Source organism: Helianthus annuus, chromosome 14 (assembly GCF_002127325.2).
Source record: "Helianthus annuus cultivar XRQ/B chromosome 14, HanXRQr2.0-SUNRISE, whole genome shotgun sequence".
Lineage (NCBI taxonomy): Eukaryota > Viridiplantae > Streptophyta > Magnoliopsida > Asterales > Asteraceae > Helianthus > Helianthus annuus.
The window spans coordinates 22633855-22705943 of record NC_035446.2 but is presented as its reverse complement, the minus strand read 5'-3'; the positions used below and the strand labels follow the sequence as shown (position 1 = coordinate 22705943).

Below are 72089 nucleotides of genomic sequence, written 5' to 3'. Positions count from 1 at the left end.
TTTACACCGAAAGTTAAAAAAACTGAATTATGGGTGAATCGACATAAAAAATGTAAAAACTAATTTACACAATTAACAAAAAGGGTGAGGCAGAATAAAGTTAACCCCCAGCAATCAACCCCAATTTCATTTTTGATACCTATGCTAAGTCAGTTCCCAAAATAAAAAAATAAAAAAAGTCAAATTAAGGTTTTGACCGGAATATGTGTTACCAATGTCTGTTGCCTGAGTTGTTGGCATCAATGGAGTCTGAAAACCACCTGAACTTCATCCTCGCTCACCACCCACAGGACGGGCTTCGACATGCATGCCCCCTGGCATTCCGGAGAAACCAAACTGCTCTAGAAACAGAGTGCCTCTGACATCAATCCCAGCCCCGGCTCCCCGTTGGGGGGTGCCAATGATCAGATTATCGGCACCCCCGGCAATGCCACTGGTGATTTCTCCTTCCTCGTCGCCATTCGGAGGATTATACATTTCTGGGACTTTTGATTTTGGTTTGGTTTTTTCCAGTGAAGGGGATGATTGAGGAAGGAGGTTTTCAGGAGGTGAGAGGGAGAGAAAAAAGGCCAGAAGGTGAAATGTGTGGTTATTCAAGCAGGAGAGTTTGATTATATAAAGAATGAGGGTTGATTCTCAATATTGGGATTTGATTCTAAATATTGGGATTATGAAAAGCTACAGTTGAAATCATGTCATTTAACTAACAATCGAAAATGGGGAAAACGGCCATGACAAGGTAGGCGATGGCTGATTGAAAAGGAGAGAGAGGGTAAAATTACCATCTTAACCTTCACAAAAGTCATGTGGAGAAATGACATGGCAACTTGTTATTGGACAATATTAGTTCTCATGGTTCTTACAACTGGAGGTGGTTTTCATTTTAGCGGTCCCCTATATATATATATATATATATTAAAGAGAAAGGTCGGTGGCTACATGCCACCAACCCTACTCTCATTTTGTTTTGTCTTATATGCTATTAATAATAATGTTCTACTGGGCTTATGTTGATGTTTGGGCTCAAGTAAAGACAACAGCTTTGTTCAGCATTACCCTACTCTCATTTTGTTTTGTATTATATGCTATTAATTTCTTTTGTTATACTTTTGGAAAAATGATAATATGACAAATTGTTTTACTATATACTATTAATTGAAGCTTAATTGTGTTTTAACTGTCTTTTTTCTAATGCAAGACACTTGTGTGTTTCTGGTGATTACATGTTTTTTTTTTATTTTTTTTTTTTTGTTTTCATCCTTATTCAAAACTATTTCATAATCTGATGTACTTGAAAATGTTTTTGTTGAATACACTTTAGTGTAATTTTTGTTTGGAAACAGGGCGAGTCAACAATATAAAGTTTTGTTTTTATGTACGTTTTGAGTTGCACTTTGTTTTGTCGTAAATTTTGTTTGGAAACAAGGCGAGTCAGATATAATACATTTTTCATTCAACGGTATGAATTTGGATTGCTCTACGTTTCAACGTAAATTTACTTCGAAAACGAGTCGGCGCCGCCGCAACGCGCGGCGGGTAAAAAACCTAGTATATATATATATATATATATATATATATATATATATATATATATATATATATATATATATATATATATATATATATATATAACCTAAAGACACCTTTTTCATGGAAATCCCATGTTTTTAAAACTTCCTTGGTATAAATAAGACACAAAAAAGGTCTAAAAAATTTCAAACACCGTCACATACATAGGTTGTGACAACAACTTGTAATTTCATTAATAGTTTTAACTTAACTAAATATAAGCATATTTCAAAGGTAATGTTATTGTTCTAAACTGTAGCACATTTTAAACTAGCACACACACACACACACATATATATATATATATATATAAACACCTTTAACAAAAAAATGTTTAATATTCCCATGCCCAATACTTGATCATGCCTAATCGTTCATTTGATGTATTTTTATCTCAAAGTATATGTTTACCAACTTATATGTACAGTTAAGTACACACCATTATATATACAATATATAATAATAATTTAAAACATATTTATTTTTCGAGTTGGCCCGAGATCTCTAGTTTGCTCAAGATTGGCCAATTTTATAATTGGCAAGGATATTGATGACATTACCTGTAAAATAACAGCGAAGGCGTCTGAACACATGGACCAATGCTAAAACCAGCTTCTCTATGTTTGAATATCTTGTTTCTAGGTCAGTGAGTGATGTGCGTAAAATACAACATATAAATTATATCAAATACAGCGTAAAATCAACCATTTTTCGGTACTAATGTTGGAAAAAGCTTGTTCCTTTGTTCCTTTTTAATTTGCAGGGTCAAAAGAAATTAAATGCACAAAAGGAGCAAAATAACAGAAAAAACCAACATAAATACAAAGAAGGAGGATTGACGCAACTCGCCAAGACCCCATCTACATCCAAACCAACAAAATCGCAAGATCAGAAGACCTGGCACCGGGCCGTGCCCAAGACAAGATTCTCAGCAGAATAAAAGACAACAACAAAGGACAAACCAGACAACCAACACGGGGTCGTGCTAAGGCAACACGGATGCCTGAACTTTTATCTTTTGCCAATTTTAGTCCTTATACTATGTGAACCTTGACTCTTGATACTTGAAACTTTGTGAATCTTGATACTTTGAAACTCAAATCTTGGTGATACTTGATTCTTGATACTTGATACTTGATACTTGATTCTTGATACTTGATTCTTGATACTTGATACTTAATACTAGATACTTGATTCTTAAAACTAGAGACTTGACTCTTGACTCTTGATACTTGATTCTTGACTCTTGAGACTTGTGAAACTTTGAGACTTTGTTAAACGAGAAACTAGAGACTTGACACTTATGTAAACTTGGAAACATGGAAACTTTTGTGTTTGTTATACAATTTGGTCTTATAATAATATTACACAATAATACAAAACGCAACACTTAATCTAACTCGCAAAACGAACCAAAGACGGAAAAGTAGCAAAACGGGTTGGACTGTCCGAATGGATATCCGATCGGATAACCATCCGATCGAAGGGCCATTCGACCGAACGACCATCCGACCCAGCTACCTTGCACCGCCTTTCTCACCTCTTGCACTATAAATATGAGCTTTCACATCACTCTTCGCTGATGTGACAGACTCCTCCGACCAGACACACGCACTCTCCGTTCAAAGGCACTTTTCTTCCATTTTCCGGTGATTCTTGTAAGTTTTCCACTTAATTCTTGTACAACTTTCACCTATACACATTTCCTCACGTGATTCTTCATCAAAATCACACTTTTCACCGTGGAATCACTAGGATTCGAGCTCTTGAGGATGACATCATCATGGCAGTTGTACAATCGGCTGTGTGATGTCATTTTCATCAAGCTTTAGCTCAGATCTAAGAGATTTCTACGTGTTTTACCACGAATCTTTACAAAATCTAAATGTTTTCGATTAATTTCATACTTCCTTCAAACATTCTTAAACTTTTCCTCAAAACGGTGGCGTCTGGAACCAAAACAGGCCAAGGACTTGCTCCTTAGTCTGGAGTCGGCTCTACAATAGATTTCCACTGCACAGAGAGGACCAAGTTACGGGTCAGACATGAAACTTTGTCAGGAACCATTGTTGCAGAAATCGGCCTAGGCGGTCGATTAATGGGCGCCTAGGCGCTAGGCGGTCACTTACTGCCTAATTTTGAGCTAGGCGGTCAATTAATCGGTCATGGTCAAAAATCGGTCAAAATCGGTCCTAGGTGGTCAAAATCGGTCCTAGGCGGTCAAAAATCGGATTAATCGAACAATATCAGTCGGTCAAAATCGGTCCTAGGCGGTCAAAATTGGTCAAAATCGGTCAAAATCGAACCATACTATCTGAAACTTGAAGTATTTATGTGAATTTTGAAATATTATTTTTATATTATTGGGTATATATATATATAATTTTGAAAAAACACATACAAAAATCCCATTCCGATTAATCCCGATTAATCCCTAGGCTGTACCTCACCGCCCGACTAGCGCCTAGCGCCTTCTACAACATTGTCAGGAACAGTCGTCCGATCGAACGGGGTGATTCCCATCTGATCAGACAGGCTGAGCCTTGGTGAGTTTTCCGTTGTCCTGATACGTACCACGTCGTCTACACTAAATTCAAACTTGGAAATTTTACGATAGTTCACACAGTCGAATAACCTTCCGATCGGACGGTCGTCCGATCAAACGGTCATCCGACCGAACGACCTGTTCCCCCTAACCTTCAACACTTTAACTATTTTGAAGCAAAACTTTGAACTTGGAAACTTATACTCAAACAGTCATCCGACCGAACGGTCATCCGATTGGATGACCATCCGATCGAATGACTTGGATTCACACTACAGCGAAAACTTCAAAAGTGATACATTTTGGGAACTCACTCACTGACCGAATGATCATTCGATCGAATGGTCATCCGTCCGGAGGACCATCCGATCGGATGGTGGTCCGCCTAAATCTAACAGGTCATCCGACCAGATGACCATCCGATCAGGAACCTGGTTCGACACTTTGCACTTTTCGACGTTCTGTTCGACGCTTATCTGTTATACTATATTCAGGCTAATCTCAGCGCTCTCTTCGATCCAATCAGTAGGTGTCGATACTTAGCACCCACTGTGGGTATACTCGATCCCTTTTTGTTTTAAACACTTTTGGGACGCAACATGTATTCTATGAAACTTGACACTTGACACTTGGAAACTATTTGAAACTTACTCTATCCTCTGTGAACGTGAAACTTGATACTTTTTGGATTCTTGATTCTTTATGCTATGTGAATGTTTAATCCCTGTGTGTAGTTCCGCCTTAAAAATATTAGCGCTATAGGAGTAATGAACCTCCCCATTATTCTCGGGGGTATTGTTAGGAGGAGTCTATTTTGCTTTCCTTAAGACTTGGGAAAGTGGTAAACACATTGGGATACTTGGGCTATCACTTGGACTGCGTAAACAAGCATGGCTGAAACTTTTATATGTTTGCAGGACAGATATGAGTCTTTTAAACTATTGTGATACTATATACTCAAACTTGTATACTCGTCAGTACATTACTGTACTGACTTTATTTTAATACATGTTGCAGGCTGATAGGATGCTGGAACCAAGAAACAAGCTAGGATGATGCTTAGAAACTCGCCTAGTTAAATTGAGAAATTGAACAATGTTTAATGTTATTTGATACTTTTGATGCGTGGTTGATGTTTTAGACAATTTAATATGAAACTTGATTAATCTATATTGACATATTTAGTGTTGTGGAAACTTCTGAACAATCTGAATCGCTTAGTGCCGCACCCCGATGTTTCAGCCATGGGTAGGGGTGTGACAACGGGTCGTGCCGTTGACACACATGGTCGTGTTAGTACAAGACCTGACACCGCAGTTAATGAGGAAGAGAGAGAAAGATGGCTACGGGGCCATGCCAGGCGGGCACGGGCCGTGTTGATCGTCTGTCTTCAGCGATAAATAGGGGTGCTTGGTTCATTCCAATCCATCCCTTGGCAAACCACTTCACTATACTACGTCCGCGATAGGTGCACTTGCCCTAACGTGTGTGTAGAGTGATAGTATTATATCGTGTTTTATAAATTTAAAACTTGAATTTGCGAGTAAAAAGAGCTAAAATATATCTAATAAATATAACCACACATACGCACGTTAGTGAGCATCTTGCTGACGTAACATATTGGTGTCTGTAACCCTTTCCGTTCAATGAGAAGCATTGCGCTGACTGCCCTGTGCGAAACAGACATGTACATAATGAGTGGCTCCTTCTCGCGCGGAGCAGTGAGAGTAGGAAGTTTGATCAAGCACTCTTTCATTTTATTGAATGCGCATTCAGCTTCTGGCTTCCACTAGAATTGGTTCTTCATGACATAATTTCTAAGCGTATTAATGAACGGGAAAGATTTTGCAGCATGGTTGGCCGAGAACCTGTTTAGCACAGCAAGGCAACCGACCAACGTTTGCATCTCTTTGATTGTTGAATGAGAAGGCATGCGCTCAATGGCTAGAACTTTTTCTAGGTTGACTCGGAATCCATCTTTTGTGACAATAAAGCCCAAAAATTTACCTTCTTCTATCCCGAAGGAGCACTTGCTTGGATTAAGCTCCATATTGATGTTGTGCAAGGTATTGAAAGTCTTTACAATATCCTTCAGCATAATGTCTTCCTCCATGCTCATGATGACCATGGAGATTTCGACGTGCTTGGGACTTGTTTGATGGTGCATGATTCAAACACTTCAACCAACACTTTTTTGGTGAGATGGGCAAAGGTGATTGATGCAAGCATGTTTAGTGCATCAGCTTTTTTGTTTTGTGATCTTGGGACTTGTTTGATGGTGCATGATTCAAACATGCCCATGAGTTCCTTTCCCTTTACACGATACTTCTTCATGTTGGGTTCTTTAGCTATGTAGTTGTCGTTTACTTAACTTGAAACAAATAAAGAGTCCGTGAAGACTTGAAGCTTTTTGACATCCATCTTTTTGGCTAGCTTGAGTCCTGCAATCAGTGATTCATATTCGGCTTCATTGTTGGTGGTCTGAAATTCAAGCCGGAGAGCATATGTGAATTCCAATTCATTAGGATTGATCAGGACTAGCCCTGTCCCTGACCCTTCAATGCTGGAAGCCCCATCAGTAAAGAGCTTCCAGGTATCAAGGTCGGAAGGTTCAGCGGAGGATGTGTTAACTTCTGTTATTGTTTCCTTTGGAATTTCCAGAATGAAATCAGCCAAAATTTGGGCCTTCACAGCTTTTCTTGGAACATAGGTGATGTTGTGCTCACCTAGTTCCACTGCCCACTTGGCTAGACGTCCGGAGGTTTCAGGTTTTTGTAGGATCGTTGTACGACCTAAACAAGTCGATCAGAAGAGTTTTAATCCATATCAAAGGCGGAATTCGATGATACGGAATTGATTACGGCTTGATTCACGCTTATATTCACTTGTTTATTGATTTCAAAGCTTTGTAAATCACTTGACAATTTGGAAGCACCTCGGCTCTGAAATCTAGAATGTTACAAATGAGAAACCATGCTGTGACAACTCGAACCCTTGATCCTGACAGCCGAGAAACGAGCATTTTGTTAATGCTCGTGTTCTCTATTATTCATTTATTATCGCTATTAATATTAGTGTTATTATTATTATTATTTATTAAATAATAATGACGCGCGACAAGAGGAACCAATCATTTAACAACTAACCCGAGCCGAACATATTCACTATATATATATATATATATATATATATATATATATATAATTTCCGTTAAATTTAACTATCAATTAAACGGGCTAGTTCGTTAGATAAATCGGATCTATGCACACAAGCCCAACCCAACCCACTCATCTAAACCCTACACTATATAAGTTTATTATAAACAATCACCCTCATTGTTTTTCAAAAATAAAAACCCTACAACAAGCACAGCCGACAACTCCCCCTTCTTCCCCTCCTTTCTTCTCGGTTGATCAGACCTCCGGCGACCGGAGCCGATTCCGGTGAGCTCCGGCGACTCCTTCTCTGACCACACTCCCTATTTTCTCCTCACCCGCATCCTCTCTGATCGAAACCCTCTCCTCCCTCTTCACTTTAAGCTACTCCATAACCCCCTCGCCTCCTCTCAAGTTACCAGCCGACCACCGCCAACCGGTGGTGGCGAACGATAGCAAATATTCAGAGTAAGGGAGAGAGAGAGAGAGCGGAGCTGATGTCACCGGCGACGTTTCTGACCAAACTCAACAGCAGCGACAACAGACTGAGCTTCTGGTGGAGCTTCAGAACGACGAGACGATGAGGATGACGGTGGCGGTGGTTCTCTGACGGTCCAGCGCCGGCGGTAGGAGCAGTGATGGCGAGAGCCCAGCAGCCGAGTGTGTTTCCGGCGGATGACGTCAGCGAACGAGAACGAGATGGTGGCAGTAAGCCATCCCCACCTTTCGGTTAGTATAAATCTATCATTTATTGTCTTGAATTCTCTGTGGTTATAGATTAACAAAATGAGGTTATATATTAACAAAATGAAAGTGTGTCTTGTGTAGAATGTTAACTGTTAGTAGGCATTTTGAGGAATAATGTTGACTATTGTTGTGATTTTTGACTGATAATGTGACCGACTATGATAATGATCGGGATGAAATCGGTAAGTTGTTTTGTATACTGTACGGTGGTGTTAAATAATCTTGTGATTCTTGAATTGTACACAATTGTTTTTGGTAAATTAAAGTATGAATCTAAATACAAATTTGTTAACTGTGTAGTGTTTACAAGAATGTAAATGGCTGCTGTTGTAGTTATCTTTGATGTTTCTTACTGTATTGAAGTTTGGTTATATGCTAGGAATGATGTAATTACAAACTGTTTTGTATTGGTATTCTTGTAAAAGGTTGACATGTGTGATAATTAGACTAATGATGGCAAGGATCATATGATAGATGTTTAGGATGAATCTGTTGGATTAAATGATGAAAACCCTAAATGATAAACTGTTTAGAGATGTTTTGAATGTTTGAAATTCCTGTGTTTTGATCCGACTTGATAATGGTACGGTATAATAAATCATGTTAAGGAATTAGGATTGGCTCGTACAAATGGATAACGTTATAGAAATAACAACAAGGGTTGCGAGTCGGAACCCGCGGTTGCGACTCGGGACCGTTGTGTTGTCAACTCAAAATCAGACAAGGCGCTTCAGGAGTCGAGACCAGGCGGTTATGACTCAAGACCTCTTGATCTCGACTCGAGACCGGACTCGAGGGCTCAAAGGTTGCGACTCAAATGTGCACAACTCGAAACCAACTGTTGCGACTTAGAATCTCGTGGTTGCGACTCGAGACCTCAAAAATCTCGAGTCGAGACCACCCGGTTTCGACTGGACTGCCTTGCTTAGTTATTTGGGGCGCACAAACTGATGTTTTGGACAGTGTGTTACTGTTAATGTTAACTGTTACTGATTATTTGTTATATGCTTGGATAGGCCCGATAACATGTATGCTGGTAGGATACGTGTTACTGCTACCATTTCTGTACATTATGCAACATACGTGTGTATGATATGAAGTGTGGACTTACATGCTATGTATTAGATACGTGTAAATTATACGTGACATTCTTGCATACGAACCTAATAAGTATTTAACAACCATAATAGGGTATGGTTGACCTACGTAACACGAGTAAATTGTCAACCGAGCAAAGCAAAGGTGAGTTCACTACTTTTTACTTAAAGCATGCATTCCCGGTGGTTGGGAAACGGAACGAAACAACTTTTCCTGGTTTGGAATTGCTTACTATCTCCTTATGAGGGATGCGGTATTTCTATCTCCTTGTGTGGGATACGGGTAACAACATTATCCCCGGTGAGGGATACAAACTTACTTTTCTTCCCTTGTTATTGGGAGCTTTTAGTTAATTACTGTTTATACGGAAATGCAACGAGCAACACTAAACGAAACTCTATCACTCAAGTCCCTACTATACATAATACCGATTAGTCGCCGGGGCCAGGCGAACGGGTTATTAGTTGATAGCGCTATTTAGGTCTTACCAACCTCACACCGTGCCATGGTATGGGATCGGTCGTGAACTAATGTACTCAGGCATCCGTCAATGATGATAGAACATTGACATCGGGGCATCCTGCGGAAACGCAACGGTTACCTAGTGTTCGGTATTGGAAAAACAGTTTAGTCGCTTACTTATGGGGTAGCTCCCCATGGCATGTATAAACGAGTAAATTAACTGGTTAAAACAAGTTTTTGGAATTAAAACTGGAAAACTGAAACACGTGAACTCGCCAACGTTATGTTGACACTCTACTGCATGCTTTGCAGGTTGCTCGATACAGCTCTGGACGGACGTTGCAATCGGATGGAGTGCGTGGTTCGTAAGTGTTGGTGCATTACGTCTATTGACTTCGTCTTGTATCATGTTATAGGATAGGATAGGTTAGAATAACCAGTGCACGAGGTTCGAGAAACGAGAAGTGGTTGAATAGCATGTTGGACCGCTTATATGGACATTGTCCATAAAAGCGATCCACACAACATCCTGGACCGCTTTTGTGACATGTACGTATAAGGGGTTCCAGAATTCTATAAATAGGTGACTGGTTGATTCATTTGTAACGGCTCGGAACTTGTAACGAAGTGCTGCCGATTTGCTTCCAGGTTGTAAACATTGCTAAAATCAATAAAGTGAAGCATTATATTTAGTTTGAGCATCTAATTCACTGATTCCGCCTTTGAATTGGAAAACGACTCTTCTGATCGACTCATTCAGGGTCAACGACGATCCAACAAGTGGTATCAGAGCTCAGGAAGAAGAGTTCAGCTCAAATTTGATCCATTTCTGTCTTCTACACCTTCTTTTTCGATTTAGACGAGTTTCCACGGTTAAAATTGGACGAATTTTTCACAGGACGTGTATTATTGGACAATAACAAACCCTTGAAAATTTCAGACTAAAACTCGAACTAAAAATGGACAAAACAGCCTTCGAATGTAGGATCGCATTTTCGGACATAGTTTGGACCGCTTTTAGGTACATTTGAAGGTTGAACCGCTCGAACAATCAGTTTGGACCGCTCCAAAAACGTGTTGGAACCGCTAATTTGAACAAGTTAGAACCGCTTATTTGTACATCTTTTAGTCTGGTCCGCTTTTATGAACCGCTCGATCGATTATCGTCTGGACCGCTCATTCGTACTGTATTGAGTTTGAACCGTTCGAACAAACAATACTTGAACCGCTCGAGTGTACATCTCTGGATCGCTCGAACGATCATAGCTTGGGCCGCTTTTTCAAACATTTCAGGACCGCTCCAAACACAACTTGGACCGCTCGAACGATCATATCCTGAACCGCTCGAACAGACATTGTGACTCGCTCATGTGACAAATTCTGGATCGCTCGAGTATACATCTTTGGACCGCTTTTATGAACAGTTGTGAACCGCTTATCTGACAGAGTCTGGTCCGCTCATACGACATAGTTTGGGATCGCTTATTCGTCCAACTTGTTTGGTTCGCTTATTTGGTCAACTGTTTTGGTCCGCTTATTTGTCCAATCAGTTTCGCTTATTTGTCAAGTTTGGTTTTGCTCGTTCGATCAATCTGTGTTCGTTCAAGTGTCAAGATTATTTCACAACGTCGAGTGTTAGTGTATTTCAATTTACTTGATACTGTTTGAACTGATTAAATTTGCTTGTTTGCTTTCAGGTCATTGATTTTCAGGTATTCAAAGATGTCGAACAATGGAGAAGAATTTTTCAACACATTTTACAATGCATTTACTTCCGAATCGTCAGAAAGAAGAACTGAGATGAGAGAAGTTTCAAAAGAGATATCAGAAAATTTGAAGTTTGAAAATATGTATGGTAGTCAGCAAAAACCACCGAAATTGATGAAAGTCGAAGATTACAATTGGTGGAAGAATAGGTTTGAAGGTTGGGTGAAAGCTTTTGCACCGGAGAGTTGGTTAAAGTTAGTGACTGAATACAAAGCACCAGAGAAAACAGATGGAGGGGCTATCGAAGAGAAAGATTTTACAGAAGTAGATGTAAAGCATGTTGTGGCTGAATACAGAATGATAACATTGATCAAACAGTCAGTTAGAGAAGATATCATTTCACTGCTTGAAAACGAGAAAACGTCAAAGAAATTATGGGAAGCTTTGGAGAGAAAATGCATTGGGAGTAATGAGATTGTTAAAAACAAGAAAAAGTTGTTGCGTAGAGAGTTTGATTTGTTTAGCTGTATGAAAAATGAATCGGTTTGTAGTATGCTTGAAAGGTTTGGACATTTGAAGATGGAGTTGACAAGGCATGGTATTAGTTATGATGAAGATCTGATGGTAGATAAGTTGTGTGATTCGTTACCAAATGATCAGGAATGGCAATATTTCGCGCTTATGTTGAAAAACACAATTAAGCCAGAGGAGTTAAAAATTGACTTGCTGATTGAAAGGCTTGAAAGCCATGAGTTAGAATTGAAGAGATCGAAAGTCAACATTCCATCGCATCAGCAGAATGTGGAACTTTACTACAGAAGTCGTATACCACAAGCTGGGTCTCCAAAAACAGCTTTTTCTGCTGAAAGCTCGAATTCAGTGAACAAAGAAAGTTTTCACAGTGGCTATCACATTGGTTCTACGTCTTCTACAAATCAGTCTAATGCGAATTTTTCGTGCAATATCGCGATAGATTTGAAGAATGGACAAAATCTTAATGAGGAGACGGCTAAGCAACAGATGGTCTTTTTGGCGTCAGTATTGGAATCATATGAAGGTCTTGTTGCAGGTAAGATTGGAAATACCAACTTGACTAAAGAGGAGTATGATCAAATAGATCCTGAAGAAATGGAGCTGATGGATATCAGATGGGCTATGGCAAGTGCGGTTAGACGTGCACAACGTTTTATGGAAATCACGGGGAGAAAATCGATTGGAGGGCCATCTACCAAATTGGGTTTTGATAAATCCAAGGTGACATGCTTTAAATGCAAACAAAAAGGTCACTTCAAACGCGAGTGCCGTAATTCATATGTTGCTGATGACTCTGAGAATCCTTTCACTGAAGATTATTACAAACGAGCAATTTACCATCAGAACAAGTCTGAGCCACCAAGATTAAAGCAGCAGGAAGAGAAATCAAGAGCTCTTGCAGTCATTTATGATGATGAAGGATATGACTGGAGCAAAGAAGTTCTTCCGGAAAAAGATGCTGTTGGGTATGCATTTGTTGCAAATGATGAGCATGATAGATGGTGGAAAAGAGACAGAGCAAGATGGGAGATTGGCAAGTTGTATGCTCCGTTTCAAGAAGCACAGAGAGCTGAGAGGTGGAGTGAAGAGTTGGAATGTTATTTGGATCCGTATGGTAATCCGGTGGTTGATCCAGCAAAAGTTGATTTTGATGCGGTAACTAATGCGTTTCCAAGTGAAGGCGTTTACAACACAAAAAGGCTCTCTGACAAAAACTATTTGATAGAATTCATGAAAGAATTGAAAGAGATTTTTGAGGCAAGCCTACCGAAGGTGGTAGAGATGAAGAGGAGAAAAGAAGAAGATTTGAAGAAAATGATTGAAGAAGTCAAGGCTGTGGTAAAGATTGATGCTGAAGAAAAGATTGAAAAGATACAGAAGACAGAGGCAGCCGATGTGTCGTCAACCACTGAGGTAAGAAAATTTTCTGACTCATTAAATGATGAAGTGATTGTGGATAAAGAAAACAAGTGCAGGAATTGCATTGAACAATGCAAAAACTGTACCGAGAAAGAAGATAGATTAAAAACAAAAGTTGCTGAAATGTATAAACTTGAAAATGCTTTAAAAGAAAAATGTAAAGAAAGAATTGAATCGGAACAAAATTTGAAATCAAGAGTCGAGAAATTAACACAAAAATGTGAAAATCTTGAAAAAGAAAATATGGTTTTGAAAGAAAAATGTTCTACAAAATGTGTTGATTGCATTGAAAAAGAATCAAGATTTTTAGAGTTACAAAAACAGTATGATTCTTTAAAATGGTCAAGTCAGAGAGTACAAGAAGCTTATGATACTTTGAAGAGCCAAGTCAAAAGTTTTGATCAAAGATTGTCTGAAACTTTAACAACTAAAGAAATATATGAAAGACAATTTAAAGAAAAGCAAATTGAATTAAACAAACGTGTTGATGAAATTGCGAATCTTAAACAAGTCTTGGCTGAAAAAGAAAAGATTGTTTCAAAACTTCAAAGTTATCATGACTCTTCGTACATTCTCGAACGTATTTTCAATATCACACCTGATAACAAAGATACTAATGTTTGTAAAAAGGGTATTGGTTCAGAATATCATCAGGTACCACCACCATTGAGAGACAATTATACTTTTTATGATGAGGAAAAGGTGGCAAAGGGTTTGAACATAGCTGACCAATTACCTGACAGTATCGATGTTACTTACACCAAATCTGATGATGCTGATGATTCAGAGGTGGTGAGTAAGGTGGTTGATAGTGTTTTGAAAGATGAGTCTACAAAAGGTAAGTCTGAATCACAAGATGAAGATGAAGGAAATCTTTATGATGGATATCTGAAAGATACAAAATCTGAGAAAAATTTGAATGATGATTCAAAAGGATTGGTCTATACCATGATTGGATCGGACAAACTATTCTTGGATGTGGTTTTCCCGATTCAGAATGTGATTTCAGAGAAAATTGACAAAGTTTTCAAGATGGTTGAAATTAAGAAGTCTGAAATGTCGAAGTTTGCTGGTAAAGGTTTCAAAGGGTCTTATAACAAACCTGGGTCTAAGAAGAAAAACATGAAGTCTGGTTTGGGGTATAAGAAGAAACATAATCGACATAGAACTGAAAGGTCTAATTTTCAGACAAAAATGACTTTTGTTCAAGGAAAAAGTTTCACTGAAGAAGAAAAACTCAAACTTGGAACACAATCTGATGCGGAGTTTGAGACCATGAAAAAGAAACAACAACAGCCAAAAGATGTGTCAAAGAAAGTTTGTTTTAAATGTGATCAAATTGGACATGTTGCACGAAAATGTCCAAATCCAAAGTCTGTTGATGTTGAAAAACAGAAATCTGAGAGTGTGAAACCGAGGTCAACCAGATTTGATTCGCGACAAACTTGGAGTTTTACAACAAACAAGTTTGCCTCAAATCAAAATTGGAAATCAAACCCGAACAGGTTTAATTTTAGACAGACCTGGAATTCTCACACATCCAGAATGAGAACATCATGGAGTCGGAAAACATCGGTTGGTGTGACAAAACCTCAAAAGATTTGGAAACCTAAAAATGTTGTTCAAACTCAAAAGGTTCAGAAAGAAACAAATTTTTACAAAAGAGGTACTCCGAAAGGTCAAGTGTGGTCTGTTAAGAAAAGTGTTGAGTTGATAAAAGATGAGAAACAGAAACAAATTTGGAAACCAAAAACAACTTCTGAGGATTCAGATGTGGTTGCCTATGATGCGAATGTTTCACCGCTTAAGGCTGAAAATTTTAAAATTCAGGTTGCTAGAATCAAGGTTACACCTAAGGCTCCTGAGGCCTGGGTGGACACCATGTTTGATTAAGTGATTGGAATTGCCGGAGCTTCCTGGATCGCGAAGCATGAATCGGCATCTATCTTTATTGATTGAAATTTTTATAACAAACTGTTTGTATATTTGATAAGGTTTGAATGTGCAGGTGATAATTGCTGATGAAGATTGTGAGAGTGTCGCACGGGAAGAGGTTGAAGATCCCTGGTTTTGGTCAGACAGGGAGCTTATTTGTTGTTTTGTATGAGTTTGTGTTGTGATTGTTGATTGGTGTATGTTTGTTGGCTGTGTGTTGGTTTGGATTGATGTTTGGGATGTTTGATATTAGTTTTCTTAGAATAAGTGGTGATGGACTATGCCGAAACCCTCACGGCGGAACAAACATGATTACTCACAGGTTGAAGAATGGTTTTCTAACGGTCAAAATCAATGGGTTGTAAATCATGGGGGTACGTTATATTTTTTGCAAAACAGAGCATGAGATGCAGAAAATGGATGGCGAGACAAAGCTATCAGTATCGGTTTGTCAAATTTCTTTAATGGTTTTGCATTTTAGGGGGAGATATATTGTTTGAAAATCCAAAAACATTAGAAAATTTGAAAAAGCCAAAAACATGATAAAATCAAAAATTTGAGTTTTGCGTAAAAAAGAGGAAATGATAGTACATCAGTAGACAGTTGCAGTATGCTAAAGAAATGTAATGATTAAACAGCATTAAGCAGTCTCACTGATGATATGTCGATAGGTTTTTATACATTTAGTAAGCCTTTTCGGGATATAAACCTAAATTCAAACTTGCTTATTTCGTGGGGAACACTACTTGGATATATAGGTAACCCCTGAAATCTCGTTTGAAAGGTCTCGTATTCTGATATACTAGGTGTTTATACTCTATGATGTCTGGGGTATTATTCCGGGACTTCTGCTGAACGGTAGTTCTGACCTAGTCCCTGGCTAATACTTTCACCCAAATGCTTGAAATATAGCATAAAGCCCTCAGCTGGTTAGACAATAAAATTGATAATCAGTTGTTGTAGCTAAAAGATTCTCTAAAGGGAACACATTGCAAAGTCGAAGCTGATATCTCTCTGCTGAACGGAAGTTCTGACCTGAGATCCCTCAGTTCTCGCATACCCTAATTTATGTACAGACATCATTGTAGTATTCTTACCTGTAAGACTGAATATTGGGATTCTGGATACGGGAGTATATTCAAGAGGTGGGACACATGAATGAGTTTAAGTCTTAAAACATCTAAATCGTATCCTGAATCAGTTGAAATTTGTATGAAAATTTAAGTGGATCAGTATATCGACAATCTAAGTGAATTGTTTAATTCTAAGTATGATTTAAAGCTTAATGGTACTTGTGATTTGTCATAAACTGATATGATCCTCTGACGCATACTCAAACAAAAATATTGTTTGTATATATTTCTTTACAGCTTTATATTTTCAGAAAACACAAAAAGATTTTGATTTCTGCGTTATTTTCGATAAACCGATGTCTGGGTTGCTGAGTTTCAAAATCTTAATATGCTGATTGTGTTTCTAAAAACAAAACAAGTTCATTAATTTGAAACTTGAAATTTCTTGGAAAATCTTCAAAAACAGGTTGTGAAAATCTTCAAGGTCATTAATTTGAACTTGAATGATAATCTTTGTGAGAAATTGGATTCTTTATATTGTCATATCTGTTCAGTTTGTTGACAGGGGGAGTGTATTAGAGAACATGTTTAATGATTTTGAAAATATTGTTATTTTTGAATGTTTGAGAATTACAGGAAAGATTCAGATTACGATCCCAAAGAGCTGAGTTTAAGGGGGAGTCTGGAGATTAGTTGCAAGTGAGGAAGAGCTTGTAGCTGGAAAAGCAAGGTGATAATCTCTAAAAGCACGGAAGCTTGACGAGAGGGGGAGCTTACTGATGATAAAGGTGTAAATATGATCAAAGTGAAAGATTGAAGATTGTTACAATCTGAACAAGTTGGCAAAGATGATCAAGACTGAAGAGGTGGCATAACAGAGAATGTTCACTGAAGACTTCGTCAATATCCGAGGGGGAGTCTGTTGGTGCATTACGTCTATTGACTTCGTCTTGTATCATGTTATAGGATAGGATAGGTTAGAATAACCAGTGCACGAGGTTCGAGAAACGAGAAGTGGTTGAATAGCATGTTGGACCGCTTATATGGACATTGTCCATAAAAGCGATCCACACAACATCCTGGACCGCTTTTGTGACATGTACGTATAAGGGGTTCCAGAATTCTATAAATAGGTGACTGGTTGATTCATTTGTAACGGCTCGGAACTTGTAACGAAGTGCTGCCGATTTGCTTCCAGGTTGTAAACATTGCTAAAATCAATAAAGTGAAGCATTATATTTAGTTTGAGCATCTAATTCACTGATTCCGCCTTTGAATTGGAAAACGACTCTTCTGATCGACTCATTCAGGGTCAACGACGATCCAACAGTAAGTAACATGTTAATAAACTTGTGGTTTCAATTATGATAAGTTTTCTTCCCCTTTCCGCTGTGAACTCAAACTCTGTTTTGAAAAATTTAAATTAGGTCACTAATTACGCTAATGTTTATAACCATAATTAATCCGTTCAAAATAATTAGTGGCTAAGATCCTGGTCGTCACACGCCTCGCGGTAATACTCCGCGTATGGATTTTGAGGGTGTGACAGATTGGTATCAGAGCCATTGGTTATAGCGAACTAGGTTTTAAATATAAAATATTTTGGGTTGGGAAATAAAATATTTTTATAAGAAAACCAGACTATAACCGTTCTTTAATGGAAACCACAACTACACCACACTCCGGATTGCAAGGTTCGTCAACCTCAGATGCTCACCTGGTAATGGTAGGCTAACGACATTTACTTGTGCATAACTTATGTGTGTGAACACGCATGTGTGTACGTGTATAATTAGCATATATGTGCGTTTATTTAGTATTTAATACAGTGGATCATACGAAGGCTAGGCTAGCATGTTACGTGTTAAGCAGGAGTGAGTCCTCCTAAACCTGGTTCGAAACCATGATACGCTAAGGGCAAGGGACAAGTTATTCCAAGCCCTCATCCCTGTACGTCCTGATATCACCCCTGGATTGGAACGAATCGGCGTGGTGAACGATCGCTCGATATACTTGCTTAGGAGAGGCCTGCTACGAAGCGCATAGAGAAGTTACGAAAACGAATCGACAAAGGGGAGTCACCCCTACAACAGGGAATATTAGTAGGAACGACGACGTCATTCACATCCCTTTTTTTTTTACTTGTGTATTTCTTTTCCCGCCTTAAATAGTGGGACTTGTTCCCTCACCCGACTGATCACCTGGATTCTTGTAGCGTTCTAGTAAGTCTACGCTTTTCGAGTTTCTGTTTGCACATCTCGAACACAAAAAGCATGCGTGGTGTATGCTTCTCACTGTAATGCCAGCAATCGTATCACCTTTCCATCGACCATGAAGTTATTTCCCCTAGTTCCTCGTTACGTGGTTAATCCTTATTCAAGTTGAACCTTATACCTTAACACGCCCCGAAACCCAGCAAGGTGATATCTTTCTTACAAACCGGTGTGTTTGAAAGCGTGGCAAGACGAAGACACGAGCCAGACAACCCACCGACGAATACGGTGATCTAGATGTTTACCTTATCCTTCATTTGCCAGAATCGTTATTCTTTGACGACCTTTCTGATTTTGTGAATCCTTTCGCGAGCCTCCCTAAGAATCAACATTTAATGCTTAAGACGGTATCCTCATTTCTATCGTTTCTTTATCACGACATTCACGTTTCTTCGTATAGAAACCTCGACCAGATCTCTCATCAGTTGGCGAATCCAACAACCTCGACCTTTAGTCGACAAACTCTTTAGCCCTTGAAGTTTAGCAGCGTGTTACTTCAATCGTACTTTCTCGGAAACCTGTTTTTGCTATTTCACATCGAACCCCCCCCCCCCTCGACGACGCGAACGCTACTCCAAACTTATTCGCGCGACTTAGAACAAACCGCTCGAACTTGGTTTCTTACCGATTTGAGGAATCACATCCTGCCAGACGCCTCAGTAGACCCTGAAACCTACAGACCCGCACGACGACCATCCTTCTCTAGCTATTTCATTATGTGCTAACTATATCGACGTATCACCTCTTATCAGCAAGCAACATTCTTGATTCTAAACACCCATAGCTTGTGTACGACCAGCTACCTCATTGACATCTGATAAATCTCTATTGCTGATCCCAAAGCCGTCATGCTTTGTCTCAAGTTGAACGCAACAGTTATGACTTCCTTCCTTGCTTTATCTCGCTACTCGTGTTATGATTCACGGATTCCATGATCCTTATCCTACTCTACTCTGCACAAATCCTCGTTTGAACGAACTACTTCCTATGAATGTTACTCGTTGGAGCGACGAGCCAAGGATACCCCGGGGGTAACGGGTATCGCAAGCACTGTCCTTCGAACTTGATATGATCAACACTTAGTCACGACGCTCTAATTTATTCCATCCTGTCAAAAATTTGACGCTTGTTTTTTTTTAATAATAATCGAACCTACCCCGAAAACCCGAGGTAGTCCGAACGACTCCTCTGCGTTACCCTGGCACCTCTATAACTCAACCGCCTGCGTTAAGTTTCCCACACGACTTTTATACGCCGCAACGCCCGCATTTCTCGACCGTATACGCAACCCCTCACGATCTTTGACTCCAAAGAGCATCATCTGGCCTTAGAGAGATGCTCAGCGATCCGCAACTCCAGTAATTGGAAGATAATCTATGAAGTGCTTCTATCTTATCTTATCCTATCCAAGGCATTGGTGAAATATCTGCTAGTAACGCCACGCAATCAAAGAAACCGATAAGTTTCCGAACCAACAACCATCTACTTAATAGAAGTAGCTGTGGGGGCACAGAGTGCCAACTTCTATCACTTTTGATCGAAACCCACGTTCTGTATCCGATTCGTCTCAGACTGAATACAAAAACCTTTGGCTCACAGTTAGGCATGAGCACCCTTATCGCCTGCAAACAGATGGTCAGGCCAAACGCACCATCCAAACACTCCAACGCATGCGGAGAACATGTATTATCGTCCTTGGACGCGAGTGACACTTCCCTTTGAAGAATCTCTTCCAACCACTACTACCGCATTGGCATTCAGGCAACATCAATTGTGGCATTGCATGGACACAGATGCCGGTCACCTCTGTGTTGGGCGGAAGCCAAATTACCGGCCCAGAACTTGCACTTGACACAACGGGTAGGATTGCCCAGAACAGACAACGCATGGCGGCAGCTCAGGACCGTCAGAAAGGTTACGCGGATAAGCGTAGGAAACCTCTAGAACTCCGAGTCGGAGACTGGGTTCTACTTAAAGTTTCACCCTGGAAGGGTGTGGTACGTTTTGACAAACAGGGCAAACTTAACCCACGATATGTTAGACCGTTCGAAATTTACCTAGAGGATCGGTAAGGTTGTTATAGACTAAACCTGCCTGAAGAGCCGAGTGCGGTACACAACGTCTTTCACGTGCCTAATATGAAGAAGTGTCTGTCAGATGAAACATTCGTTAATTCCTTTTCAAGAACTCGTGATCAGCAACAAACTACGCTTCATTGAGAAACCGGTTGAGATCAAGGATCAAGAAATCAAAACCCTCGAGCGTAGTGTAACCAACAGAACGAGTTCGTTGTAACTCACGCTGTGGCCCAGAGTTTACCTGGGAACGGGAAAACCAGCTGATGCGCAGGTATCCCCAGTTGTTTACAAACATTACTTCCAGCACTGAGGCTACCGCTAAATTTCGGGAAGAAATTCCAAACCAACAGGGGGTGATGTAACGCCCTACGAAAACGTTTAAACACACTAGCTTGTCAGTGGCTGCGCGCTAAATTTCGGGACGAAATTTCTGAAACTTGGGGATAATGTGACACTTCGGGTTTTCCTGTACGTTCCTTGGATGTTATAGTTAAGTTTGTGAAAATCCGTATTGTGTGAGATACGTACGACTTTGTAAATCTAATGCTATGTGATTTCACGCGCTGTGTGATATTATGTGCTATGTGGCTTAGATGTTCATCTTGTGAACTTGCGTTGACTACGTGTAATTAGATATAACAATAAGGTTATTAACAAATCATGTGACTTTTGCTTAAATTTCGAGGACGAAATTCCTGTAACATGGGGAGAATGTGACAACTCGAACCCTTGATCCTGACAGCCGAGAAACGAGCATTTTGTTAATGCTCGTGTTCTCTATTATTCATTTATTATCGCTATTAATATTAGTGTTATTATTATTATTATTTATTAAATAATAATGACGCGCGACAAGAGGAACCAATCATTTAACAACTAACCCGAGCCGAACATATTCACTATATATATATATATATATATATATATATATATATATATAATTTCCGTTAAATTTAACTATCAATTAAACGGGCTAGTTCGTTAGATAAATCGGATCTATGCACACAAGCCCAACCCAACCCACTCATCTAAACCCTACACTATATAAGTTTATTATAAACAATCACCCTCATTGTTTTTCAAAAATAAAAACCCTACAACAAGCACAGCCGACAACTCCCCCTTCTTCCCCTCCTTTCTTCTCGGTTGATCAGACCTCCGGCGACCGGAGCCGATTCCGGTGAGCTCCGGCGACTCCTTCTCTGACCACACTCCCTATTTTCTCCTCACCCGCATCCTCTCTGATCGAAACCCTCTCCTCCCTCTTCACTTTAAGCTACTCCATAACCCCCTCGCCTCCTCTCAAGTTACCAGCCGACCACTGCCAACCGGTGGTGGCGAACGATAGCAAATATTCAGAGTAAGGGAGAGAGAGAGAGAGCGGAGCTGATGTCACCGGCGACGTTTCTGACCAAACTCAACAGCAGCGACAACAGACTGAGCTTCTGGTGGAGCTTCAGAACGACGAGACGATGAGGATGACGGTGGCGGTGGTTCTCTGACGGTCCAGCGCCGGCGGTAGGAGCAGTGATGGCGAGAGCCCAGCAGCCGAGTGTGTTTCCGGCGGATGACGTCAGCGAACGAGAACGAGATGGTGGCAGTAAGCCATCCCCACCTTTCGGTTAGTATAAATCTATCATTTATTGTCTTGAATTCTCTGTGGTTATAGATTAACAAAATGAGGTTATATATTAACAAAATGAAAGTGTGTCTTGTGTAGAATGTTAACTGTTAGTAGGCATTTTGAGGAATAATGTTGACTATTGTTGTGATTTTTGACTGATAATGTGACCGACTATGATAATGATCGGGATGAAATCGGTAAGTTGTTTTGTATACTGTACGGTGGTGTTAAATAATCTTGTGATTCTTGAATTGTACACAATTGTTTTTGGTAAATTAAAGTATGAATCTAAATACAAATTTGTTAACTGTGTAGTGTTTACAAGAATGTAAATGGCTGCTGTTGTAGTTATCTTTGATGTTTCTTACTGTATTGAAGTTTGGTTATATGCTAGGAATGATGTAATTACAAACTGTTTTGTATTGGTATTCTTGTAAAAGGTTGACATGTGTGATAATTAGACTAATGATGGCAAGGATCATATGATAGATGTTTAGGATGAATCTGTTGGATGAAATGATGAAAACCCTAAATGATAAACTGTTTAGAGATGTTTTGAATGTTTGAAATTCCTGTGTTTTGATCCGACTTGATAATGGTACGGTATAATAAATCATGTTAAGGAATTAGGATTGGCTCGTACAAATGGATAACGTTATAGAAATAACAACAAGGGTTGCGAGTCGGAACCCGCGGTTGCGACTCGGGACCGTTGTGTTGTCAACTCAAAATCAGACAAGGCGCTTCAGGAGTCGAGACCAGGCGGTTATGACTCAAGACCTCTTGATCTCGACTCGAGACCGGACTCGAGGGCTCAAAGGTTGCGACTCAAATGTGCACAACTCGAAACCAACTGTTGCGACTTAGAATCTCGTGGTTGCGACTCGAGACCTCAAAAATCTCGAGTCGAGACCACCCGGTTTCGACTGGACTGCCTTGCTTAGTTATTTGGGGCGCACAAACTGATGTTTTGGACAGTGTGTTACTGTTAATGTTAACTGTTACTGATTATTTGTTATATGCTTGGATAGGCCCGATAACATGTATGCTGGTAGGATACGTGTTACTGCTACCATTTCTGTACATTATGCAACATACGTGTGTATGATATGAAGTGTGGACTTACATGCTATGTATTAGATACGTGTAAATTATACGTGACATTCTTGCATACGAACCTAATAAGTATTTAACAACCATAATAGGGTATGGTTGACCTACGTAACACGAGTAAATTGTCAACCGAGCAAAGCAAAGGTGAGTTCACTACTTTTTACTTAAAGCATGCATTCCCGGTGGTTGGGAAACGGAACGAAACAACTTTTCCTGGTTTGGAATTGCTTACTATCTCCTTATGAGGGATGCGGTATTTCTATCTCCTTGTGTGGGATACGGGTAACAACATTATCCCCGGTGAGGGATACAAACTTACTTTTCTTCCCTTGTTATTGGGAGCTTTTAGTTAATTACTGTTTATACGGAAATGCAACGAGCAACACTAAACGAAACTCTATCACTCAAGTCCCTACTATACATAATACCGATTAGTCGCCGGGGCCAGGCGAACGGGTTATTAGTTGATAGCGCTATTTAGGTCTTACCAACCTCACACCGTGCCATGGTATGGGATCGGTCGTGAACTAATGTACTCAGGCATCCGTCAATGATGATAGAACATTGACATCGGGGCATCCTGCGGAAACGCAACGGTTACCTAGTGTTCGGTATTGGAAAAACAGTTTAGTCGCTTACTTATGGGGTAGCTCCCCATGGCATGTATAAACGAGTAAATTAACTGGTTAAAACAAGTTTTTGGAATTAAAACTGGAAAACTGAAACACGTGAACTCGCCAACGTTATGTTGACACTCTACTGCATGCTTTGCAGGTTGCTCGATACAGCTCTGGACGGACGTTGCAATCGGATGGAGTGCGTGGTTCGTAAGTAACATGTTAATAAACTTGTGGTTTCAATTATGATAAGTTTTCTTCCCCTTTCCGCTGTGAACTCAAACTCTGTTTTGAAAAATTTAAATTAGGTCACTAATTACGCTAATGTTTATAACCATAATTAATCCGTTCAAAATAATTAGTGGCTAAGATCCTGGTCGTCACACGCCTCGCGGTAATACTCCGCGTGTGGATTTTGAGGGTGTGACACATGCTCTGCTATATATAGTGGTGGCCAATTCGCATGAAATGGACATTACCCATTTCGTGCGAATTGGGTTTTTCCCATTTCGTGCGAAATGGCTTGTCCATTTCGTGTGAACTGGTCAATCACTACTAAAACCCTAATTTCTAGCCTTCTGAGCACTGGTTTATCCTATCTAGATACAAGACTCGATACAAGACAAAGTTGACAAACATTTATGCACCAACAGTTTTTCAAGCACATTTTTAATTGCTTGGTCAGTGACCACTTGTATTGGATGTGCTTGAACGTACATTCAAAGCCTTCTGGCTGTTTTCACTAGTGCAAGAGCAAGTTTTTCCAACGGGGATACTTGGTCTCTGCCAACTTTAAAGTTTTACTAAAAAATTAAACAGGTACCTGAGCCTTGCTTCTTTCGATGGTCAGGACTGCACTGATTGCTTCCTCAGCAACTGATAGGTAGGGGCTGTTTATTTACCTCTTAATGAGGCTCTTAATGGTTCAGACCTCTTACCGGTTCAGCACTTAATGGTTCAGACTGTTTGTTTCACGAGCAGATGTCTGAATGGTTCAGACATTTGCCTCTAAATGCTTAAGATTTATACAGAGTCTGAATGGTTAAGACCTCTAATCTGAATTGGTCAGACATTTGCCTCTGAACGGTTAAGCATTATACAGGCTCTTAATGGTTCAAACCTCTTACTGGTTCAGCACTTAATGATTCAGACCTCTTACTAGTTCAGCAGTTAACCATCCAGATGTTGCCAAACAGCCCCGTAGACAGAGATTAGTTCCCCAATTTCAGGAGTGGTGATGTTTGGTAATGAAGCAAGGTGTCGCTTCATTTTGTTAAAGGATTCTTTAGCTTCCTTGGTCCATCAGAAGTCCTTCTTGTTTGTGCACCCTTGAAGGGTTTCGAAAAAAGGAAGGGACTTTTCAGCCAGCTTGGTCGTGAAACGCTTCAAGGCTGCCAGCTTACAATTCAAGCTTTCAACCTCCTTCTTGCTTTGTGGAGATCTTGTATCCAGGATGGCTTTAACCTTGTTGGGGTTGGCCTTTATGCTTTGCTTTCCCATGATATGCCCCAAGAATTTGCCTTCTTCGAAACCAAATGAGCATTTCACAGGATTGAGCTTCATGTTGATCTTCCTGAGATTCCGAAACGTTTCTTGTATATCATCGAGCATTTGGCCTTCAGTTCTGCTCTTAATCACTAGGTCATCCACAAAAGCTTCCATATTCTTGCCTATTTGTTCAGCAAATGCTTTATCTACCAACCCTTGGTAGGTTGCCCCCTCATTCTTCAGGCAAAAAGGCGTTTTTTTTGTAACAAAAAATACCCTTATCGGTGTGGAAGGTTGTCTTCTCTTCATCATCTTTCTTCATTTGAATTTGGTGATAGCCTTTATAAGCATCAAGGAAGCATTTGAAGGGGAAGCCTGTGAGCAAATCCACTTTTAGATCAATCTCGGAAAAAGGATAACAATCCTTTGGACAAGCTTTATTCAAGTCTTTGAAATCGATGCCCATTCGCCATGATCCGTCAGGCTTTTTGACCATTACGGGGTTGGCTATCCAAGAGTGATACTTAACCTCTCAGAGTATGCCAGCGTGTACCAACCCTTCAACCTCTTTGAATGCTGCCAGGCTCCGATCTGGGGCTAAACTCCTTTTCTGATGAACAATACGTTTTACGTTGAGTGGGATCTTGAGCTCATGTTTGGTGATATCTCGAGAGATGCCGGTCATGTCTTCAGGACACCATGCAAAGATGTCCATGTTTTGTATCAACAGCTTCTTGAGATACGAGAAAGTGTCTTCAGTGAGGTTGGTGTTTTTACCCTTATCCTTTGTTGGGGATATTTAGGGTTGATGATCCAACTTTGCTCTTCTTCTTTGTTTTTTGTTGAGCCTTCCTCTTCGACCAGGAAGGCTTCCTGGGTAGGTTGAAGGGTTGCAATTCCTCTTTCGGTGGGAAACTTGACAACACCTTGACCAACCGAAACGACCATACCAAACTCACTTTGCCCAGGCCTTCCTATGATAACATCATAGCTGGAAGGCACGTTGATTACAACAAAGGTGAGTGGTTTGGTCCTTTCCACTTTTCCTTCTCTGAAGCAAACATCAAGTGTTAGTTGGCCCAAAGGCTTGATGGGGATGTCAACAATACCTTTAATAGAGGACTCAGCTGGTTGAAGCCTTGAACGCTCATCGTTGCTGAGTCGGTTGAAACACTTCTTGAACATTATCTAAGTTGCTGCCCCCGTATAAATGTAAGCTTTGCTTGTTTTGATGGTTCCCACAATGGCTTCCACCACCAAAGGGTTCGAGAGAAGCCCCTTTTCTGGTAGTGGGAAGCACACACATTGAAGCTCCCAAGCCTCCAAGCGTTGCCGTTTGTAGGAGGTTTCTCCATCAAGGTTCACCATGTTCACCTCTTTGCTTTTTCCATCAGCCATTTTGTCTTTCACCCCTTTAACCAAATGCGCAAGTTCTACAGACTTAACGGCTTCCTCAATTCTTTTCTTGAGTTGAAAACAGTCGTTGGTGTGATGGCCTTTTTCTTCATGGAATTCACAAAATTGAGTGGAGTTTTCATTCGTTTTGCTCTTGGGCAAAGGTCTGGGTGGTCGGAAGCTATGTTTTACTTCTTCGGTGGCAAGGATTTCTTGTGGGGTTTTGGTTAAGGATGTGAAGTTCATAGTTTTTTCCCTGCTTGAAGGGTTCATGCCTTCAGACCTTCGTGGATCTGAGTTCCTGGAACGTTTGTCATAGGAGCCATAGTTGATTCTCTTTCTATTAGGGTTGTTACTTCTCCAGCTAGGACCCCTTTCCCTTTGTTCCTTGATATCGACAGCTTCCTCCCCCCATATGTGAGCTTCAGCCCTTTCAAGGGTCTCTTCAAGGGTTTTGGGTAGGCACTTGGTAAAGTCCATGGTGAGATACTTGGAGGTGATTGCATTCATGAAGCCTGCAACCCTCATCTTTTCGTTAGCTCCCACGTATGTCAACCCTTCTTCTTGTATCTTTTGATGAAATCTCTAAGGCTTTCATCATCTCTTTGCTTGATTTGGAATATCACGGTTGCATCTTTAACATACCTCCTTTTGTTGTGAAAAGTTAGCCAAGAAACCTTTGCTCAAATCATTGAAGGTTCGAATGCTTTTGTCTGGTAAATTATTGAACCAGATCCGGGCAGACCCTACAAGGGTTTGCATAAATATAAGGCAACACTCGGCGTTGGACCACTTCTCAATTCTTGCAGCCCCGGTAAAGATTTAGAGGTGATCTTCAGGATCGTCCGTCCCATCATATGTTCTTATGTGAGATGGCATCTTAATCCGGGTTTGGAAATCATAGTCAGCAATTTGTTGAGAAAAACAAGACAAATTGCTAGGCTTGAATGGTTTGGCAAGATCTTCTTCTTCTCTTAAGGCCGGATTGTTGTTTGTGTTCCCTTGAGTGGTAAGCACTTGGTTAATGAAGTGCTGCCAAGGGAAGTTTGCCATCATTTGAGCCATCATCTGTGGCATAAGGTTGAAGACTTGGAGGCTTTATGGTGCAGCCATGTAGTTCATCCCCATAGGGGTACTCATGGCAGCACTTCGTGCTAAGGGAAGAACGGATAAGGCTTGCTCCCATGTAGTGGACACAAGAGGTGGAAGGCTAGAAACTGGTGACTGTAGCAACTGGTCCAAGGTTAACTCGTGTCCCAATGGTGCACCGGTTGCCACTGACTGGGAAGACAATAAAGGAAAGGTGATTAGATCTGGTCTTGCAACTGCGTATGGACTTGGATTCAGAGGAGGGTGACTGGGACCAGCTTCATTTCTTGACACGGTAGGTTGTGAGCTTATAAAAGGAGGTAGAGGTGGCCCAGGTGACAATGAGGGCTCAGGTTCATCGTAATCCAGCCTGATTCTTACTCCTGTATCCCTTTCTCTGCTCACATACTGGTTAAGGAGAGACCTTAACTATAGAAAGTTGCTTGCCACCCCATCAGGTGTTAAATCGATGCGTGTTGGTGTGCTTGTTGCACCGATATGAAGGGATGGAACCCCTGAACGATATGGGGTTGGTGTCTGAAAGGAAGAAAACTCAGGATATGCGGCTCCTGTTGGGGTGCTACCCGGAGTTGAGAATGGGGTGGGCAAAGTCAGTGGAGTTTGGCTAGCACCAGGTGTGGAAGTACATGGTACTTGGTTCACCTCGCGCGGAGATTCGCCTTCAGACATGATGATTTTAGTGAAGTTGGAGCTACACTACTGGTCTTCAAAGATGAACTTAGTGTCGTAGCCCCACGGTGGGCGCCAACTTGTTGCTACAACAAATATAAGACCAAGAATAGTGGAGAGACTGGTTAGGTAAAAGGCTTCATGAGTCTCGTTTTGCCTAACGCATGTTACGAGTCCCCCTACGTGTGCAATACGTAGGGTTGGATCCCTTCTTTACCAATTGCTTGGAATTCAAGGTTAAGAAAGACTCAACCCAGATTCTATGTATGCAATGTGATAGTTTTATTGAATGTGAAGAATAGAGGAGATTCAAGAGAAAGAGAGACAGATTTTTGGAATGTTTTATTAAATGACCAGGTGTGGTTATTTATAGAGAATGATTGTTCCGAGAAGGGAAACCTTTGACTAAGCAATCCAAGTATGTAGTGAGGAGGTTACCCGTTTTGGAGGGTTGAAGGCTTTAACCTGCGGATAAAAGACTGTTTCTCCTCACATGCCTCTTTTGCGGCTGAGTGAGGGAGTCACACGTAAAGTGTGATGAGACGTGTCACTGTCCCATGCTTTTTGCTGTTCACCACAGCTGGCTGTCTACTTAAATCCTTTAACCCTTTAAGCTACTTTTGCTCTTATAGTTAGTTTATTAAGATTGAGCTACCCACGTCATCAAGGATAATTATGAACTTGAATTAGATACACAGATACACCATTCTTTATGCAATTTAGCAAGATTCTCGTACACATTTATAAACACATAAATCACCAATTCCTTTATGCTACACATAGTTTAAACACATACTTTCATGATCATAGTTATGCAAACTCACCTTTCCCTTAGGATCTTTCAGTTTTAAGTTTTCTTCTCCAACTTGTTGACATCCCGAAGTCAACCATGTTTCTTGTCAATATCCAAGTTTTGGGGATAAAGATTGATAGGGGATGGTTCAAATGAAAACCACTTTTATTGTGAAAACTCGAAAACTAACTAAAAAAGCCTAAAAACACATAAATTTTTTTTTCAATTTTTTTTTATAAAAATCGCTGGTTTTTATATATGAAAAAAACTTCTTTTAGAAAAATTTTTTTTTGTAATACACATACATACACATGTGTAGTATTACACATGTGCACTACACAATTTTATTTTTTTTAAAAAAATTTATATAAAAAAACCTGCGAAAATTATTATGCAAAAAAAATTGGTATGTTTTTTGGCTTTTTTAGTTTTTTTTTTTTTTTGAAAGTAGAACTTCATTAAACACATACGAGAAAAGGCGCTCCAAGACGGAGAGACCCACTCGAAAATTACATCACATCAATACAAAAAGAATTCCAACAATTCCAATCTACCTTACCCCCCTTTAAACCGACTCCTATACCACAGATAGCCCAAGGCTTTAATATCTGACACTATCTTCGAAACCTTGACATCCTTATTGTTAAATTGTTTCTCGTTTCTAGATTTCCAAAGGCACCAACATGTTAAGACCATCACCCCATAAATGACTTGTTTCCTAGTGCATGACCCATCCACCTGTTTAGCCATGTCAATGACATCACAAAAAGAGAACATGAAACCTTTTGGAATGTTGCACCAGGAGCAAACGGCCTCCCATACACCATGCGCTATAATACAAGCCGTGAAAAGGTGTTCCGTAGTCTCTTCCGTATCGCCGCACATAACACAAGAGCTGTCACCGGATATGATATTCCTCTTAGTAAGAGCCACCTTAGTCGGAATTCTATCCAAATTCGCCCTCCACATAAACAAATTGCACTTGTTAGGAATCCACGTACACCACTTAAAGACATTAACATTGTTCCTCGGCACCTCCTCTAACAACCAATTCTTCGTCTCTTTTACCGAAAACTCCACAGCCCCTTCTTTGTTCCAAACCCATTCGTCCCTTTTGTTCGAAGTCCGGACTGCAGCTAAAAGTCGATGGCATTCCAACAGCTCAAGAACTTCAGTTTCCAAAGAAGGATAATCGGTCCAGTTCCATCTTATCAGCCCGACCTCCAAATCACCTTCTAACCGATCCTGCACAGTGCACCATTTGTCCGCATCTAACCGAAAAATGTTGGGAAATAAATTCCGCAACGGAACATCTTTAACCCAAGGGTCAATCCATTATTTGATTTCCGTACCCCTACCAACTACCCTCGGATCATATTAACAAACTGTTTGCCATGAACTTTAAGTCGAAAACCAAGTTTTACTACTTTGGCCCATGTACCACAGATTCTAGAGTTGACCAGAAAAACGTCCCATTTTCTCCTCGTAATATGGATTGCATCGATCATTTTCCGCCAAAGCGCATTGCTCTTTACTTTATATCTCCATAGCCACTTTAGAAGCAAAGCGTTGTTCACCATCTCTAGCTTACTTATCCCCAAACCACCGTCCTCCTTAGATTTAGTAACAACATCCCACACCACTCAGTGAGTCTTCCTAACCTCATCGCTACCGCCCCAAAGAAATCTCTTCATAATTCCTTCAAGTTTATTCACCACTGCCAAAGGCGCCTTATATAATGAAAAATAATAAGCTGGAAGGCTTTCCAATACGGATTTTATCAAGATGACTCTACCTCCCATCGACAAAGAATTAGCCCTCTACTTAGATAATCGGTTTTTGAACACCTTGATGACCGGCTCCCAGTTACTAATGCGACCCATGTTCACGCCCATAAGAATGCCCAGATACTTAAAAGGAGTGGTGCCCGGACGACACCCCAAAATAGCCGCTTCCTCCTTCACTTGGTTCTCACTTCTACCCACCCCGAAAAGGGTAGATTTATTAATGTTAATACGAAGGCCTGAGCACAAATGGAAGATACGAAGTAATCTCCTTAGAACATTAAAATTAAATCTAGACCACTCACCCATGACCATCGCATCATCCGCGTAAAACAAATGCGAAATAATAGGGCCCCCTTCCGAAAGCTTCACACCATTAAACGCACCAATATCACAAGCTTTTCTGAGTAAGCCCGAAAAAGCCTCCATGACAATAATAAATAAAAACGGCGAAATAGGATCACCTTGCCGTAAACCTTTACCACATCCGAACTCAAAGGTCGGCGAACCGTTGACTAGAACGGAGGATCTAGCCGAGGAAAGAATGCCATAAATCCACCTACACTGTCACGACCCCCGACCCCACCCTGGACGGAATCGGGAGCCGTGAACAGCCAAGTGGTACCGGTGGTTATTTTTGAAAACATTGCAGCGGAAATTTTATCAGAACCGTGAGTTAGGAAAAATATCAGAGTTTAGAAACACCGGATTTTATTTATTAAATAGATGGGATAAAAACCCATGTTTTACAATGGTAGCTTTAATATGGGATAAACCTGAATACATAAAACAACTTTTCGTAATTTAATTTAATTGATAAATTAAGCCATTTCTGTAAGCCTTTTTGGTGCCGTATCCAACTCTTATTCCAATCTACTGTAATCACCTGAAATGCATTTTAAAAAGGTTTTGTCAGCAGGAAATACTGAGTGAGTTCACTCAGGTTTTATAAAAATATATTTGTTATAATTCACAGCATTAAGAGTTTTTACATTTGCTTCTTTAAGATTGGCAAAGACTTAATCACTGCAAAGTATAACTAGAAACAGTGTTATAAGTTGCAGTATTAAGAGCGATTACAATGTTTATACATGTCAACCATCTACCCACGGTATTTGTCACTCGACCACCTATTGGCTATCTCGTTGTCCAATGGTGTCTGTGACTATGGTCATATCACCCCTTGGCTAACCCGTTGTCCAATGGTGACGGATAACAAGTAATGTATACAAAACCCCACATACCGGCTGTAATGAAGACTACAAAGACTTAATCCCTGTAATTATAACTTTGAAAACAAACATGATTTTGAAAGCAAGTTTGGTAAAAAGAGAATGACTCACATTATAAGCATGCAGTATTGATTTAACAAGCTTCATGATTCATATTCTTCTGAGACTTAGCATCTACTTTGATTGTGAGTGTATGGGGTAATGTTTAGTCTACTGATAAGCCTGATAACCTAATTTAAGCGATAATGCACACGAAACTAGGTAAGTAACTGAATACAACTTTACGATAAGCTCACGAGATTTAAACCCCCACGACGAATAACAAAGTGCAATACTTAAACATCCAGCGGATTCGCAACGAATGACAGAGTATAGCCCGAGTTCGGGCGACACTCAAACATCATGTCGGAATCACGACGAATGACAAAGTATAAACCCAATTTGAGAAGCACTTAAACATTTATCGGATAGTTTCAATCGATCGGACATTGAATCGTAGCAGCAATTGAGTTAATACCCTGTATCGTAGCAGAATCATAGCTTATGTGTGTGTTTGGTAGTAAAAAGGCTATAACTCAGTGTATATAACGAATTTGTTCATCGTTCCAACGCAGAAATTCAATTCCCAAACCCCTCTATTTATACTGAGAATTTGACCCCCTCGCGTGACGCGAGGGGTCACCCTGGGGGCGTCGCGTGACGCGACGGGCCACATCTCATCATAGGGTTGCCACGTGTGTTTGTAGCTCAGCTGAGTCGACGGAACAAGAATTTTCAATTTAGACAGCAAGTTATAAGGATAATCGTCAATAGGGAATACCCCCCCCCCCCGAGTTTTAGGGGCCCTGATCCTGATTCTGATTGTTCTGAAAATTTTAGGGTTTGCGCATAATCACTTGGTGGTCTCAATTAGGGTTTCTTATTGGACAAAATAATTTAATAAATAATAATTTTAATGAGAGTTGTTACATACACCACAACTCCGGAAACCGCATTTGACGCATAACCGAGATCAGAAACCCCCAATTAACATTGTCATAAGCTTTCTCGAAGTCTATCTTGAATAAAAATAATTCTTTCCCCTTCCGTTTCGCCCAAGACAGAATTTCACTAATCATCATTGGCCCATCCAAAATATATCTCCCCGTTAAAAAGGCCGACTGCGTATCGTGAGTAATGTCTCCCATAACCATCCTCAATCTATTCGCAAGCACCTTCGAAATAACCTTACTCACACCCCGATAAGATTGATAGGTCTATGCTCACCAAGGGAGACCGGATCCGACACTTTAGGGATAAGCGTGATGAACGATGAACCCACACCTCTGTTGATTTTTGCCGACTCCGCAAACGAATGAAAAATCTGCACAAAATCATCAGACAATAAACTCCAGAATTTTTTTATGAAACGGAAGTTGAACCTATCTGGACCTGGAGCCTTATCACTACCACAATCAAAAACCGCCTCTTTAATCTCACTTTCAATAAAAGGAGCTGTTAACCTTCCCGCCATCTCGTCTCTCGTCTGAAAGAGTCCGCAAACCGTAGCAATCAAGAAGGGGTCGAACCGGCATATCTTCTTCAAATTTCTTTTTAAAAAAACTAAACACTTCTTTTTTGACATGAGAAGGTTTAGTCACCCAACCCCCATCGATAAGCAACCCCGGAATAGCATTGGAAACTTTCCGTTTATTAATAATACCATGAAAAAAACTAGTGTTTTCATCCCCTTCCTTCGCCCATTTCACCCTCGATTTTTGTCGAAAATCTTTAGCTTTAAACTCTTCCAACTCTTTGATTCTAGCTTTAGCTTCCGAGTAGATCCACTGTTCGGATTCTATAAGGTCCACAATTAAATCCAAGTCATTCACCTCCTTACCAAACTAACATACTCTACCTCCTCTTCCTTGGTCACAGTAGCCTTCCACTCCAATAAAGCTTGCCTCAAAAACTTAAGTTTATTCATAAAAAACACATCCGGATCTCCTTTACTAAAAGACAAACAAGCTTTAGACACCACCTCATCAAAATCTTTTCTTTGTAACCAAGAGTTGAAGAACTTGAAAGGTTTAGGACCGTAATTACGATCTTCCACCTTCAAGATTAGCGGACTGTGATCCGATTTTTCTCTAGCCAAAGCCCGGTACTCGGCATTCGGCCACTCGGACAAGACACTCCACGAGACGAAAATACGGTCAATGCGGCGACATTTATTCCCAACCACGTACGTAAACTTACGCCCACGTAAAACAAATTCATGTAGATCGGCCTCTTCCAAAAACTCATTAAAAACGTTGGTAGTGCCCACGTTAAACTTGGAGTTCCTACGTTCATCTCTGTTGCGAACACAGTTGAAATCACCTCCAACAATCACCATCCCTGAATAACTATCAAAGAAACGCACCAAATCATCCCATAACGCCTTCTTATCCACCGGTTTTTGAGGAGCATAAACATTTATGACGCTTAATTCTTTACCACTTTCCTTAACAATCCCACGGATAGAAAGGAAGAACCGATTTTTACACACCGAAACCGAAGAGAACTTGTTATTATCCCATAACGACACCAATCCTCCTGATCTACCAGTCGCGTCAACCCATTCCATACCAAAGTTTCCATTACCCTAGAATCTACTTAGATCAACCCCTTCCAAACTCGAGAGTTGGGTCTCCTGTATCAAGACAAAAGCCGCACCATTTCGAATACGAATGTTACGAATCCAGTCTCCCTTTTCAACATTCCCCAGACCTCTAATATTCACTAAGACCACATTCATTGATCAAACACTTGAACTCCTTCATTTTGTATCTCCTTAACTAAAGACTCTTCAAAATTCTCCATATTATCAGCCCCCAAAACTTTAGCCAAAGCAATAGTTTCTTGAGCTTCCAAAACTTGATCAGCATTAGAATCACTAACCGGCCCTATACTTTCACTTCCATCTACAACGGAACCTTCAACACCACTTCCATCCTCATACAACTCCTCACCTCTATTAAGGTCCGGAGTAACAAACTCCCCACGTTGATCTCCCGAACTAACATCATAAGAATGAGAATTCAGTTCCGGAAAGATAAATCTATCAATGTCGAAAGGATCGTTACCATCTCTTTGACGCTTCTTAGGCCTACCCGGGTCGGAATGAGCAGGCGATTTACCTGGGGACTTCTTACGCATACACTTCCTCCTTTTCTTTTTATACACCTCAGATCTACTACCTTCCAGCAGTTGATTAGATAACATCTCCCGAAAACTCCCATCAGGATTATTATCTAAGTTATCCAATCCTAACCTCCTTGAATCCTCCTGAATAACATTATCTTCCATAACAATCTCCCCAACCTCCACCCCATTCTCACCCTCCACCTCCACTACCGGAGTCTCCGACCCCAAAACATTGTCATCGTCCTCCTCCTCCAAATCAATCAAACAATCCGGTATCCACCCTGCATCCTCCTCCTCTACTAAAACAACGAATCTAAATGTATGCCAATTAATGAAACATCTTTGCTTTATCCGATCCACCTTGTCAACAACTAACCCAACCACCGCATAAGATAAATCATTCCCCTCCTCTTCGAATTGAGCCGAATGAATGACCCTACCAAAATTGGAAGCAATAACGTCGAACACTTGAGAACAAGATAACGTCAAAGGTAACCCATGCAACCGAACCTATGCAATCTTCTCAAACTCCAAAACTTGACCACTCCACTTAACACAACTCTCCAAATAACCTCCCCACCCTTCTGTATTCTCTAAGAAAGACTCCATCTCCCCATAAACCCAAAACACCAATAACACATTAAAACCACCTACGTACCTGATCTAGATAGGAACCTTACAAACTGCTTTCAATATTTTTCTCAAATTAATTAGCTCAGAATACCCTTTCACCCTAGCCACAATACCACGATCAAATAATTCACCAAACGCACCGATATTACCATCAACTTTAATCTCCGGACACCCTACCCTATCCTCCTTATCAATTAAAGTATCTTTAAAAGATCGAGAACCACTTACCACGTTAATGTTTTGATCCACCGATTTACCTTTGTCATCTGGCACTCTAGTCTCTTTAGTAGCTACCTCTGGATCCTTCCTCACCGGCTGCCAAACTTTCTCTTCCTTCCTCTTTACCGTATGCTCCTTAACAAACTTCGCCGGAGATATAAAAAGTTAACTTCCTATCCACACATCTTTCAACCTATCTTCCAGATCCGAACGATTCCTATCAACCTTGAACGTAACAAAACCAAACCTCTTACCAAGCCGATCATACTTCCTAGCAATGTACGTTCCGAGAACCTCAGCATAACCATTCAACACACCGGCCAGATCTGCTGATGAATATCTTTCCGGCAGATTTGAAATAAAGAACTTGACTCCTCCGACCGGAACCTTGGATTGATGATTGTTAGCCTTGCCTCTACCCTTCTTGGTTGATACATCGTACCAAGTATTGAGCTTGTAACGTTCCTTTGCCGCCATGCATGCAGACCCAAACCCTAATCGCCTCCTATTTTTTCGGAGAGACTTTTTGATACCTTCTTGGTTGATACATCGTACCAAGTATTGAGCTTGTAACGTTCCTTTGCCGCCATGCATGCAGACCCAAACCCTAATCGCCTCCTATTTTTTTGGCTTTTTTAGTTAGTTTTCGAGTTTTCACAATAACTAGTGGTTTTCATTTGAACCTTCCCCAAGATTGATATTACTACATATTAGCTATATTAAGTTGATTCATCCTTAATAAATCTTTAATTTTATCCATGAATTGGAGTTAGACCCCTCTTACATAATATTTAACACGTTGACCCATTTAAAGCCGAACTTATACATACTCCCTTTGAGTTGTTTCCAAACACAACTTAGGCATTTCACACTCATTCGGTTTGATATAACTTGTCATTTGGGCCAAACGTCATTAAATTAAACCATTTAATAATTGGAGGTAAAAATGGGTTTCTAGTGATATTTTCATCAGTCAACAATTCTATTATCCAAATTTGTTTTCATATTTTTTTTTGGTCATTCCTTCTCCATTAGGAGCGATTAAAACATGCTTCAAGTTAGAAAACAAAACACTTTTGTTAAAGTTACGTCAAATTCATCAAGAACATTCCATAGTGAGTTCCTAGACTTGACTACAAATTCATGGTTAATGAAGTTTCACATTATTTTTAAGCTCGAGCTCATTTAAGCTTGTATTAATTTAAGCTTTTAGTAAACTGGCTTCATTTACGCTTGAATTGTTTACACCCGAAGGCCCATTTGACTAGTTTATTTTATTCTAACTTCAAGCAATGCAACAACCTAAGACGTAAATAGCCACCTCAGCACCACCTCTTGTGATTGTTGCATATCACCCTTACTGTGGCGTTTTTACAATTTACACCAGTCGTACCAGTGTTGTAAAAATCGCGACAATTTGGCGACTAGTCGGCGATTAATCGCTAGTCGACTGGTAACTGAGTAATTTTTGGTTAATCAGTCCATTAATCGCTAGTCGGCCGGTCAAAAATCGGCAATTCCGTCCAGATTCCGGCAAAAAACCTGTAAATTCCGGCTAAAACCTCTAAATTCCGGTGAGTTTCCAACCAAACCATGTGAATTCCAACAATTAATCTTGTATACTTAAAAAAATGATGTGAATAAGAGTTAAAACCTGGCTACTTAAAATATTTACCTATAAAAATGTGTATATGTATACATAAAACTGAAAATTACATATAAAAAATCCGATCCGATTAATCCTGATTAATCGCGATTAATTTAGATTAGTCGTTAGTTCCCACCTCACCGGCCGAATAACGACTTGCGAGTTCTCAAACCTTGAGCCTCACATATAGGGCTGCAAACGAACCCAACATTCGGCGAACAGTTCGTGAACCGTTCGACAAGAAGTTCGTTTGTGTTCGTTCGTTTATTAAACAAACGAACACAAACAAGAAATCTCGTTTTCTAGCTAAATGAACAAACATGAACAGAAGTCACGTTTGTTCGTTTATGTTCGTGAACGTTTGATAACGTGTTCGATAGTTCATTATTATTTTTAGTTTTTATATTTTATTTAAATAATTTAAAATTTTGACAAATAAAATATGTAATCAGTGTCAATTAGGGGTTAGCAAATTAACCACCATAACCGATAGTCGAACCATAACCGACATAACCAAACCACTAATAACCGATAACCAATATAACCAATGGTTATGGTTATGAAACTTTGTATAACCGCTCAATCGGTTATGGTTATGGCTATGAAGCTTTGGTTAACCGATATAATCGAAACCGAACCGAACTTGTGGTGTTAACTTTATATAATGGATTTGTGTTTTACAAAACCATACAGATGGTTTTTACTAAGATAAAAGTATGTTAGTAACAAAATGATCTTGATGTAGATGCCATTTATTTTGATAAAGAATTAAGGTGTTATGGCCATAATTGTTTTTGTTTGAGAATTACCTTATTAAAAAGAACCCTAAATTCGTAGTTTAACCAAAAAGTTTAGTCTCTGTTATCTTATAAAATAGGCTCAAGCTAAGTTCAAATCGTGCACAACCCTATTTATTTCAAACCTTGCTTGGTTACTTAACCGAAATTAACCAAAACCGAACCATAACCGATTAACCGTAACCGAAGTTTGGTTATGGTTATGGTTACCAAAACTCCATAACCGAACTAGCGGTTATGATTATGGTTATGATTAATAGTAAAAACCGAACCAAACCGACCCATGCACACCCCTAGTGTCAATGTATTATATCTTCTGCTCATAAACTCTTGTTTGTGTTCGTTTGTTTCCATTTGTGTTCATTAACATTAATTTGTGCTCATTTGTGTTCATCAACGTTCATTTTCGTTCGTTGCCTAAAATTAACAAACAAACACGAAAAAGTTCATTTCCTTATCAAACAAACATGAACATAATATCTCGTTCGGTAAGTGTTCATGAACAGTTCGTGAACATATATATTTCTTAACAAACAAACACGAACAAAGTGTTGTTCGTGTCCGTTCGATTCGTTTGCAACCCTAATCACATATCAACACGTGTTGAGGTTCCCTTTTAAAACCAAGGTTTTTAAGATACTTTGTTTTTGGATTGATGGTGCAAAAGAAATTGCATTAACAAAATTTATTTTATATAAAACATGATTAAAATTAACACTTACAGAATGAGAAAAAAAAGCAGACGTTAAAAATTACAACAGTTGTTTCAATCTCTAGTTTAGTCACAACTAATTGACTTTCAACCAAATTCATTGTCATATTTTATAAAAAAAAAACGATCATATTATTTAAATGTAACTTTTCTGAAGATTGAAGTCTATTCTTGATGACTTTGAGTAAATTAAAAACCACATGATACTTGCTATTATTTGCAATCAACCAACTTTCAAGACAACTAACTACACAAGAAGAAAACTTGCAAGGGACTGAATCTACAAAACCCTAAAAGATTAGGGTTTTAACACCTAATCTCTTTACTTCACCTATATATGTAGGCCTGTTCAGTAGAGGGTCACATTCTTTAATCTTGAATAAATTATACCCTCTTGATCCATATTTCTTGAGCTCCATGATGATGATCCCCTCAATGCCTGTTTCATAGGTTTCATCGCTTTCTTCATCTCCCAAGCTTCCAAGGTTTGATTTTTCTTCTAAATATAGTAATTTAAGATATGGGTTTTGCAAGATTTTTGTTTCTTTCTGTTCAAGATTCAATCTTTAGGGTTTTGGAACTATGGGTGTTGATTGTTCAAGATTCAATCTTTAGCCTCTAAAAGTTTGTTAACAAGTCAAACTTGTAAGAACACAAGTTGATGATTAAGGATATGTTTTTTGTATGTTCAAGATTCAATTTTTAGGGTTTTGATTGATGATATTATTTGTGGGTTTGGATTATTATCTCCTAAAAGCCTGGAAATAAGTCAACATCTGATAAAAAGCTTGGAAACAAGTCAACATCAAGATAAAATGTATTTGGAATGGTTGATTTGGATGTTTTGAGTTATTGTTTGATTTAATTTGAAAAATGTGAAGTTTTAGTAAAGATATGTTCATGATCTGTTAAAAGTAGCTTTGTTTGGTTGATTTGTTTGCTTCATTTGCACATTTCACCTTCAGCTGTAACGTTTGACCAGATCTGAAATCAAAGTTTTTTTTTTTTTTTTTTTTTTTTTTTTTGACTTTAGGATGAATGATCTTGCACCCTTATAAAAGTAGTTAATTTTGTCTGCATCTGATGAAATGGAGATTTTTAAGTGAATTGATTAGTATTTCTAATTTGAAGATTATCCGAATTGTCTAAGATCTACCACCGAGTATGTTTATATATCGGCGGAAGTGCTATATCTTGGTGAAGCAAGCGACAACCTATAGTTTCGTCTACTTGGTTGTAGACGGTCACATTCTTTCATTTTGAATATGTTATACCCGTTTGATCTATATTTCTCGAGTTCGATGGTAACACCCGTTTCCGATATCCAATGATCTAGGCTATGGGTTTTGTAAGATTTGTGTTTTTTGTCTGTTCAAGGTTCAATTTTTATGGCTTTGGGACCATGTATGCTGATTGATTTATTATATTACTTGTGGGTATTGATAATCTACCCCTAAAAGTTTGGAAGCAAGTCAACATAGAACAACTTCATCATCATCATCATACTCAGTAAATCCCACCAATAGCAAAGCTAAGGTAGGGTCTGAGGAGGGTAAGATGTAGACAACCTTACCTCTACCCCATAGGAATAGAGAGGCTGCTTCCAGTGAGACCCCCGGCTCGATGGTAGTTTTGCATCACGCCTTGGACATAAGGCACATAACACTCGGCAATTAACTGACTTGCAAGTCAACATAGAACAACTTGGAATGGTTAAAATCTTGATTTAGGATATGGGTTTTGTAAGATTCATTTTATTTGTCTGTTCAAGATTCAACTTGTGGGTTTTGATTATTATCTCCTAAATGTTTGGAAAAGTCAACATCGAAAAACACAGTGAAGATATGTTCAAGATCTATTAAAGTAGATTTGTTTGGTTGATTTCTTTGCTTGATTTGCACATTTTACCTTTCGATTGTGATGTTTGACCAGATCTGAAATTTAAGATATTTTTTTTTCGGTTGACTTTGGATGAATGATCCTTCACACTTTTAAAAATAGTTTATTTGTCTGCTTCTGATGAGATGGAGATTAATCGGTGAATTGATTACTATCTTTTATTTGAAGGTCGAAGTCGTAGAGGGTCACATTCTTCCTTTTTGAATAAGTAATGCCCTTTTCATATGTTTCATCGATTTTTAGGATATGGGTTTTGAAAGATGTGCGTTTTGTCTGCTCAAGATTCAATTTTTAAGGTTTTCGCACTCAGTATGTTGATTGATTTACGATATTATTTGTGGGTTTTGATTATTAGTCCCTATAAAAGTTTGTAAACATAAGATGTATTTTGATTTGAGTAGTTGATTTCTTTCTTGATTTAGGATATGGGTTTTGTAAAATTTATGTTTTATGTCTTTTCAAGATTAGGTTTTTTGGGTTTTAATTTACGATATTATTCAAAATGGTTGATTTCTTGATCTGGGTATTTCTTGTTATTGTTTGATTTGATATGAAAATGTGAAGATGTGTTCATGATCTATTAAAAGTTTTGCTTAATTTGCACATTTTATCTTCAATTGTAGTGTTTGACTAAATCTTAAATCAAAGATATTTTGAGTTGACTTTAGGAAGTATGATGAAATGAAGAATTAAGTCGAGCTTCATTCTCTTAGAGCCAGGGATTTATTGGTATTTTTACATTTGTTTCTGTGATCCGTTTCTTATGGCGCACGAGTGTTGACTTTTGGTTTGACTACTTTACAGTTGTTATAGAGTGCAACGATGTTCACGTAAGTGATTATAAGAAAGTTCGATGGTTTTTTCACATCTATCTCTGTGATCTGTTTCTATAGTGCATGAGGGTTGACTACTTGACGGTTGTTATATATTGCCACCTTGTTCATTTTAGTGATTATAAAAAATTTTTGGGGATCTAATTAGTTTTTTTATGTTAAAAGATTGAAGATAACAACATTTGACTTCATTTGTTTTACATGATTTTTTTATATATTTTGTGAAAACCGCAGATATTTTGAAAAAATTATAAAAGATGGCTACATCAAAGGTAGACGGGACTTCAAACGGTTCGGTAAAGTCAAAAGACGAAGAAGGAACCACACCTTCAATATTCGAGATTGACGATTCGGATCTTACAAGATTACTAGAAAAGCCGAGGCCACTTAACACAGAGCGAAAAAGGTCATTTGACGAAAGATCATTTAGTGAAATGTCGATCACCATGTCCCCACGCAATAACTTTTATAGAACGAGTGAACATTCATCGCGTGCTTTTGATAATCTTGATGGTGTTTATTCTCCGGGAAGATGGACGGGAACACCGAGAAGCGCTTGTTTTGAGCCTCATCCAATTGTCGGAGAAGCTTGGGAGGCATTGAGACGGTCTATAGTCAACTTTCGTGGGCAACCCGTTGGGACTATTGCCGCACTTGATAATTCTTCAGAGGAACTTAACTATGATCAGGTAAAAAAAGTTAGGATAAAAATAAACAAGTCAAATGGGTGTAGTGGTGTAAACGAGTCGAGCTTAAACGAGATCAGTTGGCTAAAAAAGCTCGAATCAAATGTGGCTTAAGTAAGCCCGAGTTTAAAAATAAGGTTGTTTAATAAACGAGCCTTAGCCCAAGCTTCACATACCAAGCTTGGCTAGGCTTGCGAGTCTAAACGAGCCTGATTATATAATATATACAAATTTGTAATTTACATGAAAAAATAATTGTAAAAACAGTTGGCATAAACATTACTAAATAATATGTATTGCGTTATATATCAAAAGAATTGCATATGTATTCAAATAAAATAATTTAAGTAATTGATAAATATAAAACTAGCTCGAGCTTTGTTAAGCTAAATGGGCCAAGCTGGAGGTTGACCCGTCACCTGTTTACATAAACGGGTTGACCCGCACATTAAATTTATTATTGTTGACCCGTCTTCTTTGCGAGCTCTAAACCATGAAGGATTTTATCTTCTCGTACAGGTATTCGTAAGAGACTTTGTGCCTAGTGCACTGGCCTTTTTGATGAACGGGGAGCCCGAAATCGTAAAGAATTTTCTTTTGAAAACCGTTTTCCTTCAATCCCGCGAAAAAAAGGTGGACAATTTCAAATTAGGAGAAGGGGTCATGCCTGCGAGTTTTAAAGTGCTTCACAATCCGGTTAGGAACACGGAGACCATATTGGCCGATTACGGTGAAAGTGCAATCGGTCGAGTGGCTCCTGTTGATTCGGGCTTTTGGTGGATTATTTTGCTTCGGGCCTATACAAAGTCGACCGGTGACACTTCTTTGGCTGAACGGCCCGAAATGCAACGCGGTATTCGTCTTATTATGACTCTCTGTCTTTCGGAAGGGTTTGATACGTTTCCTACGTTGCTTTGTGCTGACGGGTGTTGTATGATTGATCGTAGAATGGTTAGTATCGTTAATATATTGGCTTTTATCAATTTTGCTTTATGGGATTGTTGATGGGGAAAATAAACAAAAATTATACATATAATACTTGTAATAATACATATAGATTTATGTGTAATTTTTTTTTGTTTTCAATACTTGAAAAAATTAAAATAAATAAATAAATAAATAAATAAATAAAAAATTAACGAGCTAGCTCTCGAACATTTTGTGAGCCGAGCTCGAGCTCGATAAAATAAACGAGCTGAGCTGGCTCGTTTAAGTTCGAGCTCGAGCTCAACCTGGCTCACCTTGACTCGACTCGATTACAACCCTAAGATGGATCGTAACGGTTTGGGTTGACCGAAAACACCTTTTGTCGAAACATTTTGAAATGTTTGTAATAGGGGTGTTTATAAACTGTTTAAACGATTGAATTGCTTAAAACAAAGCAAGTCGGCCGGTTTGGTCGATTTGAAATCCAAACCGGTCGAATAAGATTCAATAAAATAATATTAATTCAATAACAATATAATTATTTTAGAATAAAAATTTATGAGGTAATATTTTCGCTTTTTTTAATGAGCAGGGCGTTTACGGGTACCCAATCGAGATACAAGCATTATTTTTCATGGCTCTAAGATGTGCATTGTCTCTTCTAAAACGTGATTCCGAGGGTAACGATTGCATTGACCGAATAGTCAAGCGTCTTCACGCTCTAAGCTTTCACATGAGAAGTTACTTTTGGCTCGACATTAAACAACTAAACGACATATACCGTTACAAAACCGAAGAATACTCGCATACAGCCGTCAACAAGTTCAACGTCATTCCCGATTCACTTCCCGATTGGGTTTTCGATTTCATGCCGACACGTGGCGGGTACTTTATCGGGAACGTGAGTCCTGCTAAAATGGATTTCAGGTGGTTTTGTTTGGGGAATTGTGTCGCTATATTGTCGTCTTTAGCGACACCCGAACAAAGTTCTGCGATTATGGATCTTATTGAATCGCGTTGGCAAGAACTTGTTGGTGAAATGCCGTTGAAGATATGTTATCCGGCTATGGAAAGTCATGAATGGAGAATTGTGACGGGTTGTGACCCGAAAAACACGAGCTGGAGTTATCATAATGGTGGATCTTGGCCAGGTGAAAACTTTCTTAAATATTGTCCTTTTAAAATCTTTTATTAATAATGCATGTAAGCGTGTTAAAATCTTGTAGGTAGAGAGTGTTGAATGGTCGTGTCGGTGTTGGGCATTTATTATAGGTCAAAACGTGTAACAGCCCAAGTAAACCGTGCCAAGATATTGTCCGCTTTGCACCCCGATGTGTTGCCCATCCAGGAACTCATGGTTTTGTTTTCACCCGACGAGTTGCTCGCCTAGGAAAAAACGCGTTTTGCCTGGGAGAGCAACTCGTCGGGTGTTTTTGCCTGGGCGAGCAACTCGTCGGGTGAAAACAAAACCGTGAGTTCTTGGATGGGCAACCCATCGGGGGCAAAGCGGACAATATCTTGGCATGGTTTACTTGGGCTGTTACAAAACGTGTCGAGTCAAAGGGTTGGGTTGAACCTAATACTTTTGTCCAAAAATATTTATTTTATATTACAAATAATTAAGTTGGTCGGAATATGGTTAAAAGAAACTAAAAACTTAGTAGTACTCTAATATTTTGAATACGTGATTTAAGAAGTTTTAAATACGCATTTATCTAAACAAGTCAAATGGTTTTACGGGTTGTAAACGGTTTGACAGCTGTATGCAGATTAAACAGGTTTTGATAAATGGGTTAAACAGGCTTACAATTTGACCACATACAATATATGTATTTTTAGTTTAGTTTAAAAGACGGGTCGACTTGTTTAATTAAATAGATTAAAGCCTGACAACATGATATTAAACAAGTTAAACAAGCCAACCCATTTTTTTTTTATTACAGGGGTTAAACATATTACCATTCTACGAGAATTCATACGTTATGATTTTTTGGAGTGTACGTTTTAAAAGTGAACATTTGCTTATGAAATCCATCTCTTTATTGATTGTTGTAGTTCTCTTATGGCTCCTGACGGCCGCCTGCATCAAGGCCGGAAGACCCCAGATCGCAAAACGAGCGACAGAGTTAGCGGAAAGCCGATTATTGATGGACGGGTGGCCTGAATATTATGATGGAAAGATGGGGCGGTACATAGGAAAACAAGCGCGCAAGAACCAAACATGGTCCATAGCGGGTTACTTGGTGGCTAAAATGATGCTTGAAGATCCATCTCATTTGGGAATGATAGCACTTGAGGAAGACAAACAGATGAAGCCTCAGATGAAAAGATCTGCTTCATGTTGATTATTATAATATATATATATATATCATTGTTCTGTTTCCTGGATTTTCATTTTCAATACTTTCTGTATTATACCCATTCCCATATGATTATGGGGAACAATGCAAATTGATGAAATTTTGTAACCATTTGGTGTTGTTTGGTTTGAATAATGGTTTTGAACTTGGAAAAACATGTTGATCTGGAAAGCCTTGTTTTTAATGTTTTCATAATCAAACCGCGGCTGTCTTACTAGTGAACCGGCCTAAATAAGGAATGGTACCAATGGAGTGGTGGTCCATTGCCAAAGACAAAACCTTTAAACATCTTCGGAGGGGGAGGTCTTGAGTTTAAGTCTTATAGACAACAGGGAATAAAAGAAATTTAAAAAGGAATGGTGTCGTATAAAACAAAATAAGGTGTGACTAGTTTATGTTTTGATGTGAATTTGTAATTTTAACAGAATCAGATGATTGAAATAAACAAAATATGAAGTCTAGTAAATGAATCTCTAATTACGTTGATACAGGGTTATAAAAAACATCATTTACGTAGCTCAAACGTTCAAAAGTTTCACCCTTTAAGTTCAAAAAACATGTTGAGCATCCTTTATATTTATTTTTTTGTTGTATCTTACATCCTTAAACACTAATTCTGTTTATATGTGTTGTTAAGTCACATGCAAGTTATGTGAGGACATCTTTTGTCTTTTTACCATCCGCCTCCTTTATCAGCTTCTATGTTAAAACCCTCTTTAGCTCCGATCACTTATTTATATTTCTACGGCAAGTCATCGCAATCATGCCATCGCCGACAGTCTACTGCAAATGTAGGAGAGAGGCAACAATCAAGACCTCTTGAACACCTAAATTCTAGCTCGTCGGTTTTATTATTGTCCAATGAGGGGTTGGTTTTACATCGGTTTAATTTTTCTTAATTCACTTTATAAAATCAGCGATAATCGTTGAGGGTTTTATTCTTGCCCTAATTTTTTGTTTCAACTATCATGTAGGGGTTACAATGTGTGAGTTCATTGGGTGGGTTGACCCAAATATGTGTCAAAGATCAGCTGATGTCATACCTGGTCTATTGAGTTCAAGAACGAACTTGAAGCTTCAAATGGTAAATCGTGACCTTGGCCATAAAGATACCATTAACTGAGAATATCTACAAACTGTAGACATGTTTCCATGTATCCAAATGGTAAATTGGTAGCACCTAAGTTTCTAGTATCCCAACCTTTTGACCATAACTTTGTATGTTCCATATTGTTGCCATTGCATGTGTCTAAGGCCTTCCTATGATTTTCCATCTTCTACTAGCATATGTGTTTTTTTTTCCAACATGCCCGAATTTGGGCATGGGCAACGTGGGCGACGACCCAAGCCTGAACTCCAGGGAGGCCTGGAATTTTTATTTTCTTAAAGTATATTTTATGCATAAATTGCATTTAAATTATGTTGGTGTGAAAAAGGACAATAAGACCAAGATTAGATTGTCTGGAAAGGAACAAGACAAACTTTTCAAAGGCAAGGACAAAGGCAAAGCTACTTTACGGATAACTAAAAGACATAATTTGCAAGATGAGGCGTTAGACCTGAGAGATTTACGGGACACCTGAAGCTAAAGATGGCTTTAAGGGTATGCTTGCAAAAGAACTCTATGACGTCATCCTTTAAGATATTAACCTTTTGTGCAAGATTGTTTCAGGGGTTGAGTAGATTAGAGATGGAAGAGGGACAAGAAACTTGAAAATCACCTCACAAAGAAGATTTTAAGATTCAAGTTTCTTCGATAGATCATATAGATGATTTAAAAAAAATGTATTTTCAATATTTCCTTTTGTTTTGTATAAACAATATTTATTCTTGAATGATATTGGTACTTATGGAGTTATGGTTTAAGTATTTCGTGCAAAATTTCTGTTGCTACCTTTGAATAGAATTATGCACATGTAATTAAAAAGCCAAGAAGGAATTCTACAATTTAGTAAAGTCTCGCAAACGTGTTGTCAAGAGTGAACAATGGCGAACCATTTTTTTGATAATTTGTTTTATCAAAAATGATATTATATAAGATCTATTGTATCCAATTAAAATTATTATTTTATATTGTATTTCTTATAACAAGAGAATACAGCACCCCATAAAAGAGACACCAAATGATGACCGTGGTGATGTGACGGTGATGACCCTTCGGTCAACCCCTCCTTCTTTCCTCTCCTTTTTTCCTTCTCTCTTCTGAGGCAAAACCCCCTAAACAGAAACACCACAACGTGTGATTTGTGACTGTGGTAGTGTGGTAATGGTGCGACGGGGTCACTGCACCTCTCTCTTCTCTCTCCTTTTTCCTCTTCCAGTTCTCTCTCATATGAAGTGAAACCGTTACGGGGAGTAAGGTGTAATCTGGAGGACACGCGTCCTAAGGAGGAATGCTCGCCTAAATTTGGTGAATAGAAACAAACCATGAACAAAAACACTATTCGTTTCCATTGTCTGTTTTATATAATATAATATAATATAATATAATATAATATAATATAATATAATATAATATAATATAATATAATATAATATAATATAATATAATATAATATAATATAATATAATATAATATAATATAATATAATATAATATAATATAATATAATATAATATAATATAATATAATATAATATAATATAATATAATATAATATAATATAATATAATATAATATAATATAATATAATATAATATAATATAATATAATATAATAATAAAAAGTCCCTTTAATGCCACATGACATTCTCTCGTAATAAACGATCTTATCAAAATGACATGTGGCAATTTATTATACTACATCAACCATAATAATAATAATAATAATAATAATAATAATAATAATAATAATAATAATAATAACTAAATTACATAAAAACCATTCTCCACTTTAATAAATAATTTTTTATGCATCATCTGACTCAAAAGAAATTGATATACCATGATGCCTGAGTTACTAAATTATACTATATGATGTATAGATAAAAATATAACAATTACTTTATCTCTTGAATATATACCGATTTTACATATTACAGATCAAGATTATCTTCACATCTATAACATACGATAATGGGTCATTATATATTTTTTTAATATGTCTGTATTTAATACGAATCTTCTTTAAAATCAAAAGTCTTTTAATCGTAGGTTTATTATTATCTATAATAAAACTATTATTATTTTTTATTATTAATATCCCTGATTTAATTATTTATGCATTATTATATTTACTTTATTTGATAATATAACACCTCATTAAGATTAACCATATATTTAGATTAACCACATATATTTCTAAAACCAAATGATTTAAAATATTAATTATTGATAAAGATGATAAAGTAACAAATTTACTAATAAAAAATCCCCTTAATGCCACATGTCACTCTAATTTAAATTTTAATATAAGATTCCAAATATTGTCACGGGTCACTCTCTCCTTCAACTTTACAATTTATTTAAAAATATTTTTTAATCCATATCTTACTAATATAATAAATTTAATTTAAATATGTTAATAGCCATATTAGGATGCACTTTTAATTAGTTTAGTAGATAAATACAATGTATTTTGTTAAATATTATCGTAAAATAAAAAAAAATAATTAGATTTTTTTTACTAAAGCAAGGTGACTCGAATCATTCATTGGAGTCATTTATTTTTTAGTTTTTCCGCCTCTCACTCATACTTAATTATAGATATCTATCTTTTTAACTAAAGATAATTATTATGTAGATTATAGATAATTATCTTTTTAACTAAAGATAATTGTTATATTTGGGGATCTGTTTTTTTGGATTGTGTTTGCGAGCTTGCAGGAGAAAAGAAAACTAATGCTTATAAAAGTTATTAAGTTTTAATGTATTTATAAATTAGATGGAAATTATAGTTTACTTAAATAATAATTTTATTTACTTTGTAAGATGATCTAGACAGATCGATTTTAATAGTCGCAATTAATAGATCGATTTTGGCTTAATAATTTTAATGATTCACATTTTGTGGTTTTGTATTTCAAAAAACTTATGGTTGTTTATGGCACAAAATGGAATGGAAGCAAAAATATAACACAGAAAACAATTTGAGAAATTTAATACAATATTAGTTCTAAACTGTTACATTAGGCACTATATTTTCAAAAAAAAGGCACTATATTATATGGTAAATTGATTAATGGGATTTTGGTCTATTGTTAAAGGCAAAACCTTTTTAAAACACATGCTTGGGAGGGGGAAGTCTTGTGTTCAAATCTCATAGACGATAGAGAATAAAAAATTTGCAACTCAATTTTTTTAAGGTAAACTGAAATTTGGATAGGGAAGTTAAAATTTTAAAAAACTAAAACTAACTTCATAATAAAGAAAATACCCGAATAACGATAAAAAATAGAATATACAGCATATTTAGAAGATAATTCCCAAATGATATATGGGATTCATCACTTTTTCTATAGGTGTTCAAAGATATATTTAAAAAAAGCTATTAACTTCACATAAAATATTTACAAATTAATTAAATAAATTCGTTGTATCGTCTCTATATGTATAATTCTCAATAACTAAATAATCTATCTGTATTCATATCTTTATCTATATCTATCTATATCTTCTATATAATAAAAGAAAAATCATGAGGATAGAGTTATATACTTTTTGGTTTTACCGCATTTCTCTCCTATTTAATTATAAATATTTTTTAATTAAAGATAGTTATTATATCATTAACCAAAGGAATTTAATATGAAAGTACTTATTAATTTTTTAAATAAACCTATATCTTTTTTACATAAAAGCTTCACCAAGTTTAAAATTATGCGATTTCTAAAAAATCAAATATTTAATATGGTTGAATGGTAAGAATAGTAAAAGTACAATATGCTAAACACAATGTATTAAAAAATCAAAGTTAATTCTCGGCTAAAAAACAATGTTTTAAAGATTAACTTAACAAACTTTATAATTATCACGTCAATGTTCATTGTTTTAAATATATATGTTGATGACTAAATATGTTAAAAATTAAACTATGTTTTATTCTTTAGTATAATGCACATGTTTATTAAATCATGCAATGTGTATTTCTTTTAAACATAACTTTTTATTACTAATTATATAACATTATATTTATCATTCCGTGTAATTAACGAGATTACAATCTAATATAATAATACAACTTTTTTCAACCTTTCTGTTACACGTCAAAGATACACATGTCCAAGTATTGAGAAGTCTAAGTTGCCGTGTAAGTTGGTGAAGGGCAAAATACACATCATCACATGAAAAATATTTTTGCCTAATTTATTTATGAGAAATAAAATAGTTAATGCTACATCTCTTTAACCTGTAATGAATTCAATTTATTCTTTTAATTAATATTTTTTAAAAAATATGTCTATTAGCTGTAACTATTAGTTCACTTTCATCCACAATTAATTAACTCAATTTATTATTTATCAACCTAATATATATGTTTGTTAGTTTTATTAATATTCAATAAATAAATATATATTTCAATTTGTTTCCAACCCTGATTTGAATTAAATTAAAAAAAAACAAACTTTTATTTTCGAAACATAATAATAAGGAACCCCTGAGAGAGAGAGAGAGAGAGAGAGAGGATGAAGGGGAACACGAAGAAGCCGATCCAGGTGGTGCGGACATGGGTACGGAGGCAACCACCGAAGGTGAAGGTGTTCCTTGCATTCGCCATCGCAATCGCCGCCCTCATCTTCATCCGCATGGTCGTTTACGATCACGACAACCTCTTCATTGCCGCTGAGGCCGTTCACGCTCTCGGAATCTCTGTTCTTATTTACAAGCTCGCCACCGAGAAAACTTGCGCCGGTCGGTATTCTTTTTGTCCTTTTACGTGTTTCTTTTTTATTTCATTTCATTTTTATTTATTTATTTATGTTTTGTTTGTTGATGTGGTTTTTTAAGCTGATTTTGTGATGTTGAATTGGGTTTATTGTATGGATTTAGGGCTTTGAATTGGAAAAGATGATTGATTGAAATTTTGTCAAATTTCTATGGTTTGTTTTAAGGTTTTGATGTATTTATTAATTTTTTTTTATAAAAAAAAAAACTTGAATTTACAATAATTGTGGTATTGAAATTGGCCGGAAATGATTTCGTGGAAGGTTGGAACTTGTTTAATTATGGAAGAAATGAAAGATGAATTAAAAGCTAGACTTATTTAGAAGAATTTGATGAGGATAGGGTAGTTCTTTCGGTTTGAAATTAGTAACTTTTGCTAATTTTATATACATTTATTACCAAGTGGAAATTGTCATTTATTCAACATAAAAAATGAACCTGCAGGGATGGCGCAGCGTTAAGCCGCGCATGATTCCCTTATAGCATGTTCGAATCCAACTTCCCATGAGTTTTCTCTAACGGGTTCTCACTATCAAAAAACAACTTAAGTTATGTTTTACCTGGTCCCACTGGTTAGCAGGGTATTGGTGGGTCCCATGAGTTTTCCTTGACGGATTCTCACGGTTAAAAAAACATAAAAAAAATGCTGCTCTAATATTAATATTTTGTGTGTATGTTTATTGCAGGTCTTTCACTGAAATCGCAAGAACTCACAGCCATTTTCTTAGGTTCTAGACTCTACTGCAGTTTTGTAATGGAATATGATGTACACACCTTACTAGATTTGGCTACCTTAGCTGCCACCGTATGGGTTGTCTATATGATGCGTTTTAACCTCAACTCCAGTTATATGCTCGAGAAAGATAACGTCACCAATTATTACGTGGTAACTTCTTCATTATCAAATAATAATAATAATAATAATACCCTTCATCATATTTCACAGCCTCTAATCATCTTAATGTAGGTGATTCCTTGTGCCGTACTGTCTCTAGTGATTCATCCGACAACACAACATCATATTATAAACCGGATTCTATGGGCCTTTTGTGTTTATTTGGAAGCTGTTTCGGTGCTGCCACAACTTCGTGTCATGCAAAATACCAAGGTTACTGTCTAAAAATCGTCCTTTATGTATGTCAGTTATTGCAAATTGTGTCCTTTATCTTCAATAATTACAGTAAACGTACTCGATGTTTGCAAACCCTTGCAAGTTATGTCCGTTAGCACTAACTCAGTTAATTTTTTGTGGTTAAATCTGACCAAATGGACCTCACATGAGGGTATTTTGGTCATTTTACTCTCATGCGTGGTCTATTTGGTCAGATTTAACCATAAAAAGACCGTCATGTGGGGTCCATTTGTTCAGATTTAACCACAAAAATTAACTGAGTTAGGGCTAAAGGACATCACTTGCAAGGGTTTGCAAACATCGAGTACGTTTTCTGTAATTATTGAAGACAAAGGACACAATTTGCAATAAGCGACATACATAAAGGACGATTTTTGTACTTTACTCTTTTATTAATGTGGTTCTAATATGCTATGGGTTTGTATGTTTCGGTTACTAACTTGAGTTATATCTTTTTTTTAAGATTGTTGAACCGTTCACAGCACATTACGTTTTTGCTTTAGGGGTTGCAAGGTTTCTAAGTTGTGCTCATTGGATTCTCCAGGTAGACAATATTTTCTAGTTTTTTATTTGACCTATTTGTTCGTTTAACGAGTCTTCGATTATTTCTGATTAATTTTTTATAAAATGTTTACAGGTGCTGGATACCCGGGGAGGTTTATTGACGGCTTTAGGTTATGGGTTATGGCCGTCGATGGTCCTCCTTTCTGAAATCGTCCAAACGTTTATACTCGCCGACTTCTGTTATTACTATGTTCAAAGGTCCGTTCTCGTTTCAAAAATATATTTTCTTGGAATTTCTTTCTAAGTTTTTTTACATATTCGCGGGTTTGAGACTTATTACGGTTCGGTTTTGGCGGTTTAACGGTTGGTCGTTGGTTTGGAATTTTCAACCAGCCATAACCTTTTTAGTCTATTTATTTTTTGTTTTTTGTTTTTTTTTTTTTTGTTTTTTTTTTTTTTTGTTTTTTTTTTTTTTTGTAATACATAGTTTATGTATATGTATTATATTCATGAAAAATCTTTATCATCTCAAATGTATTAAGTTAAAAAACAGGGAACCGCCAAGAACCGAACTATCAGTCCAACCAACCGGCCCAACATAGCCGGTTTGTTTTTTTTGTCGTTTTTTTTTCAAAACCGAACCGTGAGCACCCCTATATGGTAGTATCGGTTATGATTTGATTTCTTGTGGTTGCAGTGTTATGGGTGGGCAACTCGTTTTACGCCTTCCATCAGGCGTGGTGTGAGTCGGGTAAAAAGCGAGCAGGGTTCAAAGGGACGTTACAACTCCCCGATAATATAGTAGTAGAGTTAGTAAGCAGCATGTTCCTGTTTATGTTAACATATGGGAGTGTAGGGGGTGGGGTTTGGTTCCTTTCAAGATTGTTACCCTGTTAAGTTTATGTAAAGTTTTTAATCTATCTTAAAAAAGGGAAAGTATCCCTTATCTTAGCTTTGCTTATCTTATGGGTATGCAAGAACCTAAAGGGTAAAAAGTATTTTTAGTTTTTTAGGGTTGACAAATCAATTAATTTTGAAGGAATTGTATGGGGAAAATGGGAAATTATCCATGATCTTAGTTTTGGTGATCATATGGGTATGTAAGAAGCTAAAGGGCTAAACACATACATTTTTAGGGGTTCGTTAACGTACAATTTTGCTTAACGTACGCTGCGTACGTACGCTGAGGAGTTTTAACATGTGGGTTTTTTTCCTTAACATGCGGAATTATTATTTATCAACATGCAACTTTTTTTCTCTTAACATGCGATTCTTTATACTTTTCCTCATGCGATTTTTTTTGTGTTTTTAACATGTGGACTTTCTTTTTCTTATATACATATGCGGATTTACCTCTCCAAACACAAATCCACATGTTGTAAATTCAATATCCGCATGTTATATCTTCACAGTGTACACAACATACGTTATGCAAAATTGTACATTATAAGTACATATTTATACATATACTACGCATGTGATATATGAAGAGGTAACTGTATAATCATTAATCTTTTTTTCTTGCATTATTTCTTTAAAACACTATGTGCAAGTGATTATGTGGTTTTAAATTTGGTTTTGCAACCCCTTGGCTTTTTTTTGTCTTTTTTTTTTTCGTAAAATAACCAAACTTAGTGACGTTAACATCAAATAGATCATTTTTTTGGGTAAAAGGTTACCCTGGTGATTCTGTATATTCACAACCAAATAAAACAAGTAGTGTAGAGAGTCTACACTAGTTCAATCATGAGACAGGCCCCATGAAAGTAAGAACAAGAACAATCCAAGAACACACCCAATAAAGTAAAACACTGAAAAAACAACTAGACTAAACTCTAGAAAAAATAACCACAAAACAACTACTCAACCGCCATCATCATCAACGACATCCCCATGAATCTCCCACGCTTGAAGAAGTTTCCGCACACTAGTCGTGTTCTTTAGTTTTGCTCCCATCAGCTTGTACCTTACTGTGTTTAGTATAACGTCACTGAGCTGCTCCGGAGGGCTCAACTGATTTTTGAATAAACGAGCATTCCTTTCTTGCCAAATGAAGTATGTAGCAGCCGCAACTATGAGTTTAGCAACATAGATCATAGCCGACTTTGAACGAGCACGAACAAGTAACCAGTCCACAATATCCCTCCATTGCGGCCTAATAGACGTCATGGCCACCCTTTGCCAATATGTTTTAGTAGTGTTATTACTGTAGTCGGAATCCAAAATCATATATATAAGGGGAATTTATGAAAATGTCATTTGACCAACGTTCTTTACGAAAATGTCACGTTCATGCGTCCGTGGACGGACTCCTCCACATGGGAGGAGTCTGTGCGTCACCTTGAAGAGTCCATGAACGAGGAGCTGACACGTGTCCTTTCAAATGTTGAAGAGTCCATCCCCGACGCATTCCATGCCCTCCCCGACGCATCCCATGCCTCCCCGACGTATCCCATGCCTCCTCAACGCATCCCTTGCATCCGGACGCATCCCATGTGGAGTAGTCCGTCCATGGACGCATGAACATGACATTTTCGTAAAGAACGTTGGTCAATGACATTTTCATAAATTTCCCTATTTCCTGCGACATTAATCTGAAAAGAGTTAGTAAAAAGTTATGATGACATGTAAAAGGATCTATGTTTATGAATCTCTTAATAATACAACATTATGCTCTATTATATACAATGGTTTAAGGATACCATGTGCTTATAAAACATTTATGAATTTGTAACAATTCTATGGCTTGAAAAAACTTACAACTTTTGATATACTGTTTTTTTCATAACCTAAATCTCCTTTCACATTTCTCGTATGTGGGCGTCTGTCCCAAATCTCTTTTCTCTTTTCCATTTGCCCACCTAAGCTATTGAAAAGATATGGTCCTGGACCTCCTTCGGGCTCGGGCGAAACCCATATCTAAACCAAAAAACAATTGCCTTGACAAGTTACCTGCGGGCGCCACCTGGCGTGTGGTGATATGCCAACAAGGAGGACACAGTATAAGATGAAAGCGACATGTAACCAATCATAGTCCGCAAATCGCTATATCAGGTGGTCTCCACTAGTGATTATCACAAAGAGGACGCGAGGTACATGTGACAACGAGGTTTAGCCAATCACACACTGAAGATTCATATCCTCCTAAACCTTAGCTAATGACGGACACAAACGAGACAACAAGGACATCCAAAAGGCCAGTCAGAGCCTGCGGACGTATGTCCACCTCTGAGGACACTAATTGTCAGAGCAGAGGGGAGCAAATGGATAATCCTAACGTCTCATCTAATCCTTCCCCATCCTTCCACTATAAATACTACACTATATCAAGGTGAAATCATTATATGCTTTCATTCTTACTTATACTTATTCTCTTTAAAGAGCAATACTTATTCTCATGCCGAATGGTGGTTACGAGAAGAATCCCCCACCTATCATTCTCGTAACAAGTCTCAAACTGTTGTCAGTTTTGCAAATCATTCAAGGATCAGAGCTTGTGAAGATCAGATTAGTCTCCACCCAGTTGAGCATTAGTTTAATCTTCTCAGATTAGACTTGTGTTTCTTCAGCTACCATGACACGACGATAACTTTGAAGATAAAGTTGTAGCTAAAATAAATATAGATGCAGCAAAGTGAATACAAAGTTTGTAATCGTTTGAATTGAAAAAAAAAAAAAAACAACTTAAAAACATAGTGTAATTTAATGGGATACAATATCCTACTTAAAAGACTTGTTGAAATAAAAACGGGATGCATTATTAAGCTTTAATTCACACTCCTGTAAACATTTTATCATATGTATAGTGTTCTCTTTTGGCGATAAGATTTCTACTACGAATATTAGTTTATTATCTAAGACTTGTGTGTGTTTTGCAATTAACGTTGTTTAACCATAAACATTGTATACTTGTACCGATCGAGTATCCAAGAATCATTTCAGAAACTCTGATCTAACCTAGTAGCAGATTTCTTATCTACAACTCCATTATCTAGTAACAGATTTCTTATCTATAACTCTATTTTTTCATATGAAAATTAAATCCATAAAATTATAGATTTAGGTAGCATTCATTTCATGAAATGTAATGAAATTAGAACTTTTTGCATAAGAATTGAAACTTGATTTGGAATTTATGTATGTTTGTTTCACATAATAGAATGGAATCAGATGGAATTGAAACATAAATTTCTTTTTTTATTTTATTGTTTAATTCTAATTCTTTCTTTTTATGGAAATAAACAACAAAGAAAAAGAATTTACATTACGAATATTTTATAATCACATAGTGTAAGGTGGTGTGTTTTTTTTCAACTAACTCATACACCCTGTTATCCAACTTCTAAATCTACATTTTTTTTATATCATAGGACTTGAATCCTCAACCTCTTTGCGATGAACACTTTTTATTCACGCATTGATACCGTTTTTGCACTATTATCTTTTTTCAATACTTTATTATTCTTTAAATGTTTTAGCTGAACATTTTTTATGAAGTCTAAGGAAATTTTCTTATTTGAAATTTAAGGATTTTTTATTATTTTTATTATTATTATTTTTTTTTTTTGCGTTTAATTCTCTCGAAATTGGTTTCATCGAATCATAGTTTTAGTTTATTTAATTTGCCTATTTAGTTTTATCGAATCATAGTTTTAATTTATTTAATTTGCTAATTTTATATCCTGTGCGGCCCTGAGGGTGGGCAGGAAGTATTTAAAAAAAATCCGAATAGTTAGCACGGGTTTGGGACCATACCCCATCAATTGTGTAGCACTAAATTAAAACTATGATACGATGAAGCACTAACATAGAATCGATATAAACAGGGTCGTTTCTGAGAATTTGTGTACCCTATTTGAGCTCGAAAAAAACATGCCCTTAGGCCTTGACGAAATTCGGTAGGGCTTGATATTTTAAAGAGGCACGTTATTTAAAAAAATTCCGATATGTATATGTATAAAAATATTTTTAATAGGGTATACTTACATAAACACCAACATAGGCCCACTTACAAAACTATTCTTATGGTTTAAATTAGTTATTAGTCCAGTGACACTAGCTTTAGAGTTTTAGTGAGACCAATACTCAATTTCGTCAAGGCCTAAGGGCATGTTTTTTCGAGCTCAAATAGGGTACACAAATTCTCAGAAACGACCCTGTTTTATCGATTCTATGTTAGTGCTTCATCGTATCATAGTTTTAATTTAGTGCTACACAATTGATGGGGTATGGTCCCAAACCCGTGCTAACTATTCAGGTTTCGCGCGAGACCATACTCTTATCATACTAATTTGGTAACCTTCCCAACCTCACGCCGGCTAACCTGGTGTAACCTAAGCAGCGCGCGAGGTCATAGCCAACACAGGGCCATATTTGACGCTTAGCTCCTTGGATGAAAACCCTTACTTCCTGGACCTTGCGCCGGCTACACGGGATACCCTCAGTGGTCGCGCGGAGGAAGGAAGCGCAGGTTAACCTAGGACAAGTACCAAAGGTACAAGTGGCAGAGCAATGGACCAATGAGCGTCTAACAGGCTGTATCCGATAATGCTGCACGATGAACAATCGTATAGTAGACAAAAAGGTACACAAGGACGCACACGTGGCACCAATCAGCGTGCGCCGACAATTGTTCCATGATCTCCAGTTAGCCACTGATGACAGACCAGATAACAGGGACAACAGTCAGGACACGTGGATCCATTCTGCGTGCGCCAACTATCCTCTCGCCTAGAAGCACCAACGGTCGTGGCAAAGGAGACAGAATGGATATTCATTGTTGTCGACTACATGCCCATGGCCCATCAACCCATCTCCTCTACAAACCACCTCGGCTATAAATAGTGAAGACTTTAGGCATCGCTCTCTTGGTCTCTCACTTTAATCACACACTTTTAGCCTCAAAACATATACTTATTCTCATGCCGGAGGATGGTTACGAGGAGAACCCCCCCTATTTCCCTCCTCGTAACGAGCTTTGTGTTTAGTGTTTTACAGGATCATCACCACAGCTTGGATGAGACAAAGAAAATTAACCTTATTTATCGAGAAACAAACCACAAACTAATCACCAGATTAGTTTGATGTTTCTTAACAATCAATAAACACAAAAAGAAAATGACCAATATGAGAGGAGACTCTGGTTTTCGATTTAATTCTTCATATTTATCCCTTATCACGAGTCATATAAATAAATAATATATACTTTATTTGTAGTTCTAAAATATGACCTGTATCTCGTATTGTTTGAGATGTTCTTTATCATTAGCTTTCTTCAAGATCATGAAATGTTCATGTTTTAGGTTTGAGATGTTCTTTATCATTACCTTTCTTCAAGCTCATGAAATGTTCATGTTTTAGTTTTCCTACGCCTATGATCTTAGTGAATTTTGTTTGGGTTATTAGTTTTCCTACGCCTATGATCTTAGTGAATTTTGTTCTTTATCATTGGCTGACATTTATCCCAACTTAAATGATTCTCTCTAACAATATCAACTTGTACAAATTTGGTCCCCATCAATCGTTTTCTAACTGGGTTAACCCGGCTAGTTTTTTTGTTGATGTGACAGCTTACGTGACACAAACTTAGTTATTAGCTGATGTGGTTGCTTATATGTATTCTTATGTGGCACAAACCTTGTAATTGGATTTGAATGATCCTAACTTTCACCACCACCATTAGCCGCCACCACCACCACCAATAACAACCACCACCATAAGCATACGCATAAGCAGCCACATCAGCCAATAACTATGTTCGTGCCACGCAAGTTGTCACGTCAACAAAATCTAACTGGATTATAACCCAGTTAAAAAATGATTGATGCGGGTTAAATTCTCACAAGTTGAGAATGTTAGAGGAAGTTTTTAAGTTAACATTAAGGAAAAATTACAAGTTTTGTTCTTTATCTTAATACCACTTATCAGGTGGTGTCATTTTTAACAAATTTTGACAAGTTTTGCCCTTTACAAGGAATTTTGTTGCACGTTTTGTCCTTTAGGCTTAACTCAGTTAGATTTTCTTGTTAAATCTTGTCACCCAAGGGTATGTTAGTCTTTTTACCCATTTATTTCAAGAGTCAACCTAAAAATATTTCGTTTTATTCTTTTAAATAATATTAAATAAATGGGTAAAAAGACTAAATACCCTTGGGTGACAAGATTTAACAAGAAAATCTAACTGAGTTAAGCCTAAAGGACAAAACGTGCAACAAATTCCTTGTAAAGGGCAAAACTTGTCAAAATTTGTTAAAAAGGACACCGCCTGATAAGTGGTATTAAGATAAACGACAAAACTTGTAATATTTTCTAGAGTTCATAGCCAAAATGGTCCCTGAGGTTTGCTCACTTTTGCCACTTTAGTCCAAAATCCAAATTTTTTAAATCTGGGTCCCTGAGGTTTGCATTTTGTTGCCATTTTAGTCCAAATTTCAAAAAAAGTCTATTTTTGTCATAATTTCTTACTGAATTTTGTCTTCTTCCTCTTTTCTCATAAGGGCAAAATTGTTATTATAAACTAATTTATATTAAAAAATGAAAAAAAAAAGCTCAAACAACTTTAAATAACCCTAATCAATCGATCAAAACACTCTCACCTTACCCCATCATCTTCTTCGGATGCACCAGTTCAGGATCAAACGTTGTGCCTTCTCTTCGGATGCACCAGTTCCAGTCTTCGTTGTAATCCATTGTTAGGGTTCGATGTTCGATTAGGGGAAGAAGATGATGGGGGAAGGTGAGAGTGGTTTGATCGATTGATTAGGGTTATTTAAAGTTGTTTGAGGCTTTTTTTTATTTTTTTTAATATTAATTAGTTTATAATAATCTATAATGACAATTTTGCCCTTATGAGAAATGAGAAAGAAGACAAAATTCAGTAAGAAATTCTGACAAAAATAGACTTTTTTTGAAATTTGGACTAAAATGGCAACAAAATGCAAACCTCAGGGACCTAGATTTAAAAATTTTGGATTTTGGACTAAAGTGGCAAAAGTGAGCAAACCTCAGGGACCATTTTGGCTATTAACTCTATTTTCTAACATTAATGTCTGCTAATGAGTGAAAATTAGAATTATTAAAATGAAATAATCAATTTTTTCTTACTGAGTTGGGTAGCCATTTCTACTAATCATATATACTTTAAGATAAAAAAAAAGAGTAAACTGCCATTTTGGTCCCTGTGGTTTCGGCATTTTTGTCATTTTAGTCCAAATCTCAAACTTTTTAAATCTGGATCCCTGTGGTTTCACTTTTGTTGCCATTTTAGTCCAAAATCCAAAAACTCTCTTTTTTGATTGTTGAAAGCTTGCTCTTTTGTCTTTTTATGCAGGGGCATTTTGGTCCATCTCAAGTTTTTTATAACATGTTAATTATTATTAACAAACTAAAGACTCCTCTTTCCCTCAATTCATCTCTCTCTCTCTACCTCTACACATCTGCATCTTCATCTTCTCTACCAAAACCCTAATTTTATTTCAAAACCTGCAACTTCAATGGAGACAGATGAAAGCTGCAACCACAATCACAACCTGCAACCACCAACAATCAACCACTGTAAACCACCGTCATCTCCGACCACACACCACCGTTATCCACCATAACCATCAGCCACCACCGCTGCCATCCACCACCGCTGCCATTGTGACAACCCTCACAAATCTAGGTATCCGTACAAATTAATTAATATTTAATTAGTGCTTAATTACTGTGCTTGATCTCAATGATGATTAAACTGCTTTCCGTTTTCTGATACATACATACTCATGCATCATACTTTATTACTGTCACTTCATTTATTATACACAAACAATAGTGACAAGATTGATGCACAAAAGCACAGCTAGCACAGTGAGTAGATACCCCAGTAAACATGCTGACATTTCCAGCACTAGACAGACATTGTTTCTGAGGCCAGTATGAGCCGGGGATAGATTACTACACTAGTAGGGAGTGTAGGGAAGTGAGGACCATAAAACTGTGCCACTAGGTGATAGTTATAGTGACCGGAAGTGCCTAAAATACACTTTAATTACAAAATTCTGCACTACATACAAAAATTCAGCTTTTAACAATACTAGTAAAGTGCAAAAACTTGGTAAAATAGTCCTAGACACTTTCCAAAGTGTTGGGAATTTAATGTGTCACTAAAACAATGTAAAAGATACTTTGAAGCTTTACTTAGTGTTGGATCGTTGTTTGACCCGACTGAGTCGATCAGAAGAGCTTTAAATCCGATTCAAAGGTGGAATCAGTGAAACGGACGTGGAAACAACTTGATACTATTAAATCTGTCACTTATATTGATTTTAACATCAATTACAACCTGAACAGATTTTGGCAGCACTTCGTTACAAATCCGGAAGTCGCTTGCCGAATGAAATGAACAGTGCACTATATATAGTATGGTGATTTCGCTCCAAATGACCAAGAGACGTTTCGGGCGAAATCAGAACTTTCTGATTTCGCTCGTACTGACATTCTGTACTCTCGAGCGAAATTAGGATCTTCTGATTTCGCTCGAAATCACCTCTTGCACTTTCGAGCGGAATCAAAATGTTAACCTCTAAACTCTAATTCTCGAACCTCGTGCACTGATAATCCTAACCTATCCTATTACTTGATACAAGACGAAGTCAATAGACGTAATGAACTAACAGACTCCCCCTCGGATATTTACGAAGTCTTCAGTTCTAGTCTTCATCATGACACATCTTCAGTCTTGATCATTCTGCCTTTTTCTTTCAAGTTGTTACAATGTAAGCATCCATCAATCTTTCTCTTCTTCAGCATCTTCAGGATCTTTTCCTGGTTCTTACTTTATCATCTTCTTTAGGCTCCCCCTTTCGTCAAGCTTCCGTGCTTTGGGATCGACACCTAGCTTTCCATCTACAAGCTCCTCTTTGCTTCAAGCTTGTCTTCAGACTCCCCCTTAGACTCTGCTCTCAGGATCGTAGTCTGGACTATCTGCAATCACTCAAACATTCATAAATATGCAACTGCGGCGGAAACGCCGGGGAGTGTTGGGACAGAATTATTTGTTTCACAACCATGGCATACAAAGTTATATTTTATTTATCAAACACGGGTGTTACATTGTTTCAAAACAGGAAATAAAGTGTTCAGAACATATTCAAACTAAGTCTATCTTCGTTTTATGTCTCTAAGGCACAGGTCCGCCCTAGTGTCACAATCATCATCCTAAGCAACAGCTCCTGAAAACACATGTGAAAGTAGGTACGTCAGCATAAAAATGCCTGTGAGATACATAAGTTTTGTGAAAATACAATTCATGACTTATGTTTGTGAAAATGTTTAGCCATGAACCTTGTAATTTGCTTTGTCTTGTAAATCATTTGAAAAACGATAAGATCAGATGATATGTATAATTAAATGTAAGGTTAAGTGGATAACCTAGTAAAAATGAGTTTGTATAAGATAAGTTGTTTGTAAAAAAATAATGTCTTGTGAAGAACATGTTATTTGTGTAAAACGTAATATGTCTAAACTGAAATGATTTAGATAACGCTACGACATGTAATATTATACAAACACTTATGTATAGGAAGTACCAGTGGCGTATCCACCATGTTTGTATCATATTACATACGCCACGTTACTCAAACCATTTTCCCAAACCAACCACCAAAGTATATTGTTCATGTGTAAATCAATTGTCAAGTGTTATTGTGTAAACCATATCAAAGTGTCCATGTCTAATGTAAACCACCAAATGTGTATATCAATGTCAAATTGTTTATGTTTAATGTAAATCATTGTAATGTGTATCCAAAATATCATGTATGGCATGTGAAAATATATCAATTGGGCCATAGGTAAAAATGCACAAAAACAGGGTATTGAATTAAACATAGTTTAAGTCAAAGTTATGTTTTGTGGAACAATTGCATGCTATACTGATACAAACATTTATGCGGTATTGTGAAAATTCATACATTCAAGCCTTTGTGACTGTAGTGATAGACCTTTAAACAAATTAAAGGTCTATATATGTTATTGTTTATCGAATTCGGTCATTCCTTCCAATCCAAACAAACCCGAGATTTCAGGAATGGGAGTTGTCAAGTCCTATGGTACCATTACCTACTAACGAGTGGCGTAGCTAATGTTAATGAATGTACATTGTATCATTTGAACAAACCAAATGTCATACCAAAATGTAAGCATGTGATGAATAATTGTACTAAGTATGCACACAATGGCCATACGTAGCATAAAATGTAATGTAAAATAATGTACTAAGTATGCACACAATGGGCATACATAGCATAAAATGTAATGTAAAGCAATGTACTAAGCATGCACACAATGGGCATACATAGCATGAAAATGTATTGTAAATCGATTGTACTAAGTATGCACACAATGGACATACATTGTGACACCCCAGGAAAACCAGTGAACAATACAGCTTACCTAGCTTCCTCAGTGAGTGCGTACCAAATTTCGGGACGAAATTTCTTTTAAGTTGGGGATAATGTGACAACTCGAATTTCCAAGATTTCTATTTCGCATTTATTGCACGTTCATGTATTGTTTAGCTGTTTATTTGCACAATTGATTGCTTTGGAATTGTATACGTTTTGATGCAATGAATCGTATTGTATGTTTGGGCATGGTTGTTTGTTAGTTGTGAAAGACTTGGTAAATATATGAACTTGGTGGTGAAACTATGAAATTATTATGAGATGGTGTGCATGTGTAAAATATGATACTTAGGGAGGTAGAGGGTAATTAGTGAAATCTTAGAGATACTTAACCCTAATCCCTTTTCACTAATCACTACACAAAACAAAACACGTACTAGCAATTCTCTGATTCCTTGGCAATCATCACCACCATCATCATTGACAAGACATTCATCACTCTTGATTCCTCCTTTTCTCTAGAATCATTCAAGGTAATTGTTTGTTGATTATTGTAATACTTGTAAACCCTAATTGATAGTTTGATTGTATCAATTCTTGATTATGTGTTCATGAAAACCCTAGCTCTCATATGATACTTCTGTGGTTTTGATTGAGTTCTGATGATTTAGAAAAGATTTAGTTTAGTGTGTAACTAATTGCCTGATGATAAGATTCAAGTCAGGATAGCATGATTGGATTGATAATTGATTTGCTGCTAGACAGAATGCGATGCAACCAGGGTTTCTTAGTCGTGATGGTATGAAAACGTAACTGTTATGATGCAAAGAAACGTATGACTTTTTGTTAGTCAGAGCTTTAATAACATTGCGTAGTCTGAGTTTTATTATTTGAGTTAGTCCGACTTTAAACATGCAAGTGTGTCCGATGATTATGTTCATAACATGCTGTCCGAGTTCTTAATGGATGCCTTTAGTCCGATGTTTAACCCTAGATAAGGGTCCGAGTTTCATATATATATATAACATGAAGGTCCGATGTTTTTAATAAGTAAGCATATGATCCGAAGTTTATAAAGGACTTGAAGTCCGACTTTTATCAGAAGTATAATGTCCGACTTTTAAGATAGGAGATAAGCTTGTCCGAGTTTTGTTACATGGATAACTTGTCCGATCTTTAAATCAAAACAAAGAGGGGTCCGAGTTTAGTGAGGTTGGTCCGAGTTTTGGCTTGATTAACAAGGGTCCGAGCTTTAAACCCCACCCCTTGGTCCGACCTTTAACCCTCCCACACCCCATGTCCGACTTTTAAACCCCCTCTCCCCCTTGTTTCTGTCCGAGCTTGTGCTTAGGGACTCTTGTCCGACTTTTGAACAGGGGAAACCCCCCCCCCCCCCACACTTGTCCGAGTTCTTAAGAAGGGCATGACCTTGTGAACGATTAATGTGAAGCCTTGAGTTGTATGTTAGGTGTTGTTGAATCTGTTAAGGTTTGAATGATGTATAAGTGTCCGAATTTCATATGTATGATGTGTTGTCCGAACTTTGAATATATGCCCACATGATTCACTGTTGTTAATGTTTGACAAGACTGAGTTTACGTTGATGCCAAGTTCAGAATTTCGTGTGAACAACATACTACTGCATGCTACTGTTTACTACTGTATACGATCATGTGATACTGTCTGATATGATGTTACGTGTTATTAAATGATATTGCATGTTATTGTGCGATACGTTACCGTATGTTACTGTTTGAACACCTAAGAATTGTAAGCATAATTGAAAGTAAAATACTCACATCGGATTTATGTGCAATGTACCTTAGATTGTGAGCAACGGACTTAAACACTAATTAACCCTAGAAGCAATAACATACCGAGCAAACCAAGGTGAGTTCACACTCTTACTAAGGCATGGGATTCCCAAGGGCTTGGGAATGGGATTGAAGGAATAAGATTGACTGGATTCGTACATACACTGTTACTAGACTACCATACCAGCGTCCTCGGTTGTGCAGGACACATACGTAAACCTACGTATGCTTATACTACTTACTGTCCTCGGTTGTGCAGGACACATACGTAAACCAACGTATGCTTATACTACTTACTGTCCTCGGTTGTGCAGGACACATGCGTAAAGCTCACATATGCATATGCTTCTTACTGTCCTCGGTTGTGCAGGACCCCTACGTAAAATCTACGTATACTTATACTTACTACTATCCTCGGTTGTGAAGGATACTCACGTAAAACCTACGTGTATTTATACTTACTACTATCCTCGGTTGTGAAGGATACTTACGTAAACCTACGTAAAGCTTGTACGTATTACTGTTCTCGGGATGTGTAGAACACTTATGGTTACGCATAGTCTAGTGGTTATACAACATGGGAAGCCCCTACCAATAGAACGTACTATCGGCCCAGTAGAGCCACATGTTACAAACGAACTTACTGTTACGCATTTACTTTCTGTGAACTCGCTCAACTAGTTGTTGATCCTCTGTTACATGCCTTGCAGGTCGTTAGATACATGGAGCTTGCACAGGGAGGAGCTGGTCGTTGTGGGCTTGGATCGTGATTGTCTTGTTAAATACTTATGACATTTGATACTTTATTGTGATGGGTTTTAATTATACGCTTCCGCTAAACAACGATAACTTACTTATGTTTTGGAACACCTATCATATGGAATTGGTTTGGTTTAATGGCAATTACTTTTACTATATATATTGTTTTATATGATTGGTGGCTTGATCCTGGTCAGTCACGCTCCCAAGCGGTGATACTCCGCATGTGGATTTTGGGGGTGTGACAGATTGGTATCAGAGCCATTGGTTATAGAGAACTTGGTTTTAATATGGGGAAAACGTTTTTATTAAAACCAGACTATAACCAGAACAGTGCTCTCAACGATCCACAACGACGCTTCGCTCCACGTGCAAGACTCAACATCCTAGGTAATAAGGTTTATGTTTATTGCCTACTTGCTAGAATTACATAGAACTTTGCTCGTGGTATGCTTAGACTACATTTGCTCACTACTTGTTATTGCTTGAGAACACCTAAGTGCTTACACTCTTCTGTCATCGCACTACTCGCGAACCATTCTCACTTACACTACTTTTACTACTCGATCATGTCTGGACGTGTTGACATGACTCATGCCCAGTTGACGGCTCTCATTAACGAACAAGTTGCTGCGGCGCTTGCAGCCGCACAAGCAGGAGGTATAACCTGCTATTCCAAACCTATCCTAGGATGTTAGATCCTACTCTCGTGACCCAACTCTCACGCTTAACCTTTACCTATCTTTCTTGCGCAACGGGTCAGAACGCACAACAACCTGTCTGCACATTCAAGAACTACATGAACTGTCGTCCAAGCACATTCAGTGGCACAGGAGGGCAGTGGGACTCCTCCATTGGTTTGAGAAGCTAGAGTCGGTATTCGAGATGTGTGAATGCCCTGAGGCTCGCAGGGTCAAGTACGCCACTGGTACTTTGGAAGGAATCGCGTTAACTTGGTGGAACGCGCAAGTACAGATCCTAGGGTTGGCAGCTGGTAACGCCACCCCTTGGAATGATTTCAAGGAATTGATCAAAAGGGAATACTGCACACGAGAAGATATTCACAAGTTGGAAGATGAGTTCTTTCGTTTGAAAATGACTGGGTCAGAAATTGAAGCTTATACTAAGAGATCGAACGAGCTGGCCGTGCTGTGTCCAACTATGGTGGACCCTCCAGTCAAGCGCATTGAGTTGTATCTCAAGGGGTTAGCGCCAGAGATTCAGAGCCATGTGACATCGGCTAATCTTGATAATATCCAAGCTATTCAGCGCCTTGCTCATCGTATTACGGATCAGGCAGTGGAACAGAACAAGCTGCCAAAACGCATCAGTGCTACCACCACTGCTGTTACTACTTCTGCTACTCCCAGTGACAACAAAAGAAAATGGGATGGGGATTCCAGCAAGGGATCAACTTCAGTTCAGTCACAGGTTCAGCAGCGAAAGACTGACAGTTATCAGAGTCCCAGTCAGCACTCTTCAGGCAATCAGGGGCAGGGTGGATATCGGGGAATTCACCCACTATGTAACAGGTGCAACAGACACCACAGTGGACGGTGTCGCAAGGAACGTTGTCAGAGATGTCTCAAGATGGGCCATGAAGCTAAGGATTCAGGAGCCCACGGCCTGCAAATCAGAGTCGCCAGCAGCAACAACAAGCAGAAATCCTATGCAAAGAAAAGATTGTTCGCATTCCTCGTTCTGGCCAAGAACCTCTCGAAGTTCAAGGCGACAAGAGTAGTGCTGTGGTTGGCATCACCTCTTCCTTGAAGGCTCAGAAATGTTTGCGGAAGGGTCACACCGCAATTTTGGCTCTCGTTACTGACGTATCAACGAAAGAAAAGAAGTTGGAAGACCATCCAGTTGTACGCGACTTTCCTCAGGTGTTTCCTGAAGATTTACCTGGTCTACCGCCTCATCGTCAGGTCGAATTTCAAATCGAGCTCGCTCCAGGAGCAGCACCCATAGCTCGAGAACTGTGTCGTTTAGCTCCAACCGAACTGGAAGAACTGTCAAAGCAGCTACAAGAGCTCTTGGAAAAGGGCTTTATTCGTCCAAGCTCTTCGCCTTGGGGAGCTCCAGTGTTATTTGTGAAAAAGAAGGACGGTACCTTCAGGATGTGCATAGACAACCGGGAACTCAACAAGGTGACGGTGAAGAACCGTTATCCTCTTCCGCGTATAGACGACTTATTCGACCAGTTGCAAGGGTCGTGTCACTACTCCAAGATTGATCTAAGGTCTGGTCATCATCAGCTGAGAGTCCGGGATGAGGACGTCTCCAAAACCGCATTCAGAACTCGCTACGGTCACCATGAGTTTCTAGTCATGCCATTCGGGCTTACGAACGCGCCTGCAGTTTTCATGGACCTTATGAACAGGGTGTGCAAACCCTATCTAGACAAGTTCGTCATTGTCTTCATCGACGACATTCTGATCTACTCCAGGAGTCAGGAGGAACATGAGCAGCACCTACGTCTTATCTTAGAACTTCTTCGAAAGGAACAATTGTACGCCAAGTTCTCAAAATGCGACTTCTGGCTTCGTGAAGTCCACTTCTTAGGCCATGTGGTGAACAGGGATGGGATTCATGTCTATCCATCCAAGGTAGATTCGATCAGGAAATGGCCTGCACCGCGTACACCAACGGAAATACGCCAATTCTTGGGTTTTGGCGGGTTACTACAGACGGTTCATCAAAGATTTCTCAAAAATCGCACAACCGCTTACAATGCTGACACAGAAAGGTGTTACCTACCGTTGGGGAGATTCCCAGGAAACCGCTTTTCAGTACTTAAAGGATAGGCTTTGCAGCGCACCTATTCTCTCATTGCCAGAGGGCACGGACGACTTTGTAGTATATTGTGACGCATCGATACAGGGGCTTGGTTGTGTATTGATGCAGCGGGATAAAGTTATTGCCTACGCTTCGCGACAACTCAAAGTTCACGAACGGAACTACACGACGCACGATTTAGAGCTGGGAGCTATTGTTTTCGCGCTTAAGATATGGCGACACTACCTGTACGGTACCAAGTGCACCAGTTACACCGATCACAGGAGTCTCGAGCATATCTTCAAGCAGAAAGAATTGAACATGCGTCAACGACGATGGGTCAAACTACTTAACGATTACGAATGCGCTATCAAGTACCATCCAGGCAAAGCCAATGTTGTGGCTGATGCTCTCAGTCGGAAAGACACTATACCTAGGCGTGTACGAGCCTTACAGTTCACTATTCAGTCTGATCTTCCTGCACAAATACGAGATGCTCAAGGGGAAGCATTGAAACCAGAAAACGTAAAGGCTGAAGCTTTACGCGGCTCAAGGCAACGATTAGAACAGAAGGAAGACGGCGCCTACTACGTAACAGGACGTATTTGGGTCCCACTTTATGGCGGTTTACGAGAACTTGGGATGGATGAAGCTCATAAGTCTCGCTACTCGGTACATCCAGGTTCGGATAAAATGTATCACGACATCAGAACTACGTATTGGTGGCCAAACATGAAGCTCTCATCGCAACTTACGTCAGTAAATGTTTGACCTGTGCAAGGGTCAAGGTTGAATATCAGAAACCAGCGGGCCTACTCCAACAACCAAAGATACCACAATGGAAATGGGAGGAAATTTCCATGGATTTTGTTACAGGCCTACCTAGATCCCAGCGTGGGAACGATACTATATGGGTGATCGTGGATCGACTCACCAAGTCTGCACACTTCCTGGCTATTAAGGAAACGGATAAGTTCTCCACTCTCGCAGACGTTTATCTTAAAGAAGTTGTTTCGAGGCACGGGGTGCCCACCTCCATCATTTCGGATCGGGATGCACGATTCACGTCAGAGCTATGGCAAGCGATGCACAAATCTTTTGGCTCACGATTAGACATGAGCACAGCATATCATCCTCAGACGGATGGGCAGTCTGAGCGAACGATCCAGACTCTTGAAGACATGCTTCGGGCATGTGTTATTGATTTCGGCAACGGCTGGGAAAAGCATCTCCCTTTGGTGGAGTTTTCGTATAATAACAGTTATCACACCAGCATACAAGCCGCTCCATTCGAGGCATTGTACGGACGTAAATGCCGGTCACCTCTCTGTTGGGCAGAGGTGGGGGATAGTCAGATCACGGGTCCAGAGATTGTAGTGGACGCCACGGAAAAGATTGCACAGATACGACAACGCATGGCGGCAGCACGCGACCGTCAGAAAGCCTACGCGGACAAGCGTAGGAAGTCTTTGGAATTTCAGGTCGGGGACCGGGTTTTACTTACAGTCTCACCCTGGAAGGGTGTGGTTCGTTTTGGC

The 72089-nt window shown here is 38.3% G+C and overlaps 2 protein-coding genes across 2 annotated transcripts; both read left to right on the top strand.

Annotated features, from left to right (window-relative positions):
• Positions 1-39925: 39925 nt before the first annotated feature.
• On the top strand, positions 39926-46459 carry LOC110908158 (probable alkaline/neutral invertase D). The gene is made up of 5 exons (XM_022153060.2): positions 39926-40082; positions 42564-43018; positions 43535-43966; positions 44535-45093; positions 45998-46459. Exons 2-5 carry the CDS (start codon positions 42587-42589, stop codon positions 46285-46287), a joined length of 1713 nt encoding a protein of 570 aa, XP_022008752.1. The 5' UTR covers positions 39926-40082; positions 42564-42586; the 3' UTR covers positions 46288-46459.
• A 5381-nt stretch (positions 46460-51840) lies between these two features.
• On the top strand, positions 51841-54780 carry LOC110908160 (ER lumen protein-retaining receptor erd-2.2). Its single transcript, XM_022153061.2, has 6 exons — positions 51841-52150; positions 52870-53069; positions 53151-53291; positions 53779-53859; positions 53953-54077; positions 54517-54780. The coding sequence occupies exons 1-6, from the start codon at positions 51925-51927 to the stop codon at positions 54563-54565; spliced, it is 822 nt and encodes a 273-aa protein (XP_022008753.1). The 5' UTR covers positions 51841-51924; the 3' UTR covers positions 54566-54780.
• Positions 54781-72089: the final 17309 nt, after the last annotated feature.

What these genes read in the sequence shown, in the direction of transcription:
- LOC110908158 (XM_022153060.2), top strand. Translation starts at nt 42,587, where the DNA reads ATGGCTACATCAAAGGTAGACGGGACTTCAAACGGTTCGGTAAAGTCA. An exon ending in GTATGATTGATCGTAGAATG is followed by an intron (nt 43,967 to 44,534) that starts GTTAGTATCGTT and finishes TTTAATGAGCAG; the next exon opens with GGCGTTTACGGGTACCCAAT. An exon ending in TAATGGTGGATCTTGGCCAG is followed by an intron (nt 45,094 to 45,997) that starts GTGAAAACTTTC and finishes TGATTGTTGTAG; the next exon opens with TTCTCTTATGGCTCCTGACG.
- LOC110908160 (XM_022153061.2), top strand. Translation starts at nt 51,925, where the DNA reads ATGAAGGGGAACACGAAGAAGCCGATCCAGGTGGTGCGGACATGGGTA. An exon ending in CACCGAGAAAACTTGCGCCG is followed by an intron (nt 52,151 to 52,869) that starts GTCGGTATTCTT and finishes TGTTTATTGCAG; the next exon opens with GTCTTTCACTGAAATCGCAA. An exon ending in GTGCTCATTGGATTCTCCAG is followed by an intron (nt 53,860 to 53,952) that starts GTAGACAATATT and finishes AAATGTTTACAG; the next exon opens with GTGCTGGATACCCGGGGAGG.